Raw genomic sequence first — 72,089 nt, 5'->3', positions numbered from 1 at the left:
AGAGGCATACTAGTGACACTTTGTTTGTCTATGTATTCACACAAGTATTATGTTTCCGGTTAATACAATTCTAGCATGAATAATAAACATTTATCATGATATAAGGAAATAAATAATAACTTTATTATTGCCTCTAGGGCATATTTCCTTCAGTCTCCCACTTGTACTAGAGTCAATAATCTAGATTACACAGTAATGATTCTAACACCCATGGAGCCTTGGTGCTGATCATGTTTTGCTCGTGGAAGAGGCTTAGTCAATGGGTCTGCTACATTCAGATCCATATGTATCTTGCAAATCTCTATGTCTCCCACCTGGACTAGATCCCGGATGGAATTGAAGCGTCTCTTGATGTGCTTGGTTCTCTTGTGAAATCTGGATTCCTTTGCCAAGGCAATTGCACCAGTATTGTCACAAAAGATTTTCATTGGACCCGATGCACTAGATATGACACCTAGATCGGATATGAACTCCTTCATCTAGACTCCTTCGTTTGCTGCTTCCGAAGCAGCTATGTACTCCGCTTCACATGTAGATCCCGCCACGACGCTTTGTTTAGAACTACACCAACTAACAACTCCACCGTTTAATGTAAATACATATCCGGATTGCGATTTAGAATCGTCCGGATCAGTGTCAAAGCTTGCATCAACATAACCATTTACGATGAGCTCTTTGTCACCTCCATATACGAGAAACATATCCTTAGTCCTTTTCAGGTATTTCAGGATGTTCTTGACCGCTGTCTAGTGATCCACTCCTGGATTACTTTGGTACCTCCCTGCTAGACTTATAGCAAGGCACACATCAGGTCTGGTACACATCATTGCATACATGATAGAGCCTATGGCTGAAGCATAGGGAACATCTTTCATTTTCTCTCTATCTTCTGCAGTGGTCAGGCATTGAGTCTTACTCAACTTCACACCTTGTAACACAGGCAAGAATCCTTTCTTTGCTTGATCCATTTTGAACTTCTTCAAAACTTTGTCAAGGTATGTGCTTTGTGAAAGTCCAATTAAGCGTCTTGATCTATCTCTATAGATCTTAATGCCCAATATGTAAGCAGCTTCACCGAGGTCTTTCATTGAAAAACTCTTATTCAAGTATCCCTTTATGCTATCTAGAAATTCTATATCATTTCCGATTAGCAATATGTCATCCACATATAATATCAGAAATGCTACAGAGCTCCCACTCACTTTCTTGTAAATACAGGCTTCTCCAAAAGTCTGTACAAAACCAAATGCTTTGATCACACTATCAAAGCGTTTATTCCAACTCCGAGATGCTTGCACCAGTCCATAAATGGATCGCTGGAGCTTGCACACTTTGTTAGCTCCCTTTGGATCGACAAAACCTTCCGGCTGCATCATATACAACTCTTCTTCCAGAAATCCATTCAGGAATGCAGTTTTGACATCCATCTGCCAAATTTCATAATCATAAAATGCGGCAATTGCTAACATGATTCGGACAGACTTAAGCATCGCTACGGGTGAGAAGGTCTCATCGTAGTCAATCCCTTGAACTTGTCGAAAACCTTTTGTGACAAGTCGAGCTTTGTAGACAGTAACATTACCGTTAGTGTCAGTCTTCTTCTTGAAGATCCATTTATTTTCAATTGCTTGCCGATCATTGGGCAAGTCAACCAAAGTCCACACTTTGTTCTCATACATGGATCCCATCTCAGATTTCATGGCTTCAAGCCATTTTGCGGAATCTGGGCTCACCATTGCTTCTTCATAGTTCGTAGGTTCATCATGATCTAGTAGCATGACTTCCAGAACAGGATTACGGTACCACTCTGGTGCGGATCTTACCCTGGTTGATCTATGAGATTCAGTAGTAACTTGTTCTGAAGTTTCATGATCATCATCATTAGCTTCCTCACTAATTGGTGTAGGTGTCACAGAAACCGGTTTCTGTGATGTACTACTTACCAATAAGGGAGCAAGTACAGTTACCAAATCAAGTTCTACTTTCCTCCCACTCACTTCTTTCGAGAGAAACTCCTTCTCTAGAAAGGATCCATTCTTAGCAACAAATGTCTTGCCTTCGGATCTGTGATAGAAGGTGTACCCAACAGTCTCCTTCGGGTATCCTATGAAGACATATTTCTCCGATTTGGGTTCGAGCTTATCAGGTTGAAGCTTTTTCACATAAGCATCGCAACCCCAAAACTTTCAGAAATGACAACTTTGGTTTCTTGCCAAACCATAGTTCATAAGGCGTCGTCTCAATGGATTTTGATGGTGCCCTATTTAACGTGAATGCGGTCGTCTCTAAAGCATAACCCCAAAACGATAGTGGTAAATCTGTAAGAGACATCATAGATCGCACCATATCAAGTAAAGTACGATTACGACGTTCGGACACACCATTACGCTGAGGTGTTCCGGGTGGCGTGAGCCGCGAAACTATTCCGCATTGTTTCAAATGTAAACCAAACTCGTCACTCAAATATTCTCCTCCACAATCAGATCATAGAAACTTTATTTTCTTGTTACGATGATTTTCAACTTCACTCTGAAATTCTTTGAACTTTTCAAATGTTTCAGACTTATGTTTCATTAAGTAGATATACCCATATCTGCTTAAATCATCTGTGAAGGTGAGAAAATAACGATATCCGCCACGAGCTTCAACATTCATTGGACCACATACATCTGTATGTATGATTTCCAACAAATCTGTTGCTCTCTCCATAATACCGGAGAACGGCGTTTTAGTCATCTTTCCCATGAGGCACGGTTCGCAAGTACCAAATGATTCATAATCAAGTGGTTCCAAAAGTCCATCAGTATGGAGTTTCTTCACGCGCTTTACACCAATATGACCTAAACGGCAGTGCCACAAATAAGTTGCACTATCATTATCAACTCTGCATCTTTTGGTTTCAACATTATGAATTTGTGTATCACTACTATTGAGATTCATCAAAAATAGACCACTCTTCAAGGGTGCATGACCATAAAAGATATTACTCATATAAATGGAACAACCATTATTCTCTGATTTAAATGAATAACCATCTCGCATCAAACAAGATCCAGATATAATGTTCATGCTTAACGCTGGCACCAAATAACAATTATTTAGGTCTAATACTAATCCCGATGGTAGATGTAGAGTTAGCGTGCCGACCGCGATCACATCGACTTTGGAACCATTTCCCACGCGCATCGTCACCTCGTCCTTCGCCAGTGTTCGCTTAATCCGTAGTCCCTGTTTCGAGTTGCAAATATTAGCAACAGAACCAGTATCAAATACCCAGGTGCTACTGCGAGCTCTAGTAAGGTACACATCAATAACATGTATATCACATATACCTTTGTTCACCTTGCCATCCTTCTTATCCGCCAAATACTTGGGGCAGTTCCGCTTCCAGTGACCAGTCTGCTTGCAGTAGAAGCACTCAGTTTCAGGCTTAGGTCCAAACTTGGGTTTCTTCTCCTGAGAAGCAACTTGCTTGCTGTTCTTCTTGAAGTTCCCCTTCTTCTTCCCCTTGCCCTTTTTCTTGAAACTAGTGGTCTTGTTGACCATCAACACTTGATGCTCCTTCTTGATTTCTACCTCCGCAGCTTCTAGCATTGCGAAGAGCTCGGGAATTGTCTTATCCATCCCTTGCATATTATAGTTCATCACGAAGCTCTTGTAGCTAGGTGGAAGTGATTGGAGAATTCTGTCAATGACGCAATCATCCGGAAGATTAACTCCCAGTTGAATCAAGTGATTATTATACCTAGACATTTTGAGTATATGCTCACTGACAGAACTGTTCTCCTCCATCTTGCAGCTATAGAACTTATTGGAGACTTCATATCTCTCAATCCGGGCATTTGCTTGAAATATTAGCTTCAACTCCTGGAACATCTCATATGCTCCATGACGTTCAAAACGTCGTTGAAGACCCGGTTCTAAGCCGTAAAGCATGGCACATTGAACTATGGAGTAGTCATCAACTTTGCTTTGCCAGACGTTCTTAACGTCGTCAGTTGCATCAGTAGCAGGCCTGGCACCCAGCGGTGCTTCCAGGACGTAATTCTTCTGTGCAGCAATGAGGATAATCCTCAAGTTACGGACCCAGTCCATATAATTGCTACCATCATCTTTCAACTTTGCTTTCTCAAGGAACGCATTAAAATTCAACGGAACAACAACACAGGCCATCTATCTACAATCAAACATAAACAAGCAAGATACTATTAGGTACTAAGTTCATGATAAATTTAAGTTCAATTAATCATATTACTTAAGAACTCACACTTAGAAAGACATCCCTCTAATCTTCTAAGTGATCACGTGATGCAAATCAACTAAACCATAACCGATCATCACGTGAAATGGAGTAGTTTTCAATGGTGAACATCACTATGTTGATCATATCTACTATATGATTCACGCTCGACCTTTCGGTCTCAGTGTTCCGAGGCCATATCTGCATATGCTAGGCTCGTCAAGTTTAACCTGAGTATTCTGCGTGTGCAAAACAAGCTTGCACCCGTTGTAGATGGATGTAGAGCTTATCACACCCGATCATCACGTGGTGTCTGGGCACGACGAACTTTGGCAATGGTGCATACTCAGGGAGAACACTTTTATCTTGAAATTTAGTGAGAGATCATCTTATAATGCTACTGTCAATCAAAGAAAGATAATATGTATAAAAGATAAACATCACATGCAATCAATATAAGTGATGTGATATGGCCATCATCATCTTGTGCTTGTGATCTCCATCTCCGAAGCATCATCATGATCATCATCGTCACCGGCGCGATACCTTGATCTCCATCGTAGCATCATTGTCGTCTCACCAATCTTATGCTTCTACGACTATCGCTACCGCTTGGTGATAAAGTAAAGCATTACAGGGCAATTGCATTGCATACAATAAAGCGACAACTATATGGCTCCTGCCAATTGCCGATAACTTGGTTACAAAACATGATCATCTCATACAATAAAATTTAGCATCATGCCTTGACCATATCACATCAGAACAAGCCCTGCAAAAACAAGTTAGACGTCCTCTACTTTGTTTGTTGCAAGTTTTATGTGGCTCCTACGGGCTTAGCAAGAACCAATCTTACCTACGCACCAAAAACCACAACGATAGTTTGTCAAGTTGGTGTTGTTTTAACCTTTGCAAGGACCGGGCATAGCCACACTTGGTTCAATTAAAGTTGGAGAAATTGACACCCGCCAGCCACCTGTGTGCGAAGCACGTCGGTAGAACCAGTCTCGCATAAGCGTACGCGTAATGTCGGTCCGGGCCGCTTCATCCAACAATACCGCCGAACCAAAGTATGACATGCTGGTAAGCAGTATGACTTATATCGCCCACAACTCACTTGTGTTCTACTCGTGCATATAACATCAACACATAAAACCTAGGCTCGGATGCCACTGTTGGGGAACGTAGTAATTTCAAAAAAATTCCTACGCACACACAAGATCATGGTGATGCATAGCAACGAGAGGGGAGAGTGTTGTCTACGTACCCTCGTAGACCGGAAGCAAAAGCGTTAGCACAACGCGGTTGATGTAGTTGTACGTCTTCACGGCCCGACCGATCAAGCACCGAAACTACGGCACCTCCGAGTTCTAGCACACGTTCAGCTCAATGACGATCCCCGGACTCCGATCCAGCAAAGTGTCAGGGATGAGTTCCGTCAGCACGACGGCGTGGTGACGATCTTGATGTTCTACCATCGCAGGGCTTCGCCTAAGCACCGCTACAATATTATCGAGGATTATGGTGGAGGGGGGCACCGCACACAGCTAAGAGATCAATGATCAATTGTTGTCTATGGGGTGCCCCCTTGCCCCCATATATAAAGGAGTGGAGGAGGGGGCCGGCCAAGGAGGATGGCGTGCCCAAGGGGGGGAGTCCAACTCCCACCGGGAGTAGGACTCCCCTTTTTCCTATTAGGAGTAGGATAGGGAAGGAAGAGGAAGGAGGGAGGAAGGAAAGGGGGGGGGGGCGGCACCCTTCCCAATTCGGATTGGGCTTGGGGGGGCACCCCCTCCCTTGCTACTTTCCCCTCCTTTCCACTAAGGCCCAATAAGGCCCATATACCTCCCGGGGGGTTCCGAAAACCTCCCGGTGATCCGATATTGTCTCAATCTCACTCGGAACCTTTCCGGTGTCCAAATATAGTCGTCCAATATATCGATCTTTATGTCTCGACCATTTTGAGACTCCTCGTCAAGTCCGTGATCACATCCGGGACTCCGAACAACCTTCGGTACATCAAAATATATAAACTCATAATGAAACTATCATCGTAATGTTAAGCGTGCGGACCCTACGGGTTCGAGAACAATGTAGACATGACCGAGACATGTCTCCGGCCAATAACCAATAGCGGAACCTGGATGCTCATATTGGCTCCTACATATTCTATGAAGATCTTTATCGGTCAGACCGCATAACAACATACGTTGTTCCCTTTGTCATCGATATGTTACTTGCCCGAGATTCGATCGTCGGTATCTCAATACCTAGTTCAATCTCGTTACCGGCAAGTCTCTTTACTCGTTCCGTAATACATCATCTTGCAACTAACTTATTAGTTGCATTGATTGCAAGGCTTAAGTGATGTGCATTACCGAGAGGGCCCAGAGATACCTCTCCGACAATCGGAGTGACAAATCCTAATCTCGAAATACGCCAACCCAACTTGTACCTTTGGAGACACCTGTAGAGCACCTTTATAATCACCCAGTTACATTGTGATGTTTGGTAGCACACAAAGTGTTCCTCCGGTAAACGGGAGTTGCATAATCTCATAGTCATAGGTGTTGGGGATCATAGCAGAAATTTAAAATTTTCTACGCATCACCAAGATCAATCTATGGAGTAATCTTGCAACGAGGGGAAGGGGAGTGCATCTACATACCCTTGTAGATCGCTAAGCGGAAGCGTTGCAAGAACGCGGATGAAAGAGTCGTACTCGTAGCGATTCAGATCGCGGTTGATTCCGACCTAAGCGCCGAACCACGGCGCCTCCGTGTTCAACACACATGCAGCCCGGTGACGTCTCCTACGCCTTGATCCAGCAAGGGGAGAAGGAGAGGTTGGGGAAGACTCCATCCAGAAGCAGCACGACAGCGTGGTGGTGGTGGAGGAGCGTGAAACTCCAGCAAGGCTTCGCCAAAAACTACGAGAGACGAGGAGGGAGAGAGGTAGGGCTGCGCCAAGAGGGAGATGATCTCGTGTATGTTGCAGCCCCAAATACCTCAAGTATATATAGGGGAAGGGGAGGGGCTGCGCCCCCATCTAGGGTTCCCTCCCTAGGGGTGGCGGCAGCCCCAAAACCCATCTAGGGTTGCGGCCATGGGGGGAGAGAGGGGGCGCACCTAGGGTGGGCCTTAAGGCCCATCTGCCCTCGGGTTTGCCCCCTTCCCCTTTAGGAGGCGCCTTGGGCCTTGGTGGGAGGTGCCCCAGCGCACCTAGGGGCTGGTCCCTTCCCACTATTGGCCCATGTAGGCCTCCGGGGCTGGTGGCCCCTCCCGGTGGACCCCCGGACCCCTCCGGTGGTCCCGATACACTAATGGTGATGCCCGGAACACTTCCGGTGGCCAAAACCATACTTCCTATATATCAATCTTTACCTCCGGACCATTCTGGAACTCCTCGTGACGTCCAGGATCTCATCCGAGACTCCGAACAACATTCGGTAACCGCGTACATACTTTCCCTATAACCCTAGCGTCATTGAACCTTAAGTGTGTAGACCCTACGGGCTCGGGAGTCATGCAGACATGGAAGAGACAACTCTCCGGTCAATAACCAACAGCGGGATCTGGATACCCATGTTGGCTCCTACATGTTCCACAATGATCTCATCGGATGAACCACGATGTCAAGGATTCAATCAATCCCGTATACAATTCCCTTTGTCTATCGGTACGATACTTGCCCGAGATTCGATTGTCGTTATCCCGATACCTTGTTCAATCTCGTTACCGGCAAGTCTCTTTACTCGTTCCGTAACACATCATCCCGTGATCAAATCCTTGGTCACGTTGTGCACATTATGATGATGTCCTACCGAGTGGGCCCAGAGATACCTCTTCGTTTACACGGAGTGACAAATCCCAGTCTCGATTCGTGCCAACCCAACAGACACTTTCAGAGATACCTGTAGTGAACCTTTATAGCCACCCAGTTACGTTGTGACGTTTGGTACACCCAAAGAATTCCTACGGTATCTGGGAGTTGCACAATCTCATGGTCTAAGGAAATGATACTTGACATTAGAAAAGCTTTAGCACACGAACTACACGATCTTTGTGCTAGGCTTAGGATTGGGTCTTGTCCATCACATCATTCTCCTAATGATGTGATCCCGTTATCAACGACATCCAATGTCCATGGTCAGGAAACCGTAACCATCTATTGATCAACGAGCTAGTCAACTAGAGGCTTACTAGGGACATGGTGTTGTCTATGTATCCACACATGTATCTGAGTTTCCTATCAATACAATTCTAGCATGGATAATAAATGATTATCATGAACAATGAAATATAATAATAATAACTAATTTATTATTGCCTCTAGGGCATATTTCCAACAGTCTCCCACTTGCACTAGAGTCAATAATCTAGTCCACATCGCCATGTGATTAACACTCACAGGTCACATCGCCATGTGACCAACATCCAAGAGTCTACTAGACTCAATGATCTAGTTCACATCACTATATGATAAATACTCAAAGAGTTCTGGGTTTGATCATGTTATGCTTGTGAGAGAGGTTGTAGTCAACGGGTCTTGCCATATTTAGATCCCTATGTATTTCGCAAAACTTTATACCGTAGATGCTGCTACCACGTTCCACTTGGAGCTATTCCAAATTGTTGCTCCATTATACGTATCCGGTATCTCTACTCAGAGCTATCCGGATAGGTGTTAAGCTTGCATCGACGTAACTCTTTATGTCCAACTCTCTATCACCTCCATAACCGAGAAACATTTCCTTATTCCTCTAAGGATAATTTTGACTGCTATCTGGTGGTCCACTCCTAGATCACCTTTGTACCTTCTTGCCAGACATGTGGCAAGGTACACATCAGGTGCGGTACTCAACATGGCATACCGTATAGAGCCTATGATAAAAGCATAGGGGACGACCTTCGTCCTTCCTCTTTCTTCTGCCATGGTCAATCTTCGAGTCTTACTCAACTTCACACCTTACAACTCAGGTAAGAACCCCTTCTTTGACTGATCTATTTTGAAATCCTTCAAAAACATGTCAAGGTGTGCGTTCTTTGAAAGTATCATCAGGCGTCTTGATCTATCTCTATAGATCTTGATGCCCAATATGTAAGCAGCTTTATCCAGGTCTTCCTTTGAAAAACACTCTTCAACAACCGTTTATGCTTTCCAGAAATTCTACATTATTTCGGATCTACAATATGTCATCCACATATACTTATCAGAAATGTTGTAGTGCTCCCACTCACTTTCTTGTAAATACAAGTTTCTAGCAAACATTGTATAAACCTAAAAGCTTTGATCATTCCATCAAAGCATATATTCCGACTCCGAGATGCTTGCTCTAGTCCATAGAAGGATTGCTGGAGCCAGCATACCTTTTAGCATCCTTAGGATCAACAAAACCTTTTATTGTATCACATACAACTTTTTCTTACGAAAACTGGTAAGAAAACTTGTTTTGACATCCATCTGTCAGATTTCATAATCGAAAAATACAGCTAATGCTAACATGATTCCGACGGACTTAAGCATCGCTACGGGTGAGAAATTCTCATCATAGTCAACTCCTTGAACTTGTGAAAAGACTCTTTCCCACAAGTCGAGCTTCATAGACGGTAACATTACTGCCCACGTCCGTCTTCTTCTTAAAGATCCATTTATCTCAATGGCTTGCCGATCACCGGGCAAGTCCACCAAAGTCCATACTTTGTTCTGATACATGGATCCTATCTCGGATTTCATGGCTTCTAACCATTTGTCGGAATATGGTCCCACCATCGTTTCTCCATAACTCGTAGGTTCATTATTGTCTAACAACATGATATCTAAGACAGGATTACCGTACCACTCAGGAGTAGTACATATCCTTGTCGACCTACGAGGTTCGATATCAACTTGATCTGAAGCTTCATGATCACTATCATTAACTTCCTATTCAACAAACATAGGCGCCACAGAAAACATCTTTCTGTGTTGCATCACTCTCTGGTTGAAGTAAAGGTTCGACAACCTCATCAAGTTCTATCTTCCTCCCACTCAATTCTTTCGAGAGAAACTCCTTCTCGAGAAAGGACCCGTTCTTAGCGACAAACAATTTGCCCTCGGATCTGAGATAGAAGGTATACCCAACTGTCACCTTTGGGTATCCTATGAAGATGTGTTTTTCCGCTTTTGGGTTCGAGCTTCTCCGGCTATAGCCTTAAGCATCGCAGCCCCAAACATTAAGAAACGACAACTTTGGTTTCTTGCCAAACCAATGTTCACATGACGTCGTCTCAACGGACTTAGATGGTGTCCTATCTAAAGTGAATGCAGCTGTCTCTAACGCATATCCTCATAATGAAAACGGTAGATCAATAAGAGACATCATAGATCGCACCATATCTCATAAGGTTCGATTACGACGTTCGGACACACCATTACCTTGTGGTGTTCCAGGTGGCTTCAACTGTGAAACAATTCCACAATGTCTTAAGTGATTGCCAAACTCATAACTCAGAAATTCTCATCGATCAGATCGTAGGAATTTGATCTTCTTGTTATGATGGTTCTTAACTTCACTCTGAAATCGCTGGAAATTTTCAAACGTTTCAGACTTGTACTTCATTAAGTAAATATACCTATATCTACTCAAATCGTCAGTGAAGATGAGAAAATAGCGATATCCACCACACGCTTTAATTCTCACTGGATCACACGCATCAGTATGTATGATTTCCAACAAGTCACTTGCCCGTTTCATTGTACCTGAAAACGGGGTCTTAGTCATCCTGCCCATGAGGCATGGCTCGCATGTGTCAAGCGATTCAAAATCAAGCGACTCCAAACATCCATCGATATGGAGTTTCTTCATGCATCTTACGCCAATATGACATAAGCGGCAATGCCACAAGAAAGTGGTATTATCATTATTAACTCTACATCTTTTGGCGTGAACATGTGTATTACCACGACCGAGATTCAATGAACCATTCACATAGGGTGCATAACCCACTAGTGCAGAACCGGGCAATAGCACCGGTTCGTAAGGCCCTTTAGTGCCGGTTCCATAACCAGCACTAAAGTGTGGTCACTAAAGGCCCCCCCTTTAGTACCGGTTCAGAACGAACTGGTGCTAAAGGGAAACCACGTGGCACGAGCCAGCTCCGGGGGCCGGGAGCCCTTTAGTACCGGTTGGTAACACCAACCGGTACTAAATGTTTATGGGTTTTTGTTTTATTTTGTATTTTTCAATTAAATTTGTGTTATCAATTTAATTTAGGATTGTTTTACATTATAATGAGTTGTAGTCGTCATCATCATCATCATCATCATCATCATCATCATCATCATCGCATATTAATAAATAAATAAACTCTAGCTAGCTAAAAATCATCGTAGTCGTCTAATTACCACTATTTAATCATCATAGTCATTACCGCTAGCTATCTAATCATCACCAACACTGGCTAGCTTAAAGAGGAAACATTCACTTTGTAACAGAAGCAAAGATATCATCAAGTTCAACATAATCATCACCAACATCGAAGTTCAGGACACGGACATGAGACACTAATTAAGAGCATGAACTAGTGCTGCTCCCTCTCAGGTAGAATAGCATAGAACATGTATAGCTCTCCTGATTCATCATACTGGAGCATGCAGATGAATCTGTCTCCTAATCTTGGGTTGCGCTTCTCCTTGCTGCCCCCTAGTACTTCTCTGCGATCGTTAACAATTTTGCTCCAATCTTTCACTATTAAGCATTCTTCGCTTTCAGAAATCCTGAATGCACTCATGTGCAATGTAGGATATCTTGGCCGTAAGCTAACCATTGACATGTCACCTTTAGTCTCGATCCACTGAGGCACAACTGTCATCGGAAGTCCCTGTTGAAGAACATCGTATAGTAATTAATATACTAAGCAATGAAAGTTTAGCTTCAAAAATAATGTATGCAAAAGATGCACTAATTAAGGACAAATAGTTAAAATCTTACCATCTTTCGATTATAGATGTGACCGTAGTTCAATACGATCACCATTGGTCGCACGTTTTGAGTACTAACATTTCTAAGTTCAGGAAAAAAATTTGTCTTGACAGTATTAAGATCCTCAAGCCATGAAACATAATGACTTATCTCCTCGCAGTTTAGTTGAGCCCCGGGGCAGTAGTAGGTCCTGTCTACCAAGCGCCGGACATGTTTGCTTGAACCGAAATAAGCTGACAATACAAATTAGTTGTCAACTATTTTTGAATAAACTGTATCAAAGACATAAACATATGCATGCATGGTTGAGAAAAACTCACATAATGGTAGAACTGGAGGCGTTTGCACATCGACCCAGATGTCTATATTACCTTCAATATCATCTTCCGGACGAATATCAAAGGTGACAACCATACCAGGCTCAAATGCATAAGCCTTGCATAGTGCTTGCCAAGTTTTGCATTCAAAATGGGTGTATGTGTCTCCATTATATAATTTGACGTTATACCCATGCTCCGTCTTCAAGTAAACTCTCTTTACCTCCATATCATCTATAGCACTAAAACTTATCTTATCCAAGACAAAAATTCTTGCATGGCAGGGGATACGCTAATAGAATAGTGAAAATTTAAAATTATAAGTTGAAGCAAATGAAGCATAAGTTTTGCATTCAAATAATAATTGACAAAGTGACTTACTGTATCAACTTCGAATGTCTCATCCAGCTTGATGCTGAAGCGCCTACCATCAACAAGGAAATTTCTGTCGCACAGGCCGCGCTGGTCTTCACAGTGTTCGCACATAATGAAATCTTTTTCGTCGTCAGATGACATTTCCTATGTTCATATAGGTGAAACATTAAACACCTATTACTATCTAACATTAATTAATATCTAGCCAAATATATATCATCTAACATTTGACATTAATATATCTAACTATATTCATCTCTAACAATTGACATTACTATATATTTAACTTTTCTATCTAATTCATCTAACATTCGACATTAATCTAACATTTATATAAACCAAAATATAAAAATTAAAAACAGAAAAACTCATTAACAAATAATATTTTAATTAGATCATCAAATCTCAGATACCTAAATTTTCTTACTAAAAATAAACTAGTTATATTAATTATTGAACTAGTTCAAATCTCATATACCTAAATAAACTAGTTATATTAATTATTGAACTAGTTCAAATCTCATATACCTAAATAAACTAGTTCGACAATTTTCTTACTAAAAATAAACTAGTTATATTAATTATTGAACTAGTTCAAATCTCATATACCTAAATAAACTAGTTCGATAATTTTCTTACTAAAAATAAACTAGTTATATTAATTATTCAACTAGTTCAAATCTCTAGTTCGACAATTTTCTATCTAGCTAATTCATCTAACATTCGACATTAATCAAACATTGGATCATATAATTAAAATTTCTAAAAAACAGAAAATAAGTAAAAAAAAATTGTGTGTGTATGTGTGTGTATGTGTGTGTATGTGTGTGTGTAGTGTGTACATATATATGATCTATGTGTATGTGTGTATGTGTGCGGCCCCGTACACCGCCGCCCCGTACGTACGAGCGGGGGCGCCGGCGTACGGGGTGGGGGCGGCGGCGTACGTACGGGCGGGGGCGCCGCCATACGGGCCGGGTGCGACGACGATGGACGGCGGCGCGGCGGGTATACGCGAGAGCAAGAGACGTATGGGACCGCGGCGGGACGACGACGGACGGCGGCGCGCGGCGTTCGGGGCGGCGGCGCGAGACGGCGACGACGACGGGCGGCGGCGGGGACAGCGACGACGACGACGGATGACGGGCGACGAGCGGCGAGGACGGGTTCGAGCAGCGCGCGAGAGGTTGGAGACGAAAGAAGTGGGAGATCTAACTGAATTTTCGTAAGTGTTGTATATATAGGAGAGGCCTTTAGTACCGGTTGGAGCCACCAACCGGTACTAAAGGCCAACTTTGGCCAGGCCAAGAGGCGGGAAGAGCAGGCCTTTAGTACCGGTTGTTGGATCCAACCGGTACTAAAGGGTGGTCTTTAGTACCGGTTGGAGCCACGAACCGGTACTAAAGGCCTCGCGCTGCCACCCCAAAGTTTAGTCCCACCTCGTCGGGCGAAGGGCAGCCACACTGATTTATAATCCCAGCTGCGGCTACCTCTTCGAACTCCTCTATATAGCAGGCTTCTGGGCCTAATTAATTAGGGCGCGCTGCCCTGTGAGCCTGTGCCCTTCTGGGCCTGTATTTGCACACCCTAGGTCTGGCAGGCCCATTGAGAAGTGCGCCAACAAATTTTTTATATAGTTTTTTCTTTTCTGCATTATTTATTTTCTTCTATTTATTTTTGAGTAGTTTTTTATATAGTTTTTTCTTTTCTGCATTATTTATTTTCTTCTATTATTTTTGAGTAATTTTTTGTATAGTTTTTTTATTTCTGCATTATTTCTTTTCTTCTATTTATTTTCTTCTAGAAATTGAATGCTGCATACTGAACAATTAGGTAAATGACCGAAAAACAACAAATGATGTCAGAACATGTTGGAAATTGATGACGTCGCTTTGAATGCTGCATACTGAACACAAAAGAAGTCCGGAGTTCAAATAAGTTTAAAAAACATTGAAGTGGCCGTGTAACAGATGAGTTCTCGTCCGAAACCCTGATACTCCGAAAGAGTATGTCCAGTTTGTACACGAAGTGCGTCCAGTTTTTGCCGTGACCCTCTCTACTCTTTCGCGCATGCTATGCGGGTGATAATGATGATACCATGCCAAGTTTCAACATTTTCAGGATTCATTTTGTAGTGATTTTCAATTTCACGGTCATTTAGCTCTCTAAACAATTAGGTAAATGACCGAAAAACAACAAATGATGTCAGAACATGTTGGAAATTGATGACGTCGCTTTGAATGCTGCATACTGAACACAAAAGAAGTCCGGAGTTCAAATAAGTTTAAAAAACATTGAAGTGGCCGTGTAACAGATGAGTTCTCGTCCGAAACCCTGATACTCCGAAAGAGTATGTCCAGTTTGTACACGAAGTGCGTCCAGTTTTTGCCGTGACCCTCTCTACTCTTTCGCGCATGCTATGCGGGTGATATGATGATACCATGCCAAGTTTCAACATTTTCAGGATTCATTTTGTAGTGATTTTCAATTTCACGGTCATTTAGCTCTCTAAACAATTAGGTAAATGACCGAAAAACAACAAATGATGTCAGAACATGTTGGAAATTGATGACGTCGCTTTGAATGCTGCATACTAAACACAAAAGAAGTCCGGAGTTCAAATAAGTTTAAAAAACATTGAAGTGGCCATGTAACAGATGAGTTCTCGTCCGAAACCCTGATACTCTGAAAGAGTTTGTCCAGTTTGTACACGAAGTGCGTCCAGTTTTTGCCGTGACCCTCTCTACTCTTTCGCGCATGCTATGCGGGTGATATGATGATACCATGCCAAGTTTCAACATTTTCAGGATTCATTTTGTAGTGATTTTCAATTTCACGGTCATTTAGCTCTCTAAACAATTAGGTAAATGACCGAAAAACAACAAATGATGTCAGAACATGTTGGAAATTGATGACGTCGCTTTGAATGCTGCATACTAAACACAAAAGAAGTCCGGAGTTCAAATAAGTTTAAAAAACATTGAAGTGGCCATGTAACAGATGAGTTCTCGTCCGAAACCCTGATACTCTGAAAGAGTTTGTCCAGTTTGTACATGAAGTGCGTCCAGTTTTTGCCGTGACCCTCTCTACTCTTTCGCGCATGCTATGCGGGTGATATGATGATACCATGCCAAGTTTCAACATTTTCAGGATTCATTTTGTAGTGATTTTCAATTTCACGGTCATTTAGCTCTCTAAACAATTAGGTAAATGACCGAAAAACAACAAATGATGTCAGAACATGTTGGAAATTGATGACGTCGCTTTGAATGCTGCATACTAAACACAAAAGAAGTTCGGAGTTCAAATAAGTTTAAAAAACATTGAAGTGGCCATGTAACAGATGAGTTCTCGTCCGAAACCCTGATACTCTGAAAGAGTTTGTCCAGTTTGTACATGAAGTGCGTCCAGTTTTTGCCGTGACCCTCTCTACTCTTTCGCGCATGCTATGCGGCTGATATGATGATACCATGCCAAGTTTCAACATTTTCAGGATTCATTTTGTAGTGATTTTCAATTTCACGGTCATTTAGCTCTCTAAACAATTAGGTAAATGATCGAAAAACAAAAAATGATGTCAGAACATGTTGGAAATTGATGACGTCGCTTTGAATGTTGCATACTGAACACAAAAGAAGTCCGGAGTTCAAATAAGTTATTAAAAATAAAAAAGAGGTGCAATGCTGGTTAATTTGCTTCAAGCCATTTGGAATAGTGTAGACTGCACTGCACATAGCTCAGTGCAATCTATGCTATTCCGCTAGGCTTGAAGCTAATCAACATGTAGGTGAGCATTGCAACTCTTCGTCATTGTCTGTGCACTCACAGCTTATAAACCGCTCATACTGCCTCTCTCTTGGCGAGGTGGGACTAAAAATCAGCTTACAAAGAAACTCTAGTACCGGTTCATGACATGAACCGGTACTAAAGGTCTTCGTGGGGGCCCCAGACTGACCATAGCCTGACACAGCCTCATTAGTACCGGTTCATGGCATGAACCGGTACTAAAGGTTACCCACGAACCGGTACTAATGATGCCCGCCCGCCTAGCCGTTGGAACCGGCACTAATGGTCACATGAGTGCCGGCTCAAATTCAAACCAGCACTAATGTGCTTCACATTTGACCCTTTTTCTACTACCATGAAAGGTATTATTCATGTAAACAGAATAACCAGTATTCTCTAACTTAAGTGAATAACCGTATTGCAATGAACATGATCTAATCATATTCATGCTCAACATAGACACCTGATAACATTTATCTGGGTTCAATACTAATCCCGAAGGCAGATGGAGCGTGCGATGTTGATCTCATCAACTTTGGAAACACTTCCAACACACATCGTCACCTCGCCCTTAGCTAGTCTCCATTTAGTCCGTAGCTTTTGCTTCAAGTCACCAATAATAGCAACTGAACCGGTATCCAATACCCAGGTGCTACCAGGAGTACTAGTGAGGTACACATTAATAACACTTATATACTTTGTTGAAGTTGCCAGCCTTCTTATCTACCATGCATTTGAGGTAATTCCGCTACCAGTGACCGTTCCCCTTACAATAGAATCACTTAGTCTCGGGTTTGGGTTCAACCTTGGGTTCCTTCACTGGAGCGGCAACTGGTTTGCCATCCATGAAGTTTCCCTTCTAGCCCTTGCCCTTCTTAAAACCAGTGGTCTTGTTAAACCATCAACACTTAATGCTCCTTCTTGATTTCTACCTTTTGCGGTCTTAAGCACCGCGAACAGCTCCGGGATCATCTCCATCCCTTGCATGTCATAATTCATCACGAAGATCTAGTAGCTTAGTGATAGTAGCTAGAGAACTATATCAATCACTATCTTATCTGGAAGTTTAACTCCCACTTGATTCAAGTGATTGTAGCACCCAGACATTCTGAGCACATGCTCACTAGCTGAGCTATTCTCCTCCATCTTGTTGGCAAAAGAACTTGTCAGAGGTCTCATACCTCTCAACACGGGCATGAGCCTGAAATCCCAATTTCAGCTCTTGGAACATCTCATATGGCGTTCAAAACGTCATTGGAATCCCGATTCTAAGCCGTAAAGTATGATGCACTAAACTATTAAGTAGTCATCAGGATGTGTCTGTCAGGTGTTCACAACATCCACAGACGATGTTGTAGGGGTTTGCACATCGAGCGGTGCATCAAAGACGTAAGCCTTCTGTGTAGCAGTGAGGACACTCCTCGGACTACGGACCTAGTCCGCATCATTGCTTACAATATCTTTCAACTTAATCTTTCTCCAGGAACGTATTGAAACAGGGAGCTACAACGTGAGCTACTTATCTACAACATATTTGCAAAGACAATTTAGACTATGTTCATGATAATTGAGTTCATCTAATCAAATTATTTAATGAACTCCCACTCAGATAGACATCCCTCTAGTCATCTAAGTGAAACATGATCCGAATCGACTAGGCCGTGTCCGATCATCACGTGAGACGGACTAGTCATCAACGGTGAACATCTCATGTTGATCGTATCTTCTATACGACTCATGTTCGACCTTTCGGTCTTCCGTGTTCCGAGGCCATGTCTATACATGCTAGGCTCGTCAAGTCAACCTAAGTGTTTCGCATGTGTCCCGAGGCCATGTCTGTACATGCTAGGCTCGTCAACACCCGTTGTATTCAAACGTTAGAATCTATCACAGCCGATCATCACGTAGTGCTTCGAAACAACGAACCTTCGCAACGGTGCACAGTTAGGGGGAACACTTTTCTTGAAATTTTAGTGAGGGATCATCTTATTTAAGCTACCGTCGTTCTAAGCAAATAAGATGTAAAACATGATAAACATCACATGCAATCAAATAGTGACATGATATGCCCAATATCATTTTGCTCCTTTTGATCTCCATCTTCGGGGCTCCATGACCATCGTTGTCACCAGCATGACACCATGATCTCCATCATCATGATCTCCATCATCGTGTCTTCTTGAAGTTGTCTCGTCATCTATTACTTCTACTACTATGGCTAACGCTTTAGCAATAAAGTAAAGTAATTACATGACGTTTATGTTGACACGCAGGTCATAAATAAATTAAGACAACTCCTATGGCTCCTGCCGGTTGTCATACTCATCGACATGCAAGTCGTGATTCCTATTACAAGAACATGATCAATCTCATACATCACATATATCATTCATCACATACTTTTGGCCATATCACATCACAAGGCATATGCTGCAAAAACAAGTTAGACGTCCTCTAATTGTTGTTGCAAGTTTTTACGTGGCTGCTATAGGTTTCTAGGAAGAACGTTTCTTACCTACGCCAAAACCACAACGTGATATGCCAATTTCTATCTACCCTTCATAAGGACCCTTTTCATCGAATCCGATCCGACTAAAGTGGGAGAGACAGACACCCGCTAGCCACCTTATGCAACTAGTGCATGTCAGTCGGTGGAACCAGTCTCACGTAAGCGTACGTGTAAGGTCGGTCCGGGCCGCTTCATCCCACGATGTCGCCGAATCAAGATAAGACTAGTAACGGCAAGTAAATTGACAATATCGACGCCCACAACTGCTTAGTGTTCTACTCGTGCATAGAAACTACGCATAGACCTAGCTCATGATGCCACTGTTGGGGATCGTGGCAGAAATTTAAAATTTTCTATGCATCACCAAGATCAATCTATGGAGTAATCTAGCAACGAGGGGAAGGGGAGTGCATCTACATACCCTTGTAGATCGCTAAGCGAAAGCGTTGCAAGAACACGGATGAAAGATTCGTACTCGTAGCGATTCAGATCGCGGTTGATTCCGATCTAAGCGCCGAACCATGGCGCCTCCGCGTTCAACACACGTGCAGCCCTGTGACGTCTCCTACGCCTTGATCCAGCAAGGGGATAAGGAGAGGTTGGGGAAGACTCCGTCCAGCAGCAGCATGACGGTGTGGTGGTGGTGGAGGAGCGCGGAACTCCAGCAGGCTTCGCCAAGCACTACGAGAGACGAGGAGGGAGAGAGGTAGGGCTGCGCCAAGAGGGAGATGATCTCGTGTATGTTGCAGCCCCAAATACCTCAAGTATATATAGGGGAAGGGGAGGGGCTGTGCCCCCATCTAGGGCTCCATCCTTAGGGGTGGCGGCAGCCCCAAAACCTATCTAGGGTTGCGTCCAAGGGGGGGGAGAGGGGGGCGAACCTAGGGTGGGCCTTAAGGCCCATCTGCCCTAGGGTTTGCCCCTTCCCCTTTAGGAGGCGCCTTGGGCCTTGGTGGGAGGCGCCCTAGCTCACCTAGGGGCTGGTGCCTTCCCACTATTGGCCCATGTAGGCCTCTGGGGCTGGTGGCCCCTCCCGGTGGACCCCCGGACCCCTCCGGTGGTCCCGGTACACTACCGGTGATTCCCGGAACACTTCCGGTGGCCAAAACCATACTTCCTATATATCAATCTTTACCTCTGGGCCATTCCGGAACTCCTCATGACGTCCGAGATCTCATCCGAGACTCCGAACAACATTCGGTAACCGCGTACATACTTTCCCTATAACCCTAGCGTCATCGAACATTAAGTGTGTAGACCTTACGGGCTCGGGAGTCATGCAGACATGGCCGAGACAACTCTCCGGTCAATAACCAACAGCGGGATCTGGATACCCATGTTGGGTCCTACATGTTCCACGATGATCTCATCGGATGAACCACGATGTCAAGGATTCAATCAATCTCGTATACAATTCCCTTTGTCTATCGGTATGATACTTGCCCGAGATTCGATCGTCGGTATCCCGATACCTTGTTCAATCTCGTTACCGGCAAGTCTCTTTACTCGTTCCGTAACACATCATCCCGTGATCAACTCCTTGGTCACATTGTGCACATTATGATGATGTCCTACCGAGTGGGCCCAGAGATACCTCTCCGTTTACACGGAGTGACAAATCCCAGTCTCGATTCGTGCCAACCCAACAGACACTTCCGGAGATACCTGTAGTGAACCTTTATAGCCACCCAGTTACGTTGTGACGTTTGGTACACCCAAAGCATTCCTACAGTATTCGGGAGTTGCACAATCTCATGGTCTAAGGAAATGATACTTGACATTAGAAAAGCTTTAGCATACGAACTACACGATCTTTGTGCTAGGCTTAGGATTGGGTCTTGTCCATCACATCATTCTCCTAATGATGTGATCCCGTTATCAACGACATCCAATGTCCATGGTCAGGAAACCATAACCATCTTTTGATCAACGAGCTAGTCAACTAGAGGCTTACTAGGGACATGGTGTTCACTACTAGGGAAAAGCCTATACACAGAATTTTACCAGTAGCGTTGTACAAAATCAAGCGCTGCTGCTACTTAGTAGCAGCGCGCGTAAATAAACCGCGCTGCTGCTATGACTTTAGCAGTAGCGCGTACTAGCGTAAAGCGCTGCTGCTATGTTTGAACTGGGCGCACATGGCTAGCCCAACCTAGCAGTAGCGCGTATAATGGCCCAGCGCTACTGCTAATCTCCTTAGTTGCAGCGCGCTTACGTGTAAAGCGCTCCTGCTAACGGAAATAAAATAAAGTGAAAAACAAGTATAAAAGTAAATGAAAATGAAAGAAATAGAAAAAGGAGAAAGGGAAAAAAATAAAATGTAAAGAAAAATAAAAGAAAAAAGGGAAAAAAGGAGAAAGGAATAGCAGTAGCGGGTTTCAGTAAACGCATTGTAGCTAACTTAGCTATAGCGCGTTTCCGGAAATGCGCTACCGTTACGTTTCACTTAAGCAGCGGTTTCCCCCCACCCCGCCCCCCGGCCACCAATTCTTGCCCAAATCGTCCCTCGCCCTCGCCGCCGTCTCCTCACCGCCGCCGCCCGAGGCTGCTCTCAGCCTCACCGCCGCCGCCCCTCGACCGCCGCGCGCTCTCCCCACGCCGCCCCCGACCCCAGATTCAACGCCAGCCCCGCCCCCGACCTCAACGCCGCCCGGGATGCCGCCCCCGACCCCTACCTCAACGCCGCCCCGGACGCCGCACCCGCCCCCCCCCCCCGACCTCAACGCCGCCCCGGAGCCCCGACCACGACCTCGACGCCGCCTGCCCCTCCCTCGTCGTAGGCACCCAAGGTGAGCACGCCAGCTCCTCCCTCTCCCCTACATCTGCCTAGGGTTTCTACCTCCATCAAATTAGTTAGGGTGGAAACGAATCGGATGCGGATGCGGCTCAAATGAGTTAGGGTTCATGTAAGGGTGGAAACGAATCAAATTTAAGATGAATCATAAAACAAGTAAAATTTGACCACTTATTTCACTTTATAGTTGGATAATTGGAATATCCGCTACCACTTTCCACCCCTATAGGTTCATCAAATTAGATGATAATTAGGGCAGTAGTTCTTAGGTACTAATTAGTTAGTAAGAACTAGGTACTAGAATATTTTTATTTATAGTAAGTTTATTTTTAGTAAGAACTAGTTGAATTAATAGAACTAGTTAGTAAGAACTTATTGCTATTTTTTTAGTTAAAGCAATTTTCCCGCATCGACGTGGACGATGCCTATCCCGCATCCTCGCCGTCGAGTCGGCGGAGGACGACACCCGCTTGACCAGATGGGCCATGTCCGGGACTGGGCTCCGCCGGGGTGGTACTGGGAGGCGCTACCTACCGGGGGGCGCAGGTTGGTGAGGAGCCAGCCTGTTATTGACCCAAACCTTCTTTGGTGGCGGTCGCGTGGGCCAGTGACGGTCCAGAGGCTCGAGGACTCCGCGGAGGTGGTGCGTCACCGTGTCAGTGAGGAGGACGCGCACGTCCGTCTCTACTTGTTTGTGTTGGAGCACAGGTTCTCCAATACCTGGCAGGTTCTCCAGGGATCTCACTGGAGCTATGATCCCGTGATGGTTCCTTCTCTGTGGGTGTCCACCGCCCGCGCCGATACCCGTCGTGTGCTAGGGTATTAGTTGTACTAGTGATGTTATATGTATGACACTATTCGGGATGTATTACTGATAATATTCGACGATGTACGGACGCATGAGATGATTTACTTTTGCTTATTGAATGCATGCTAATTTGAGTCTTATAAGATATTTTGAAATGTATATCTTGTGTTGCTCAATATCCAAGTGGCCGGTCATGTTTGCAGGTTACACCTCCGAGTGGCCTATGTTTTGCCGGAGTGTTGATTCATTTCCGTTTCGTCAAATTTTAGGCGCTCGATATATCCTATTTTAGCAAAGGTCATGCTGGATTTTTCCGTGAATTTTGGCATGACTTTTGCCAGAATATGTACGAAATATCGAGTGTGTGTTGAGTATCCTGGTAGTTGTCTTCTATCGATTTTCAATTAATGTTTTAACTATGAACATAGGAAATGTCTAACAACAAAAAGGATTTCGGTATTTGCAAATACTGCGAAGACGAGCGCGGCCTGTGCGACGGAATCTTCCTAGATGATGATAGGCGCTTCAGCATCAAGCTGGACGAGAACTTCGAAGTGGATATAGTAAGTCACAATGACAAGTCTTTTTTCGTAATTAAGCATGACATCTGCTTCATTTGCTTGAACTTATATTTTTTTTACTATTCTACTAGCGTATCCCCTGCCATGCAAGAGTTTTTGTATTGGATAAGATAGGTTTCAGTCATACTATGGAGGTAAAGAAAGTTTATTTGAAGACCGAGCATTGTTATATTTTCCACGCAAAATTATACAATTCAGACGACTACACCTATTTTGGATGCAAAAACATGGCGAGCACTATGCAAGACTTATGCATTTCAGCCTGATATGGTTATCACCTTTGATATTCGTCCGAAAGATGATATTGAAGGTAATACCAACATCTGGGTCAATGTGCAGACGCCTCCAGTTACACCAAAATGTAAGTTTCTCAACCATATTTATGTCTTTGATATTGTTTATTCAAAAATAGTTGACAACTAATTTGTATTGTCATCTTATTTCGGTGCAAGCAAACATGTCCAGCGCTTGGTAGACAGGACCTACTACTGTCCCGGGGCTGAACTAAACTGCGAGGAGCTAAGTCATTATGTTTCATGGCTTGAGGATCTTGATACCGTCAAGACAAATTTTTTTCCTGGACTTAGAAATCTTAGTACTAAAAACGTGCGACCAATAGTGTTCGTCATGAACTACGGTCACATCTATTTAGGAAGGATGGTAAGATTTTTACTATTTGTCCTCAGTGCATCTTTTCCATACATTATTTGTGAAGCTAAACTTCATTGCTAAGTATGTGACCATACGATTTTCTTCAACAGGGACTCCCGATGAATGTTGTGCCTTATGGGATCGAGACTAAAGGTACCATGAGTATTATTAGCTTACGGCCAAGATATCCTACATGTTACTTTAGTGCATTCAAGATCAGCGATGAATGCTTAATAGTGCAAGACTGGACCAGATATGTGATGGGGGAGCGCAGACAAGTACTAGGGGGCAGCAAACAGATGTGCTACCCAAAATTAGGAGACAGGTTCATCTGCGTGCTCTGACTTGATCAAGGAGGAGAGCTACACATGTTTTATGTTGTTTTAACTAAGAGAGAGCAGCAGGAGTGATTATCTAGAAATGAGTTTGAGGATGATGATGTGCTACACTATTACTATGATGATAAAATAGCTAGTGTTGGTGGTAATGACTAATGATTATTATTAGCTAGTGTTAGTGGTGATTAAATAAATATTGTTGGTGTAATGATTATGATGATGATTAAATATCTTGTGTTGGCGGATTAGATTCAAGTGGAGGCAACATGTGGTGCACATCGAAAGTACTACTAGTCCAAACTAGATCAAGTTTGGATTAGTAGTATACTTTTGACATGCACCACATATTGCCTCCACTTGAACCTAATCCACCTTCATTTGACACACTGTTATGGACATAATGATGTAAACCTCATAACTGGTATTGTACCAATATTTGTACGATGGCGCATAAATACACTAAAAATAAAAAAATAAAAAAACAATACTAGTAGCGATGGAAAGAAAACACGTTGCCAGTAGTTACATTAGCAGCAGCATGGGAGAGAACAAGCGCTACAGCTATTTGTCCTAGCAGTAGCGCGTGCGGCACGCGTTACTGCTAAGCAATAGCTGTAGCGCCTTATTAGTAGCGCGCCTACCCGCGCTACTAGTGAGCACAAAACCAGCGCTACTGCTAGGGTTTTCCCTAGTAGTGTGTTGTCTATGTATCCACACATGTATCTGAGTTTCCTATCAATACAATTCTAGCATGGATAATAAACGATTATCATGAACAATGAAAGATAATAATAATAACTAATTTATTATTGCCTCTAGGGAATATTTCCAACAATAGGAACATGTATAAGTCATGAAGAAAGCAATAGCAACATACTAAACGATCGGGTGCTAAGCTAATGGAATGGGTCATGTCAATCATGTCATTCTCCTAATGATGTGATCCCGTTAGTCAAATGACAACTCATGTCTATGGTTAGGAAACATAACCATCTTTGATTAACGAGCTAGTCAAGTAGAGTGTAACACCCCGGATATGACTTTCCCAATTTGTACTCCAATTCTTGCCGTTTCCGGCGTTAAGTTATTTTATTTTCTCGGGTTCGGGTCTTTGTATCCGTGTGTTGTTATCGTTGTCATGCATCTCATATCATGTCATCATGTGCATTGCATTTGCATACGTGTTCATCTCATGCATTCGAGCATTTTCCCCGTTGTCCATTTTGCATTCCGGCGCTTCGTTCTCCTCCGGTGGTCATTTCTAGCTTTCTTTCGTGTGTGGGGATTAAACATTTCCGGATTGGACCGAGACTTGCCAAGCGGCCTTGGTTTACTACCGGTAGACCGCATGTCAAGTTTCGTATCATTTGGACTTCGTTTGATACTCCAACGGTTAACCGAGGGACCAAAAAGGCCTCGTGTGTGTTGCAGCCCAACACCCCTCCAATTTGGCCCAAAACCCACCAAAACCCTCTCCATCATCTAGAGCGTTCGATCATGATCGCGTGGCCGCAAACCGCACCTCATTTGGACACTCCTAGCTCTTGCTATGCCTATTTAAAGACCCCCTCCGAAATTCTCCTTCTCCTCCCCCCGAAACCCTAGTCCCCTTCGTCTCCACGCGCCGGCGGACGATTTTCCGTCCGACCGGACACGTCCGAATCTGTCGCCGCTGCCACGTGGCGCTCCGCCATTCGCCCGCCTCCCGGCCCATATCGCCGCCCCGCCGACCCGTCGGGACCCGGATCGGGCCCTCCCGGCCCGGAACGCCGCCGCCGCCACCCGCGAGCACCCGAGCCCCGCGCCGCCACTCGCCACATCGTCGGTCGCCGTGCGCCGTTGTGCGCCACCCGGCGATGACCTCTCCTCTCCTCGCCTCGCGTCGCCGCCACCCCGCGCCTCGCCGGAGCGCGCGCCGCCGCCGCCCTTGCCGCGGATCCGGTCGGGCCGGACCGGATCCTGCCGTCCCCGACCTCCCCGGCCATCCTCCGGCGCCGCCCCGCCGCCACATCGCCGGCGAAGCCACCGGCGTTGCCGTTGACCTCAAACCCTAGATCCGGAGGTCGAATTCTACTAAGTCCCTGATTTTTTCCAGTTTCAAGTGCCTATGTTTATCATGCCGTAACTTTGCATCTGTAGCTCCGATTTAGACATATAGCATATCAAAATGTTCGTCTCAGAGAGTACATCATTTCATTCCATTGCATCATTTTCATTTCAGTTCATCTTAGTGCCCGAAATGCTGTTAGGAGAGGGCTACTTGAGATAATTGTCAGATCTGCTACTCCATTTGCATATTTGTCATTTTTTCCATGATTATTGTGTGCATGTTATGCCCACGAGCTCTACATATGTTTTATTAAGGGTTTTGCCATCTTTCCAGAGGTGCAACCCATGTATTTTTGTGATGTGTGTTGTGACTAGCACAAGCTTGCCAAGTGAGGCACTTGGTAATTCTGTTTTCAGGGACTTTGCATTTCCACTAAGTCCTTGAGCTGTTTATCTCATGTTGTCATATGTTCATGTTGTTTCCTAGTGATCCGTGCCTCTTTTGAGGATGATCCGTAAGGATGTTTTGTTAATCTTGTAGTGCTCTATCCATCCATGTCTTTGTTTGCAATTATGTAGCACCCTAGCTTGAGTCAGTCGAGCTCTACTTTTGCTACTTTGTGAATCTGGGCAGATTGTCAACTTGTTTGCAATTTTTTCGATGATGTTGTAGTTGATCCGTGCATGCTTTGTATTTGTTCTTGCCATGTCTAGCTTGCATTTTGTGTGTTCTAGATGGATGCTTGCTTAGTTTGTCATTACTTGCTCCATAGTGAGTGCATCGAGCTCGTAAACATGCCTACTTGATATCTGTTTCAGCATGCTCCAGTTTTCACTAAGTCTGAGAACTGATTATGTTTTTGGCCATGTTCACATGCTTGCAATTGTATTTTCTGATCCCTTTTGGCTCTAGGTCACTAAGGGACTTTTTTTAAGCTCTTTGAGTAACTCCATGCCATGCTTTACTTTGCCATGTTAAGGTCTTGTAGCATGTAGTTTTGTTGCTCCGAAGAGTGCTATCTGATCTGAAATTCCAGACAAGTGTTAATTTCACCAAGTCTGAAATCTGTTTGCCATATGCATTTTTGCCATGCTTGTTTGAACCTGTTAATGGATGAATTGGCCGTAGCTTAGTGCTAGACTTTTGTTAAGCATCTTGAGTGCATCCCTGACATGTATTTTGTTGTCATGTTTGGATGCTGTAGCATGTTCATCTCATTGCATTTAGATGGCTACTTGCTGTAAATCGCAGACCGGTGTCATATTTGAATTGCTTGCCATTTCCAAACCGTAACTCCGATTCCGGCGTTCTTTATATCGTTTTCAAGCGATTTCATCTCATATTTCCAGTGGCACACTTGGATTTCCAAGTTGAGGCCAGGTTCATGCATTCCTTGTCACATCTTGCATATGCATCCCGCATTGCATCCTGCATAGCATACCATCCTTGCATCATATTGTTTGATCCTTGCACGTGGTTGATTGTGTCCTTGTTGCTTGTTTGTCTTGTTTGGGTAGAAACGGGAGACAAGTTCGCTAACGAGGAGCCCGTTGAGTTTGCTTTCGAGGATCCAGTCAACTCTGACAAATTTGCAGGCAAGATGACCATACCCTCGAAATCACTTCTATCTTTGCTATGCTAGATTGCTCGCTCTTTTGCTATGCCAATGCTACGATGCCTACCACTTGCTTTCAAGCCTCCCAAATTGCCATGTCAAACCTCTAACTCACCATGTCCTAGCAAACCGTTGATTGGCTATGTTACCGCTTTGCTCAGCCCCTCTTATAGCGTTGCTAGTTGCAGGTGAAGATTGGAGGTCGTTCCTTGTTGGAACATTTATTTACTTGTTGGGATATCATTATATTATCTTGTTATCTTAATGCATCTATACACTTGGTAAAGGGTGGAAGGCTCGGCCTCTCGCCTAGTGTTTTGTTCCACTCTTGCCGCCCTAGTTTTTCGTCATATCAGTGTTATGTTCTCGGATTTTGCGTTCCTTACGCGGTTGGGTTATAATGGGAACCCCTTGATAGTTCGCCTTGATTAAAGCTTTTCCAGCAATGCCCAACATTGGTTTTACCATTTTCCACCTAGCCTCTTTTTCCCTTGGGTTTCCGGAGCCCGAGGGTCATCTTATTTAAACCCCCCCCCCCCGGGCCAGTACTCCTCTGAGTGTTGGTCCACCTGTCAGCTGCCGGTGGCCACCAGGGGCAACTCTGGGCTGGCCTACCCGTACCTAGGAGAATCTGAGTGTGCCCTGAGAAAGAGATATGTGCAGCTCCTATCGGGATTTGTCGGCACATTCGGGCAGTGTTGCTGGTCTAGTTTTAACCTGTCGAAGTGTCTTGATGAACCGAGGTACCGAGTCTGATCGGAATGTCTCAGGAGGAGGTCTATTCCTTCGTTGACCATGAGAGCTTGTCATGGGCTAAGTTGGGACTCCCCTGCAGGGTTTTGAACTTTCGAAAGCCGTGCCCGCGGTTATGGGCAGATGGGAATTTGTTAATGTCTGGTTGTAGATAATTTGAACCTTAAATTTATTTAAATGAATCAACCGAGTGTGTTACCGTGATGGCCTCTTCTCGGTGGAGTCCGGGAAGTGGACACGGTGTTGGAGTAATGCTTGCGCAGGTTGCTCTCTAGTTTCTTTCTCGCTCTTTGCCTCCTCTTCTTGCTCTCTTTTGCGAACAAGATAGCCACCATTTTTGCTAGTTGCTTGCTGCCGCTCCACATATACTTTTACCTTGCCTTACCTATAAGCTTAAATAGTCTTGATCGCGAGGGTGCGAGATTGCTGAGTCCCTGTGGCTCACAGATTACTAATACCCCAGATGCAGGGCCTGATGTTTCCGCTCCAGGTGACGCACTCGAGCTCAAGTGGGAGTTCGACGAGGACTCTCAACGTTACTATGTTTCCTTTCCTGATGATCAGTAGTGGTGTCCAGTTGGGGGTGATCGGGACCGTGTCGAATGTTGGGTTATCTTTTATTTTGGCGCCGTAGTCGGGCCTGTTGGGGAACGTGGCAGAAATTCAAAATGTTCCTATGTGTCACCAAGATCTATCTATGGAGAAACCAGCAACGAGGGGAAGGAGAGTGCATCTACATACCCTTGTAGATCGCTAAGCGGAAGCGTTCAAGTGAACGGGGTTGATGGAGTCGTACTCGTCGTGATTCAAATCACCGATGATCCTAGTGCCGAACGGACGGCACCTCCGCGTTCAACACACGTACAGCCCGGTGACGTCTCCCATGCCTTGATCCAGCAAGGAGAGAGGGAGAGGTTGAGGAAGACTTCATCCAGCAGCAGCACAACGGCGTGGTGGTGGTGGAGGAGCGTGGCTATCCTGCAGGGCTTCGCCAAGCACCACAAAAGAGGAGGAAGAAGAGATGCAGGGCTGCACCAACGAGAGATCGAATCGCGTGTATTGGGCAGCCCCCTAGGCCTCATATATATAGGGGAAGGGGAGGAGGGTGCGCCCCCTCTAGGGTTCCCACCCCTAGAGGGGCGGCGGCCCCAAACCCATCTATGGGTGGCGGCCACAAGGGGGGAGGAGAGGGAGGCGCAGGGAGTATGGGCCTTAGGGCCCATCTGCCCTTAGGGTTTGCCCCCTCTCCCCTTCTAGGCGCATGGGCCTTAGTGGGAAGCGCCCCAGCCCACCTAGGGGCTGGTTCCTTCTCACACTTGGCCCATGTATGCCTCTGGGGCCCATGGCCCCCCCCCCCCCGGTGGACCCTCGGACCCCTCCGGTGGTCCCGGTACATTACCGATAAACCCCGAAACCTTTCCGATGACCAAAACAGGACTTCCCATATATAAATCTTTACCTCCGGACCATTCCGGAACTCCTCGTGACGTCCGGGATCTCATCCGGGACTCCGAACAACATTCGGTAACCACATACAAGCTTCCTTTATAACCCTAGCGTCATCGAACCTTAAGTGTGTAGACCCTACGGGTTCGGGAACCATGCAGACATGACCGAGACGTTCTCCGGTCAATAACCAACAGCGGGATCTGGATACCCATGTTGGCTCCCACATGTTCCACGATGATCTCATCGGATGAACCACGATGTCAAGGACTCAATCGATCCCGTATACAATTCCGTTTGTCTAGTGGTATTGTACTTGCCCGAGATTCGATCGTCGGTATACCGATACCTTGTTCAATCTCGTTACCGGCAAGTCTCTTTACTCGTTCCGTAACACATCATCCCGTGATCAACTCCTTGATCACATTGTGCACATTATGATGATGTCCTACCGAGTGGGCCTAGAGATACCTCTCCGTTTACACGGAGTGACAAATCCCAGTCTCGATTCGTGCCAACCCAACAGACACTTTTGGAGATACTTGTAATGCACCTTTATAGCCACCCAGTTACGTTGTGACGTTTGGTACATCCAAAGCATTCCTACGGTATCCGGGAGTTGCACAATCTCATGGTCTAAGGAAATGATACTTGACATTAGAAAAGCTTTAGCATACGAACTACACGATCTGTGTTAGGCTTAGGATTGGGTCTTGTCCATCACATCATTCTCCTAATGATGTGATCCCGTTATCAGTGACACCCAATGTCCATAGCCAGGAAACCATGACTATCTGTTGATCACAACAAGCTAGTCAACTAGAGGCTCACTAGGGACATATTGTGGTCTATGTATTCACACGTGTATTATGATTTCCCGATAATACAGTTATAGCATGAATAAAAGACTATTATCATGAACAAAGAAATATAATAATAACACTTTTATTATTGCCTCTAGGGCATATTTCCAACAGTCTCTCACTTGCACTAGAGTCAATAATCTAGTTCACATCACCATGTGATTAACACTGACAGGTCACATCACCATGTGACCAACATCCTAAGAGTTTACTAGTGTCATTAAACTAGTTCACATCATCATGTGATAAGACTCAATGAGTTCTGGGGTTTGATCATGTTTTGCTTGTAAGAGAGGTTTTAGTCAACGGGTCTGCAACAATCAGATCCGTATGTACTTCGCAAATTTCTAGGTCATATTGTAAATGCTGCTACCACTCTCCACTTGGAGCTATTCCAAATGGTTGCTCCACTATACGTATCCGGTTTGCTACTTAGAGTCATTCGGATAGGTGTTAAAGTTTGCATCGACGTAACCCTTTACGTCGAACTCTTTATCACCTCCATAATCGAGAAACATATCCTTATTCCTCTAAGGATAACTTTTGACCACTATCTAGTGATCCACTCCTTGATCACCTTTGTACCCTCTTGCCAGACATGTGGCAAGGCACACATCAGGTGCGGTACTTAGCATAGCATACTGTAGAGCCTACGTCTAAAGCATAGGGGACGACCTTCGTCCTTTCTCTCTTTTCTGCCGAGGTCGAGCTTTAAGTCTTAACTTCGTACCTTACAACTCAGGCAAGAACTCCTTCTTTGACTGATCCATCTTGAACACCTTCAAGATCATGTTAAGGTATGTGCTCATTTGAAAGTACCATTAAGCGTTTTGATCCATCCTCATAGATCTTGATGCTCAATGTTCAAGTAGCTTTATCCAGGTTTTCCCTTGAAAAACACTTTTCAAACAACCCTATATGCTTTCTAGAAATTCTACATCATTTCTGATCAACAATATGTCAATATATAGTCATCAGAAATTCTATAGTGCTCCCACTCACTTCTTTGGAAATACAAGTTTCTCATGAACTTTGTATAAACCCAAAATCTTTGATCGTCTCATCAAAGCGCACATTCCAACTCCGAGATGCTTACTCCAGTCCTTAAAAGGATTGCTGGAGCTAGCATACCTTTTAGCATCCTTAGGATCGACAAAACCTTTCTGATTGTATCACATACAACCTTTCCTTATGAAAGTTGGTAAGGAAACTCGTTTTGATATCCATCTGCCAGATTTCATAAATGCAGCTTATGCTAACATGATTCCGACGGACTTAAGCATTGCTACGGATGAGAAAAACTCATCGTAGTCAACTCCTTGAACTTGTGAAAAACTCTTCGCCACAAGTCGAGCTTCATAGATGGTGACATTACCATCCACGTCTGTCTTCTTCTTAAAAGATCTATTTATCAAATGGCTTGCTGATCATTGGGCAAGTCCGCCAAAGTCCATGCTTTGTTCTAATACATGGATCCTATCTCGGATTTCATGGTTTCTTAACCATTTGTCGGAATATGGGCCCACCATCGCTTCTCCATAGCTCGTAGGTTCATTGTTGTCTAGCAACATGACCTTCAAGACAGGATTACCGTACCACTCTGAAGTAGTACGTATCCTTGTCACCCTACGAGGTACGGTAGTGACTTGATCCGAAACTTCATGATCACTATCATAAGCTTCTACTTCAATTGGTGTAGGTGCCACAGGAACAACTTCCTATGCCCTGCTACACACTAGTTGAAGTGACGGTTCAATAACCATACCAAGTCTCCACCATCCTCCCACTCAACTCTTTCAAGAGAAACCTTTCCTTGAGAAAGGACCCGATTCAAGAAACAATCCATATTGCTTTCGGATCTGAATGAGGAGGTATACCCAACTGTTTTGGGTGTCCTATGAAGATGCATTTTATCCACTTTGGGTTCGAGCTTATCAACCTGAAACTTTTTCACATAAGCGTCGCAGCCCCAAACCTTTAAGAAACGACAACTTAGGTTTCTCTAAACCATAATTCATACGGTGTCGTCTCAACGGAGTAACGTGATGCCCTATTAAAGTGAGTGCGGTTGTCTCTAATGCCTAACCCATGAACGATAGTGGTAATTCGATAAGAAACATCAAGGTACGCACCATATCCAATAGGGTGCAACTATGATGTTCGGACACACCATCACACTATGGTGTTCCAGGCGGTATTAATTGTGAAACAATTTCCACAATGTCTTAATTGCGTGCCAAAGCTCGTAACTCAGATATTCATCTCTATGATCATATCATAGACATTTTATCCTCTTGTCACAATGATCTTCTACTTCACTCTGAAATTACTTGAACCATTCAATAATTCAGACTTGTGTTTTATCAAGTAAATATACTCAACATCTACTCGAATCATCTGTGAAGTAAGAACATACCGATATTCACTGCATGCCTCAGCACTCATTGGACTGCACACATCAAAATGTGTTACTTCCAACAAGTTGCTATCTTGTTCCATTTTACTGAAAAATGAGGCTTTTTAGTCATCTTGCCCATGTGGTATGATTTGCATATCTCAAGTGATTCAAAATCAAGTGAGTCCAAATGATCCATCTGCACGGAGTTTCTTCATGCGTATACACCAATAGACATGGTTCGCATGTCTCAAACTTTTTCAAAACGAGTGAGTCCAAAGATCCATCAACATGGAGCTTCTTCATGCGTTTTACACCAATATGACTTACATGGCAGTGCCACAAGTAAGTGGTACTATCATTACTATCTTATATCCTTTTTGGCATGAAAATGTGTATCACTACGACCGAGATTCAATAAACCATTCCTTTAGGTGCAAGACCATTGAAGGTATTATTCAAATAAATAGAGTAACCATTATTCTCTTTAAATGAATAACCGTATTGCGATAGACATAATCCAATCATGTCTATGCTCAACGCAAACACACAATGACAATTATTCAGGTTTAATAATAATCTTGATGGTAGAGGGAGCGTGCGATGTTTGATCACATCAAACTTGGAAACACTTCCAACACATATCGTCAGCTCACCTTTAGCTAGTCTCCGTTTATTCCGTAGCTCTTTTATTTCGAGTTACTAACGCTTAGCAACTAAACCGGTATCTTAATATCCTGGTGCTACTAGGAGTACTAGTAAAGTACACATTAACATAATGTATATCCTATATACTTCTATCGACTTTGCCAGCCTTCTCATCTACCAAGTATCTAGGGTAATTCTGCTCCAGTGGTTGTTCTCCTTATCACAGAAGCACTTAGTCTCGGGTTTGGGTTCAACCTTGGGTTTCTTCACTAGAGCAGCAACTGATTTGCCGTTTCATGAAGTATCCCTTCTTGCCCTTGCCCTTCTTGAAACTAGTGGTTTCACCAACCATCAACAATTGATGCTCCTTCTTGATTTCTACTTTTGCGGTGTCAAACATCGTGAATACCTCAAGGATCATCATATCTATCCCTGATATGTTATAGTTCATCACAAAGCTCTAGCAGCTTGGTGGCAATGACTTTGGAGAAACATCACTATCTCATATGGAAGATCAACTCCCACTCGATTCAAGTGATTGTTGCACTCAGACAATCTGAGCACAAGCTCAACGATTGAGCTTTTCTCCCTTAGTTTGCAGGCTAAGAAAATTGTCGGAGGTCTTATACCTCTTGACGTGGGCACGAGCCTGAAATCCCAATTTCAGCCCTCGAAACATTTCATATATTCCGCAACGTTTCGAAAACGTCTTTTGGTGCCTCAACTCTAAACCGTTTAACTGAACTATCATGTAGTTATCAAAACGTGTATGTCCGATGTTCGCAACATCCACAAACGATGTTTGGGGTTCAGCACACTGAGCGGTGCATTAAGGACATAAGCTTTCTACTGTCCGCATAATCTCTACTATCAACTTTCAACTATATTTTCTCTAGGAACATATCTAAACAGTGGAACTAAAGCGCGAGCTTACGACATAATCTGCAAAGATCTTTTGACTATGTTCAGGATAATTAAGTTCATCTTATGAACTCCCACTCAGATTAGACATCCCTCTAGTCATCTAAGTGTTACACGATCCGAGTCGACTAAGCCGTGTCCGATCATCACGTGAGACGGACTAGTCATCGTCGGTGAACATTCTCATGTTGATCGTATCTTCCATACGACTCGTGTTCGAACTTTCGGTCTCCGTGTTCCGAGGCCATGTCTGTACATGCTAGGCTCGTCAAGTTAACCCTAAGTGTTTTTGCATGTGTAAAACTGTCTTACACCCGTTGTATGTGAACGTAAGGATCTATCACACCCGATCATCACGTGGTGCTTCGAAACGACGAACTTTAGCAACGGTGCACAGTTAGGGGGAACACTTTCTTGAAATTGTTATAAGGGATCATCTTATTTACTACCGTCGATCTAAGTAAACAAGATGCATAAAACATAATAAACACCACATGCAATTATATAAAGTAGTGACATGATATGGCCAATATCATATAGCTCCTTTGATCTTCATCTTCGGGGCTCCATGATCATCTTGTCACCGGCATGACACCATGATCTCCATCATCATGATCTCCATCATCGTGTCTTCATGAAGTTGTCACGCCAACGACTACTTCTACTTCTATGGCTAACGCGTTTAGCAATAAAGTAAAGTAATTTACATGGCGTTGTTTAATGACACACAGGTCATACAATAAATTAAGACAACTCCTATGGCTCCTGCTGGTTGTCATACTCATCGACATGCAAGTCATGATTCCTATTACAAGAACATGATCAATCTCATACATCACATATATTCATCACATTCTTCTTGGCCATATCACATCACATAGCATACCCTGCAAAAACAAGTTAGACGTCCTCTAATTGTTGTTTGCATGTTTTACGTGGCTGCTATGGGTTTCTAGCAAGAACGTTTCTTACCTACGCAAAACCACAACGTGATATGCCAATTGCTATTTACCCTTCATAAGGACCCTTTTCATCGAATCCGTTCCGACTAAAGTGGGAGAGACTGGCACCCGCTAGCCACCTTATGCACCAAGTGCATGTCAGTCGGTGGAACCTGTCTCACGTAAGAGTACGTGTAAGGTCGGTCCGGGCCGCTTCATCCCACAATACCGTCGAAACAAGATTGGACTAGTAATGGTAAGCATATTGAACAACATCAACGCCCACAACTACTTTGTGTTCTACTCGTGCAAAGAATCTACGCAATAGACCTAGCTCATGATGCCACTGTTGGGGAACGTAGCAGAAATTCAAAATTTTCCTACGTGTCACCAAGATCTATCTATGGAGAAACCAGCAACGAGGGGAAGGAGAGTGCATCTACATACCCTTGTACATCGCTAAGCGGAAGCGTTCAAGTGAACGGGGTTGATGGAGTCGTACTCGTCGTGATTCAAATCACCGATGATCCTAGTGCCGAACGGACGACACCTCCGCGTTCAACACACGTACAGCCCGGTGACGTCTCCCATGCCTTGATCCAGCAAGGAGAGGGGGAGAGGTTGAGGAAGACTTCATCCAGCAGCAGCACAACGGCGTGGTGGTGGTGGAGGAGCGTGGCTATCTTGCAGGGCTTCGCCAAGCACCACAAAAGAGGAGGAAGAATAGATGCAGGGCTGCACCAACGAGAGATCGAATCGCGTGTATTGGGCAGCCCCCTAGGCCTCATATATATAGGGGAAGGGGAGGAGGGTGCGCCCCCTCTAGGGTTCCCACCCCTAGAGGGGCAGCAGCCCCAAACCCATCTATGGGTGGCGGCCACAAGGGGGGAGGAGAGGGAGGCGCAGGGAGTATGGGCCTTAGGGCCCATCTGCCCTTAGGGTTTGCCCCCTCTCCCCTTCTAGGCGCATGGGCCTTAGTGGGAAGCGCCCCAGCCCACCTAGGGGCTGGTGCCTTCTCACACTTGGCCCATGTATGCCTCTGGGGCCCATGCCCCCCCCGGTGGACCCCCGGACCCCTCCGGTGGTCCCGGTACATTACCGATAAACCCTGAAACCTTTCCGGTGACCAAAACAGGACTTCCCATATATAAATCTTTACCTCCGGACCATTCCGGAACTCCTCGTGACGTCCGGGATCTCATCCGGGACTCCGAACAACATTCGGTAACCACATACAAGCTTCCTTTATAACCCTAGCGTCATCGAACCTTAAGTGTGTAGACCCTACGGGTTCGGGAACCATGCAGACATGACCGAGACGTTCTCCGGTCAATAACCAACAGCGGGATCTGGATACCCATGTTGGCTCCCACATGTTCCACGATGATCTCATCGGATGAACCACGATGTCAAGGACACAATCGATCCCGTATACAATTCCCTTTGTCTAGCGGTATTGTACTTGCCCGAGATTCGATCATCGGTATACCGATACCTTGTTCAATCTCGTTACCAGCAAGTCTCTTTACTCGTTCCGTAACACATCATCCCGTGATCAACTCCTTGATCACATTGTGCACATTATGATGATGTCCTACCGAGTGGGCCCAGAGATACCTCTCCGTTTACACGGAGTGACAAATCCCAGTCTCGATTCGTGCCAACCCAACAGACACTTTTGGAGATACCTGTAATGCACCTTTATAGCCACCCAGTTACGTTGTGACGTTTGGTACATCCAAAGCATTCCTACGGTATCCGGGAGTTGCACAATCTCATGGTCTAAGGAAATGATACTTGACATTAGAAAAGCTTTAGCATACGAACTACACGATCTGTGCTAGGCTTAGGATTGGGTCTTGTCCATCACATCATTCTCCTAATGATGTGATCCCGTTATCAATGACATCCAATGTCCATAGCCAGGAAACCATGACTATCTGTTGATCACAACAAGCTAGTCAACTAGAGGCTCACTAGGGACATATTGTGGTCTATGTATTCACACGTGTATTACGATTTCCGGATAATACAGTTATAGCATGAATAAAAGACTATTATCATGAACAAAGAAATATAATAATAACACTTTTATTATTGCCTCTAGGGCATATTTCCAACAGGGCCATGAGTGTTTTGAATGATGTAATGTTATTTATGTACCTTGATTGACGTGGCGATTGTAAGCCAACTATGTTATCTCCCCTTTATTATTTTATTACATGGGATGTTGTAAAGATTACCTTACTTGCGACATATGTCTTCAATGCGATTATGTCTCTAAGTCGTGCCTCGACACGTGGGAGCTATAGTCGCATCGAGGGTGTTACATAGAGGCATACTAGTGACACTTTGTTTGTCTATGTATTCACACAAGTATTATGTTTCCGGTTAATACAATTCTAGCATGAATAATAAACATTTATCATTATATAAGGAAATAAATAATAACTTTATTATTGCCTCTAGGGCATATTTCCTTCACCAAGTGGATTAGTTGGGAGGTAATACACGGAATTTCACACAAATGGAGGAGTTCAGGGTTTGCCTGACTGATTATGGGCTGGTGGATCTTGGCTATTCTGGGTACCCGTACACATGGGAGAACAAGAGGGAGGGAGAGGATAATATACATGTTTGGCTAGATAGAGCAACATGTAATGATGGTTTCGCCGAGATGTTTCCAAACACTATTGTTGAACACATAATAACCGAGGAGACTGACCACGTAGCTCTTCTTATCCGAGCGATGGAGACAGCTCCATGAAGCGCTCAGAAGGGTCCTCACACTTTTTGGTGGGAAGAAGCGTGGCTGAAACACACGGAGTATGAGGCAATGGTGACGGCGGCATGGCAAGCGGCGAGCAATGGAGACAAAGGGCTAGCTACAGTATGGTCAAAGCTAGAACGTGTGTCAGCTGACATGCAACCGTGGGGTAGGACAGTGTTTGGTTCTATCAGAAAAAAATTGCCAAGTTAAAAACTCAGTTAGAGGATGAAAAACGGCGATCCCTGCGAACCGACTGCTCACTGGAGATCCGGGACGTAGAAGGGCAACTATGGGACATTTATGAGAAAGAAGAGATCTTATACAAACAGCGGTCCCGAGTGGACTGGCTGATTGCTGGAGACCAAAACACAAAATATTTTTAGAACCGTTGCTCGCACAGAAATAGGAAGAACACTGTCAAAGCACTGGTGCGGGAGGATGGGTCGAGGTGCACTACTGATGAGGGGATGAGAGAGATGGCAGCCACGTTTTATGAGAAACTATTCATGTCGGAGGGATCAGCTGATGCACATCATCTTTTGGAAAACATTGAGCCGGCTATCATGGAAGCTATGAATTCTAAACTGATGGCTACTATTACATATGAGGAGATCAAGAGGGCACTGTTCCAAATGGGACAGACGAAGGCGCCGGGACTGGATGGGCTCCCGGCGATGTTCTACCAACGACATTGGGTGTTGGTACGCGATGATGTTTATCGAGCCATCCGGGACTTTTTGGAGGACGTAGCAATGCCTGATAGTTTTAATTCAATGATCATTGTGATGATACCAAAATTTAACTCACCGGAGTTGCTTTCGCAATTCGGACCACTCAGTCTCTGTAATGTTTTATATAAAATCGCAGCCAAGGTGCTTGCTAGTAGGCTGAAGCTTATTCTCCCAGTGTTGATCTCTGAAGAGCAAAGTGCCTTTGATCCGGGGAGACTAATCACGGATAACGTGCTTGTGGCGTATGAGAGTGTTCATGCAATCAGAAAAAGGAAGAGGAAGAAACCATTGTGTGCGGTTAAGTTGGATATGATGAAGGCATATGACAGGGTAGAGTGGATTTTCTTAGAACAAATGCTATCATGTTTTGGCTTTGCTCAGGGATGGATATTGATGGTGATGAGATGTGTAACATCAGCAAAATTCATGGTCAAGTTAAATGGTGGCTGCTCTAGGGGGTTTCTACCATCCAGGGGCTGTGTGCTACCTCTTGAGCACTGCGTTGGTTTTCCCTTGAAGAGGAAAGGGTGATGCAGTAAAGTAGCGTAAGTATTTCCCTCAGTTTTTGAGAACCAAGGTATCAATCTAGTAGGAGATCACGCTCGAGTCCCACGCATACACAGACAAACAAGAACCTCGCAACCAATGCTATAAAGGGGTTGCCAATCCCTTCACGGTCACTTATGAGAGTGAGATCTGATAGATATGATAAGATAATATTTTTGGTATTTTATGATAAATAGAAATAAAGATGCAAAGTAAAATAAATGGCAATAGAAATAGCTAAGTGTTGGAAGATTAATATGATGGAAGATAGACCCGGGGACCATAGGTTTCACTAGTGGCTTCTCTCAAGAGCATAAGTATTACGGTGGGTAAACAAATTACTGTCGAGCAATTGATAGAATTGAGCATAGTTATGAGAATATCTAGGTATGATCATGTATATAGGAATAACGTCCGTGACAAGTAGACCGAAACGATTCTGCATCTACTACTATTACTCCACACATTGACCGCTATCCAACATGCATCTAGAGTATTAAGTTCATAAGAACAGAGTAACGCCTTAAGCAAGATGACATGATGTAGAGGGATAAACTCATGCAATATGATATAAACCCCATCTTTTTATCCTCGATGGCAACAATACATTATGTGTCGTTTCCCCTACTGTCACTGGGATCGAGCACCGCAAGATTGAACCCAAAGCTAAGCACTTCTCCCATTGCAAGAAAGATCAATCTAGTAGGCCAAACCAAACTGGTAAATCGAAGAGACTTGCAAAGATAAACCAATCATACATAAAAGAATTCAGAGAAGAATCAAATATTGTTCATAGATAAACTTGATCATAAACCCACAATTCATCGGATCTCGACAAACACACCGCAAAAGAAGATTACATCGAATAGATCTCCAAGAAGATCGAGGAGAACTTTGTATTGAGATCCAAAGAGAGAGAAGAAGCCATCTAGCTACTAGCTATGGACCCGAAGGTCTGAAGTAAACTACTCACACATCACCGGAGAGGCCATGGAGTTGATGCAGAGGCCCTCCGTGATCAATGCCCCTCCGGCGGAGCTCCGGAAAAGGCCCCAAGATGGGATCTCTCGGGTACAGAAGGTTGCGGCGGTGGAATTAGGTTTTCATGGTGCTCCTGGGTGTTTGGGGGGTACGTGGATATATATAGGAGGAAGAAGTACGTCGGTGGAGCAACGAGGGGCCCACGAGGGTGGAGGGCGTGCCCACTACCTCATGGCCTCCTTGAATGTTTCTTGACGCCCACTCTATGTCTCCTGGATCACGTTTGTTGAGAAAATCACATTCCCGAAGGTTTCATTCCGTTTGGACTCCGTTTGATATTCCTTTTCGGCGAAACTCTAAAATGGACAAAAAAACAGCAATTTGGGCTGGGCCTCCGGTTAGTAGGTTAGTCCCAAAAATGATATAAAAGTGTAAAATAAAGCCCATTAACATCCAAAATAGATAATATAATAGCATGGAGCAATCAAAAATTATAGATACATTGGAGACGTATCACTGCGTCAGGGAGACCCTCTATCCCCTTATTTATTCTTATTCTGTGTTGAGGGTTTTTTTGGTACTTCTGAAAAAGGCTCAAGAGAACCAAATCATCAAGGGTGTCTCATTTGGGAGCAGTGGCCCCCACGTGACACATCTCTTTTTTGCTGATGATAGCATTGTGTTTTTGGAAGGATCTGAAGACAATTTTGTGGTCCCTGAAGGATATCTTAGAGAAGTATGAGGCTGCATCTGGGCAAAAATTAAATCTTCGAAAATCATATATTTTTTTTGGTAAAGGTTGTCTTGAGGAGAAGAAAGGGACACTTATGCAGGCAATTGGGATTGAATCAGAGGCATTGAGTGAGAGGTATTTAGGACTGCCAATAGTGGTTGGGAAGTCCAAGGATGGTACTTTTAAATATGTTACTGAATGTTCAAAAGGGAAGGTCTCGGGATGGAAAGGACAAGGATTATCAAAAGCAGTGAGAGAAGTGTTAGTTAAATCTGTGTCACAAGCTACACCGACTTTTACCATGAGCTGTTTTCAGCTCACAAAGAAGATGTGCCGGAACCTGACTTCGATTTCGTCAAATTTCTGGTGGGGTGCAGCAAATGGTGAAAGGAAGGTGCACTGGTTAGCATGGGAGAAAATATGTACTGCTAAGCGGGAGGGAGGGGGGCTGGGATTCAGAGACCCAGTGGCATTTAATCAAGCACTACTGGCGAAACAGGCATGGAGACTTTTACAGAATCCCGACTCATTATGTGCAAGAGTACTCAAGGCGCGATATTTCAAGGAAGGGATGATCTTGAATGCAACATGCCCCTCCGGGGCCTCATACACTTTCCGAAGTATCCTATACGGACGCGATCTGTTAAGGGAGGGCACTATATGGGGCATAGGAGATGGGTCTCAAATCAACATCCACCATGACAACTGGATACCAAGACAGGGAAGTTTCAAGCCACTTGGGCAAGTGTATGTCAGGGTGTCACTAAGGTATGCGATCTGATGACACCAAATGGCATGGCATGGGACATGAACAAAGTTGACGGTATGTTCTCACTGGAGGATGCCAACGATGTCAAACAAATAGCTATCGGAGGCTCGGGAATGGAAGATTATATTGCATGGAACTATACGAAGAATGGAGTGTTCTCGGTGAAGTCTGCATACCACCTTAAGATGATGCTGAATGGGATTAAGACCGGATGGCCGGGCACTTCTTCCTCTGTTCAAAAACACAAAGGGTGGCTGGGCTTGTGAGACACATGTGCTCCAAATAAGGCGAAAATACATATGTGGAGGTTGATGAGAAACGGGCTAGCAGTCGGGTCAGAGCTTCTAAGACGCCGCATCAAGGATGGGGTCTTTTGTGCGGCGCGCGGGAGAGAGAGGAGACGCTTATGCACAGGTTTTGGACATGTCCACATTCGGTTCTTTTTTGGAAGCTCCTGCACTCTGAGAAAGGAGTTGCGGTGGCAATCCCACCGTGTCAGATTGACTCCTCGGGTGCTCTCTCAACCTGGCTACTGGGATGGTTCGCAGAGGTGAGTGCTGACGAACGGGCGGCGATGGTCCAGGCTTGTTATGGATTATGGTTGGCTCGAAATGAAGCAAAGGATGGGAAGAAGATTGCAACGCCACATGAAATAGCAACGTCAGGGTGTGCGTACATGGCAGAATGGCTCTCGGTACACAAGAAGGAGGCAGGGCCGTCTCCAGGAATTTGGGGGCCCGGTGCGAAAGAAAACAAGGTTTATCCTATGGCTATGGCTGACTAATTCCCATGTCATCCAAAATTTATAAAAATCATGCTTCCTTTATTTTTTTATTAGGTGCATTAACTTTTGATGGAGTTTCAAAATAGTAAGTGTATATTTTTGTTGGGTAAAATAGTAAGTGTCTTTGGTTTATTCTGTGATTCCCTAATTTGCTAGTGGGTTGTTTCCATTTGATGAAGTCTACAGTAGTAAAAAAAAGTCCCCACGGATGGGGGGGATCTCCTTTCCTCCCTGATGATTTCCTTTCCTCCCTAATCTTCATGCATGCAATTAAATGCCAACCAACAGATCCGGAAATAAAACAACGTATGGATTGGCAGTTGCGCTCGGAAAAACTGCTGGCTTGAGATGGAAAAGGAATCCCGTGCATGCACGGGAGATAATCAAGCAGACTGCGAGATCGTGCGCAGAGAAGGAAATAAATTGCTCGCACTCATGCGGGACGTGCCATATAATTAGCCTTAGTTTTTTGAGTATTAATTAGCGTTAGATTACTGTGATCTGGGCCCCTAGGTTTTTGGGGCCCTGTGCGGTCGCCCACCTTGGCCACCCTTGTCGACGGCCCTGGAAGGAGGCACCGGCTGTGTCGAAGAAGGAAATTCAGAAGTGGACAGCTCCGGCAGAGGGGTGGATTAAAGCGAATTCAGATGGTGTTGTGTCAAAGCATGGAGATAAGGGGGGCGGAGGAGTGATCCTGAGAGGCCATGCGGGGGATTCCCGGGCGGCTGCCTGTCATGTCTACCACCATGCAATGGAGCCGGAGAGGGTGGAGAGCTTAGCATGCAAAAGGGCGGTCCAACTAACGGCCGGGATCAACACACAGAAGCTGCACTTGGAGACTGACAACAAGGCGGTGGTGTCGATGCCTCAGGGAAGGGATAAGAACTTGGCTGATGTAGCCTGGAGGGCCAACCGTGGAGGAGATCAAAGCAATGTTCCACTTGATTCAGGAGGTGAAAGTATCTTGGGTCGGACGATCTGCAAACTCTGCCGCACATAAACTTGCTAGAGTAGGGTTAGGAGAGGAACTGTGTAAGGTGTGGCTCATGATGCCACCAGACTTTGTGCTTGATGTCGTCTCTGCGGAGATCCCAGACTCATTTTAGATAAATAAAGCGGCATTAACCCTAAAAAAAGCAAGTTTGATTTAGGGTGAAAGCTAACAAGCCAACTGCAAAAAAGAAAAAGGCAACGCACCTGCGTTTGGTTCGGTATCTACATGCATGTTTGGGTCGGACCCAAAAACTAGCTATCCACATAAAAAAAATAGAAACAAAATTCTACTAGGACACGTTTTGATGCAAAAGCCCAAGTCATAAAGAACGTAGGCACCGTCAACGTGTACACGCACAGAAATTCATAGCTGTTAAGGAGACGGCCAGCTGTACACGTTGTACACAGACAAGAATTTACCGGCCTATTTTTTAAGATGGAATTGACCAGCCTAATTAATAAATTCTTACATGCAGTGACATCATTGATGATGGCAGCAGCTCAATTGATCAAATCTTGCATACGATTAGTGTTTTAGTGGCACTTAAGAAAGATTGTGATATTTGTTATTTGAAGAGAGGGAAGTAAAAAATGCATTGGAGTTGGCACAATATTTCTTGATGGGCAAATAATAGATATGCCAACTACAAAACACTTACATTATATATAATACGAATTTTGTCAGGCTACATATTCCTTTCATGCTTCGTTATCGTCCTTAAACCTCCATTTAGTTATACTAGTACGTATGCCCGTGCGTTGCAACGGGAGAAACAAATTGACATGCTTCACTATGGAGCCAGACAACGAGAGATCTTTTTTATGTGAGTTGCTATGGAGAGATGACAAAGATAATAATCAACTGATCTGGATGAAGAACCATAACTTTAGGTTATTAATTTATGGTACTGGGGCGTGCATTTGGAACTGCTAATTGCTCTTGAAAAATTCGATTTACAACTATAACGAAGAAGTTGCTAATTATTTTCTAAAACACAATAACTATATCAAACCAATCTCTAGCTACATGTGTGTTGCTATATGAAACGAGCACCTGTTGTCATGTGTGTTGCTATATGAAACGAGCACCAGTTGTCATGAACCACATGACAATGCAGCTATATGTATAAGGTCAATGGACCATTTGAGATTGACAACTACGACCACAATGCACTTCAAGGCTATGATAGGGCGAGTGAGACGTGTTCCTGGCGGTTGAGATGCCTAATTCGGCCTCGCAATGGCGGCCACAGCCGTCCATGATTTTGGCATCCATCTTGATAGTGTCGGATTGGATGAAAGGGAAGTTCCTGATGACGTCCCGTTGGATGTCATATCCATCCATGATGTTGGCCTCCATCTCAATTGAGTCGGCATGGATGGGAACAAAGGCCCAGGCTACATCGCCGCGGTGGCCACAATCGTTTATGATGCTAACTTCCATCTCGATGATGTCAACGCAGATGAACGTGGAGCTTCGACCAGAGTTGAAATAGGAACTCCTACATCACGGCCTCCACGAACATTTGGTAATGACGAAGGCACCATTCCGAAACCCACCAACTCTGACATAAAATCAAAATAAGCCATCTGTAATTTAAACCATCCGTCTAGAGAACCACACTTCATAAAAATGAATATATGATAATCTGCTGTTTATGTATATCCAATATTGCTTTCTCTTACCCCCAACACACTGTTTCAGGTTGCTAGTGCGATGGCTGCTAAAGGAAAACTTGTCCTTAGTGAATTTATAGACCTAGCCTTTGCTAATCAGCGACGTGGTGCACATCTAGAAGAAGACAACAAAATGTTGCGTTAAACTAAGCAAAAACGGGTCAAAACTGAAGAGGATGATGATCTGGTAGTTGAACTTTGGTTGAGTGGAACAGCCGTGTAGTAGCAAAAATATGCCTTTGGTTATAGCAGCACATGCTGATATCACTTCCAGGTGATGGGCAATTGACCAGCCCTCTCGAAGTTATTCTGAAATAACTCTCCTCCAAACAGATCCGCATGCAACTTTACTGGCAGAGAAATCAAGGTTATAACAGAAGAACTTCATGTACACGCCCGTGAAAACCACTTGCAGTGTGAAACAGTAGTTTTTCAACCGTTCACCAGCCACAATGTTGTCTCCTTTGGCGATAGCAATATGAGAGATAGCAAGCATATACCAATTGTGCATACACTGAAAATATGTCTATGATGGTTGAAGCTATCTCAAGTCCCCTCCAGACCGGATTACATGAACCTCAGCCCAGACGAGCCATCATTCCCAGAAGGGAAAGGTGTGGTAGCACCCGGGACTCCCGGCACCCCCTTATCTCCCCGTTCAGTCGCTCTGAGATTCGCGCTGGGTTCTGACCGTGAATAGTTCATTTGCAGCACCGGCTTGTTTGTCAGCCATTTGCCTCATCTGATACGTATTAGAGGTAGAGAACTGGGCGGTAGGATAGGCAGTAGGTATTTGTTTATGCCTAGACAATGCCCGACAGGTTTGACAGGAAGGTGTTTCATGGGGGAGGCTTACCCTTCGTAAGCTTTACTTTGAATACTATACTAGCACGCATGTATTTGAGAGCTATGGGTTCTGGTTAAACTGTAAATCAAAACTTCTTAGATGGCACCCGTAACCCCAAACAGTGGATCAATTAAATACTGACTTGTCTCAAATAAAGACAGAGTGGCTGTTGGTGCTTCATCGCTCAAGATTTATTATGGGATGGGCGCTCCACAAGGCTGGCGATGGTTTGATTTACTCCGGTAGAAGTTCATATCCATAATCTGATGGGATTGCATCGGGACCTATGATTGACTTTGGCTGACATATCAAGTGGGGCGACGACCAGGGCATGACAGCTGCTGTGGAATCTGCCTATAATATACGGTGTCGTGCGGTGCCTAGCCCTCGTTGTTACTGTTTAAGTAGACCTGTGATACAAAGCAACATTGCAGCGCATGTCACAGATCCCCAGGACTACTGCTATGCATGAACGGTGGGATAGGAGGGAGTCTAGACACCCGGGTACTAAAAATCCGGTCTCTTCCCAGAATCCATCATTTATGTAGACAATGTTGCTAATTCATAGAGGAACACCTCTAAGCAATTGGTATCTGGCAAAGATTAATGTGTCCCAGCTGACACTCTGCTTGCTCCGGCTTGCAGTTCGTCGGGAACGGAGAGAGGAAGAAGACGAGCTATAGCTGAGCTCGGGTGCAAGAGCAACGGCAGCGGCGGCGCCAAGTGGACCGGCAGGATGATCTCGTGGAGTGTTGGGGGTTAAGTAGGAGCCGCCGGCGGCCTCGTCTCTCGCGGCTCCGGTGGCTCTTCATGCTTAGCCTGCAGATTGATTCCCGCGCACCACCGCGCTCGAAGCCCAGATCCCCACGCCATGACCGCGCGACGTCGGCCGTGCTCGTCCCCCGAGCCAATGAACAATGTTGTCGTGGGGTGGGCCAGAAGAGGACGCCCCGTCTAGGTCGCGTGCAGTGCAGAGCAGAGGACAGCGGGCTGCAAAGCTAGGGAAAGGCGTCGGAGAGCAGGGAAGAGGGTCGCGGGCGACGGGGCGAGAAGCGAGAGGGCGGCGAGGCCAGGGGATGGCAGAGCAGGCGCCACCGTCTCGTCTCGTCGACGTGCAGCAGTCAGGGCCGGTCCTCAGATTTTGGGGGCCCGGGGCGAGACTAAAACTCAGGGCCCTTAATATGGATGCCATAACAACAAAAATAAATATATATATATATAAAATAATTTATACATATTACCTTAAAAGTTTCTTCTAACAATCCTCGATGTAAAGTCAACTATGATGGGATCAATGTCAATATCATCCAATAATTTCATCTCGATGCATAATGTTGCCAAATCATTTAACCGCTCTGAACCATTGTTTACCTCAGATAGTTCTTCAATAATTTCAACTTTGTAAGCCAGTCACACTCATAGTAAATAAAACGTGGTAGGCAATGAAGATATTAGGATAACAATCAACTTCTTGGACATGCTCGAAAATATCCATTGCAAACATTACACCATCTGGCAAAGTTAATATTATAATCTTCAATTCAAAAATAAGATCATATACCTGAACATCTCATGAACCATTAAGAGAGAAAGTTTGTGCAAGACTCTTCAAGTTCAATATCATGCAATGACTTCAGGGTGTCCGAGCTCAATAATAATACGAATATTTGGATGCATTTTTCCATAATGCAATCAGGGCCATGACCGTGCTTGGGCATCATATTGATAACCATGGATGAATTTTAAAAGAAAAAACAAATGTAAAACAAATAACAAAAATAAGCATAAGATTTTAGTCAAAACCAGGGCCTCAAATCTGAGCATTTAAATAAAAACTACCACAGTTAGGATTTCAGTCGAACATAACTACCACTTTTATTCTACTAATAAACAGGGTCGGTCCTGAGATTTTGGGGGCTATTCATCCAGGAGACTAGGAAGTAGGAACCACAATATGAATATGAGATATACCTTAGAGGATCGAATTATTGATGAATGGAGAGTAAAGCGAGGTTGCACCGGCCGCCGGGGAATTGAAATTGGCCGACGACCTCACTGATTTAGGAATGAAAAACGGATTTAGGGGGAAAGGAAAAAAGAAGCGCTATGCGCACAGTGGCGATTAGCCAAGAGACAAGCGTCGGGGATGTTAGAAATATAATTGGGTTTAAGTTAGAGATAAGGAGATAGAGATAGAATTAGTTTAAACCACATAACTTGTCTTGTACTCCAAGTCTCTATCCCTCTTGTACTTTTATATATACCCTACACAAGGGTTAGATCAGTACAACGAATATTGTAGGTTCTTCATCAACATGGTCTTTACCAACATCATCGTCGACACACCGCCGCCGCCTCGTCCACAAGATGGACAACTAGCGTCTTCTGACAGATTTTTCTACAAGACGCGACCTCGACGACGGCAATGACTGCGTCACGACGACGACATCGACCGCATCATTCACGACGGCACGACTGCATCGACACGACGGCACGACTGCATCGACACGACGTCACTACAGTGACGACCCTACACGGACACATGGTTCTGGCAAAACCTATGTGTGCTCGATGGGTTTCCTCCGGTCTTGGCAAAACTGGTGGACTCATCGTCGACGACACCCTCTGACATTCGCAAGGTGCATTGTCCACGTCTGCAGCTTCGTCATATCGTAATTTTTTTGCGCCTCCGGCTTTGTGCGGCTTCATCATCCACGATGAGTACACCATCGACCACGACTACATCGACCAAGGCTACATCACCATAATCGGCTACCTCGACATCGACAATAATGGCTTGATCTACAGCAACATATCGGCAACAACTTCAGTCAACAGCGTCCGCGTCGTCACCAGCATCCACGCCACTCCTGCTATGACTGCGGGAGGGAATAGACGAGAGTCATGAAGGCACCAGAAGGGGACGCAGTCACCGCCCTAGGTGCCAACCCATCAGAGTCGCAGTTGATGATGGCGCGGCGGAGAAGACGACGAAAACGCAAGACTTCAAATCCAGTCGTACTCGTCCGCTTCACTCCCGCTACGACTGAGGGGGAATGTTAGAAATATAATTGGGTTTAAGTTAGAGATAAGGAGATAGAGATAGAATTAGTTTAAACCACATAACTTGTCTTGTACTCCAAGTCTCTATCCCTCTTGTACTTTTATATATATCCTACACAAGGGTTAGATCAATACAACAAATATTGTAGGTTCTATATCTTCTACAGGAGACCGCTGGGAAATTGGAAAGCGCTGCGTGAATGCATGCGTGATGGAATGGAAAGCAATCAATCAGTCCCTTTTCTTTCTACGTGCATGTACTAACCTAAGGAAAGAATCGGAAGGGATTAATTATTTCCTTTTTTTTCCTATGTGCATGTACTGAATGGATCGAATGGTTTCGCTGGCTCATCCTCCCTGACTTGCTGGGTGCGTATGTTCTGTTGGGCCATAGGCCATAGCCTACGTGTATACCGGGGAGGGGCCGGGCCCCTCGATTTTGGGGGGCCGGGGCCCCCCTGCCCCTCCCCAGGGCCGGCCCTGGCAGCAGTGCAGGTAGATGGCCAACATGCACACGACGGCCCTCGCGTCGCCAACACGCACGCCATGCATGACGCAAGAGACGCATGTAGCTGGCCAACATGCTTTGTTTGTGTTGGGTAGGCCTGCACTGCCGCCACCAACCCTACACAGCTGCCACCGACGATAAATCCACGTTGCTGTGCCGCTTAATTAACGCCCATGACATGGAGGCCCACCTTCCTATGCTGTGACAAGTGGCGCGCTGCATGTGCGCCACTTGTTGCAACCATGGAGTTTTCCCTTTTTTCGTAGATTCATTTATTCAAAATGTTTTATGTCTTAAACCGTGCATACAAATCTTGAACCGTTTTCACCATTGGATTCCTCGCGTCGAGATCTTCAAAACTAGATCCCATGTTGATAGGTTTTAACGAACATTTTTTCACGAAAAAATCGGACGAAAAAACCGAACCGGGAGCACGGGTTTTTTCCCTTTCCGAAAGAGGCACGCCCGTGCCTCTCGTGAAATCACAATCATGCCTCTCGCGGAAGCAAAACCGTGCCTCTCGCGATAGGAAATAAAAGAAGAGAAAGCGTTTTTTTCTGTTTCCAAGGAGGCACGCCCGTGCCTGTCGCGAAAGCACAACCATGGCTCTCGCGGAAGCAAAACCGTGCCTCTCATGAAAAAGAAATAGAAAACATGTTTTTTTCGTTTTCGAGAGGCACAGCCGTGCCTCTCGCGGAAGTAAAACTGTACCTCTCTCGAAAGGAAAAAAACAGAAAGCATGTTTTTTTGTTTCCGAGAGGTATGGTTGTGCCTCCCACGAAAGCACAACCGTCCCTCTCGCGGAAGGAAAAAAACAGAAAACACATTTTTTTTTTTCGTTTTCGAGAGGCATGGCCGTGACTCTCGTGAAAAAAAAAACGTGTTTTTCCGTTAAAAAAATTTGATTTTTTTGTCTAGAAGTTAAGGAAGACCGGTGGTAAAACCGAAACGTAAAAAAAGTTTGAAAAGTTGAAAACGTGTTCGAAAAAATAAAAAATATCCGAAGAAAACGCCCAGAGCACAACACGTGGCGGACGGCTGAGAGCGCTAAATGAAGTTGATCGTTGTGAGACTCCCGAAAGAACGCTCTTTAATTAGTTGCTCTCGAGTGACACGAGCTACATAGCTGCCCATTCAACCTCCTACGGGCGCCCATAGTGGACCCATTTATTTCACTGAGTCGCTGCTACTCGTAGCTGTCGCTAGGTTTGCTGGAGCGTCTTTTGAAAAACAAAGCCTTAGTGGTTTTATTTTCTTTTCCGTTTCCTTTAGTGTTTCATCGACTTTCTTTGTTTTTTTAATTTGGTTTTCTTTGGGTTTTCATTATTTTTGTGTTTTCTTTCTTCGCTTTTATGTTTTTTTTCTTTGTTTCTTTTTTGTTTTTCTTCGTTTTCTTCAGTTCCTTTTTGTTTCTTTGTCTGATTTTTATTGGTTTTATTTATTTTCAATACATGTATACTTTCTCTTGGTACAAAATGTACTTTCTAGGGCACACGTGAAACTTTTTTCCAACACCTGTCATACAATTTTCAAATATGCTCAATCTACACTTTTTAAATACAAGTTTTGAACATTTTTTTAATACATGGTAACATTGATTTCCAAATAGATGTTGTACGTCCCCTAAAAAAACATGTTGTACGTTTTTTGAATGGTAATATTCGTTTTGAAACTACACAGACACTTTATTATATTGTCTAAGAATTTTTTAAATTTTCAAGGACATTTTTCGGAAACACATGAATATTTCTTAAATGTTCACATACAATTTTTAATGGAAATGAAAAACTTATGACAATTTTTTATTTTATATAAATTCTTTTCGAACGCAAAATTATTTCCATCAATATGATGTACAATTTTAAAAAATATTTTTATATAACATTTGTTGAATGTCAAGGACATTTTCTTGAAACACAAAAATATTTCCATCAAATGTGACGCACATTTTTCTTTGCATTAATTTTTTTATACATAGGATAAACGTTTTTCACAAACGGGCACACACTCCCTCCTCCGCACTGTGTCGCCATCTAATTGTTTCCGGTTTTTAACAGCAAAAAACTCAGATCCTGGTTTGATTCGAACCAGTACCTTCGTGATTTGAAGTTCGCTGCAGTAACCACCTCGAACACTTCATGTGATGTGATTTATTACTTCTTTTTCATTATTTTCTTCTACTTCTTTTATTTATTTTTAGTTTTACTTTTTACTCTTTTCAAAATGCATGAACATTTTTCAAACTCCTGAGCTTTTTCTTCAAAACCGATAATTATTTTCAAATTGATGATTTCTATTTCAAATTTGATGATTTTGCTTTTGCAAAATGATGAAGTTTTTCAAATTTCATGATTTTCTTCTAATTTGTGAACTTTTTAAAAAAATTGATGAAACTTTTCCAAATTTGATGATTTTTTTTTCAAATTTGATGAAGTTTTCATAAAGACAATGAACATTTTTGAAATTCACGAACTTTTTAATTTTTTTGAACATGTTTCGAAAATCCGTGAACGTTTTTCAATTCACGAAATTTTTCATTTTTTCTATTTTTGTATTATTTTAAAATTCAACAGTTGACCTTAAACTTGTCGACCGTGACCGGTCAAATGCGATCGAACGAGACTGCTCCAATTTTCTTCCTGAACGAACTGTCGATAGCTTGCATTCTTGGGCTGGCCCACGGGCGGTGCTAGTTAGCACCAAGACCTATTCGGGCGCTTAAGGCTCCGAACAGGAGCTTCGAAATCACTAATTAAGGAGTAACATACCAAACATCATTCACAGTTTCTCAGGTTGTGACATGTGACATATTATAAGCGCGCCACTTGTTGCAACCTGGGAATTTCCCTTTTTTCGTATATCTATTTATTCAAAACGTTTTATCTCTTAAACCATGCGTCCAAATCTTGACTCGTTTTTACCATTAAATTCCTCGCGTCGAGATCTTTAAAATTAAATCCCATGTTGATAGATTTTGATAAACTTTCTTTTCACGAAAAAACCGGATTAAAAAAGCTGGACAAAAGTACCAAATCGGGCGCATGTTTTTTCCCTTTCAGAAAGAGGCACGGCCGTGCCTCTTGCAAAAGCACAACCGTGCCTCTCGCGGAAGGTAAAAAACAGAAAACACGTTTTTTCGTTTCCAAGAGGCACTGCCGTGCCTCTCACGAAAGCACGGTCGTGCCTCCCGCGAAAGCACAACTGTGTCTCTCGCAAGAAGGAAAACCATGCCTCTCTAAAAAAACAAAAAATATGTTTTTCTCGTTTCCGGGAGGCATGGGCGTGCCTTACGCGAAAGCACAACCATCCATCTCGTTGAAGCAAAACTGTGCCTCTCACGGATGAAAAAAAATAGAAAACACGTTTTTTTTTGTTTCCTAGTGGCACGACCGTGCCTCTCGCTGAAGCAAGAAAACAAAAAACGCATTTTTTCATTTATGAGAGGCACGGCCATGTCTCTCGCGGAAGCAAAACCGTGCCTCCTGCGGAAGAAAAAAAGCAGAAAACTTGTTCACATTATCAAATTCGTGCCCGTAACACCCTACAGGCAAGAAAAACCTGCTTGGTTGTGTGCACGAGGTATCGGCTCGCACGCGCATGAATCTTAAAGCAGTCCGGAGGCATGCTTGTTGGGAACACTCAAATCGACTGTTTCTAGAGTGAGAACAAGAGTCGAGCGCAAGAGGGAAGTAGAGATTTGCAGAGGTGACAGAGCTCAAGGTTTAAATAGAGATAAAAATTGCTTTTGAGAGACATGCTTTTCCTGTCAACATCACGACCGAAAGTTTCCAATATCTCCTATGCTAGACACATTATAGGCGGTTCCCAAACAGAAAATAAAGTTTACTTCCCCTCCATAATTCTTTTCACAATCCTTGGCTAGGGGTATCCACGGGTGCCTTTCAAACTTTCAATTTTTCAAGGGGGAGTTTTATTTGTTTATTTTAATTCATTTCGGGACTGGGCATCTCTATTACCTGCCGCTTTCTTGTACAATGACAAGTAAATAAAGACTCGTCTTGAGAATAACACATCTAGCATGAAAGATATTGACCATCCCTTGTCGCTTCATGAGCTGCACGGACATACAAAATGGATAGTTTTTTGAATGATTAGAGTTGACACATGAAAATTTACTTGAAACGACATGTAAATACTGCATATAGGTAGGTATAGTAGACTCATTTGGCGCAACTTTGTGTTTAAGGAATTGGATGCACAAGCAGCATTCCCACTTAGTATAAATTGAGGCTACCAAATAAATTAAGAAGCAAACAACCAGAAAATAAAAATGGTCATAAACATGCATTGAGAATTACTAACACAGAATAATGCACCATAAGTAGGATATAACTTCATTGCATACCAATTGAATTTACGTGCATGCATAGAGAATCACAAACCTTAACACCAATATTCTTACTAAATCACAATTACTCACTAGCATAACTCACATATTATGATCTCCATATCGCAAAACTATTGCAAGGAATCAAACTTAACATATCCTATGATCTACATGAAAGTTTTTATTATATCATTCTTGAATATCCATCACATTAGGACAAAGTTCATATCTTGTGCATATTACCATTACTATTGTCAACTCTGAAAATAATATAAGTGAAGCATGAGAGTTCATCTATTTCTTCAAAATATAATCATCGTCATGCTCTAAAAGATACAAGTGAAGCACTAGAGCAACTGCCTAGCTCAAAAGATATTAACTCAGTCATGAAAGACGATATGTATAAGGTCAGCAAATCATGAAAGAAATTGGTATTGGATCAATCGAAATTTATAGCAGACAAAGTATGCCCCAACACATAGGGATCAATTAATATGGTCTAAGTACTTCTAGCTAAGATGTGCAACATTTATATCTGATATTCAAAGGATGCTCCATGTTGAATCGCTCAAACTTACTGGGTGCTCTAGAGTCCAGATAGATGATGTCTTACTTTTTAGGTGCTTTGCATCTCCGTCCGTGAGTAGTAAACATTTGTGCACATTTTTTTTGCGAGGAAACATTTGTGCACATTACTCGTGTAAATACCTACATCTAGTCCATGGATGCTTTTAACGGGCAAGTATTAGAATGAATCAGATCCTATAGGACTGATTGAAGTATGCTTCCACAAATAATTCTGAACATGGATCCCCCCCAGAAAAATATCTAAACATCGATCCCTGCAGAAGAATGTACTTAAGTCGGCGCAAGTGCTTCTGGTAGAACTTAAATACTTAATGTTATTGACAGCATATACGTACACACCATGCACTTGGAGTGTGTTTATTTTGTACGCATGAAGTCGGCTGTGTTGGTATAGGCCATATACCTTTCTTCTTGGCAGACCATGTATATCTTATAGAGGTGCTTCTAGCGCGCTGCACGATGGTGTGTGCCGAGTCCAATACAACCCATTAACGGTGGCGCAAGGAGTGATCTCTCATTATAGCCACGTCATCGGGGGCCGAGGGATATTTCCGCCTGCCCAGCGAACCCCAGGCCGAGCGATGGGGGTGTCCACCTCGTCACTTTTTACTGTGCCGGAGCGAGAGAAAAAAAATAACAGAACAACGCCTCAGATTGGGCTGACCTAGCTTGGTCTCCCACGCGACCCTCTTCCCTCTTCCTGCCGCCCGCCTCTCCTCCCTTCACATTTTTCTATTCCTCCCTACCGCCGCTGCCCCCTCGTCTCTCCAAGGTGAAGCAACACCACGACCACACCGGCTCGCTGCAACGGCATCCAGCCCCAACAGCGAGGAACAACCCCCACACCCGTCTTCTCCACCTCTTCCCTGCCGTCCACGCCGCGACATCCCACTCACCCACGTCTCGGCCTCACCGCCAGTCAAGTTGCATCTGGAGGCGAGAAGAGAGAGCGGCCACGCCCATAGGAGGCCATCCCCGGCCTAAATCCTAAGGCTCCGTTCCGGAACAATCCCCTTCACTCGCGATGAACAGGCGACCGGAGCTCTGCAGGAACTACCAGCATGGCAGGTTACCTGATCCATCCCTGCACTAATTTAGACACGACCACTGATTTAGATCCATTGTTCCTGCCTTCAGTTGCCGCGCAGCGCGAATGACAAATGCAATTGGCCGGATTGGATGGTCACACGGTGTGGGGGTGGGAAAGATGGAGAGATGGCGGGTGTAGGGGTGGCTACTGTAGAAGGTGGGCAGAAGGAGGTGTTGTGCGGGGCCTCGACACTAGGCAGGTGCATCTCTTCTCTGCAGCACATGGCGAGGCTGAGAGCCCAACCCCTCTGCTTGATGCCCTGGCCAAGTGGACGAGGGCTGGCTCCCAACCCCCCTTTGCTAGGTGCCCAGTTTTCTCTTCCACCGACGCTCTCATTGGCCGATTTTCTGCAGTGATGCAACATACAGAAGTAGTGCACTAAGTATCCCTTATTTTTCATGCGCAAATTCATAAGGTTTCTGTTTTCTAAAGACCTAGTTACTGGGCCAACATGGTCATGTGACTTTGTCTTGCAGCCGAAGACTATATACTTCCCTAGAATAGTGCAGCGGCGGAGAGGGGCCTACAAGAATGAGGTCAGTGCCTATGCACTGGATGTAGGATTCCAGTTATTTGCTCTCTTTTGGAATATATAGTTTTCTAGAGCCATGAGCTCGGTACTCATATACTTTTATCACAAGCATTACTCTTACCGATGGGATGTGATTTTAACTGATAACATATTTTCTTGTAGTGGATGTAGCTTCTTGTTGGACTCATGCTTCTAGAAGTGGACGTAACGACTCTGGTTTCGTTGGGCCTCAAGTAGCAGCTAGAGCAAGGGGGTGGTTCATGATTGTGGCTCTGTAGGCCTCCAATAGACAACATCAATAATAAGGATAGGAGTTGTCTGCTTCATATCACCTCTATCTCCACCCAAGTTTCAGTTTGCAGGTTATTCTCTTTTCTTTCTTTTCTTGGGAACTTCTCTCTTATGTTAACTCATCAGATTTGATTTGGAATGAACTGCAGGATGTGTTTGAGGGTGGCTTCTGCTTGTTCATGAAGGCAACTAAGGAGAAGTTGATTAAATTTCTTAAAGGAAACAAAGATTTCATTTTTAGGCAGGCATGAAACTGTGAATGCCTGCTTTTATGCATTGTAAAGCCTTGACAGCAGTGTAGGTGTTCCTTGTGTTGTTCAGGCTGAGGGCATTGCTGATGAGTTGCTGGAGCGTCTTGATTGGCTGGCGAATCTGGCTATTTATGCTCCTTAATTTTCATATTTGTATTGGAACTATTTACTAAATTGTATGCCAACACGAGTTCAATATCTTTTTGATAATATTAGTTACACATCCAATCTGTCCTCGATGCTTTAAACCAGAGATTCAGTGTTCAAACCGGTCTATATATGCACATGGCAACTGAAGATAAGATGGTTATTTATTCTTCTCATCACGGAGAAGGCATTTAGACATTTATGCTCTCAGATCAGATAAGTTTTCTACACATGAACTCAGATATATTACTGTACTAATTTATTTCTAAGAGACATGGTACTGTTGCTATGAAGGTTACTACCATCATTTGACTTCTACTACAAGATTAAAGGAGCTGGTGATTTTGACTCTAGAATGGACGTTCCAAATTCTTCACCTATGGTGCCCTTTTATGTTGCTTCTCTAGTTCTAATATTTTTGTGAGGGGCGTTGGAGATCGGGTTATTCACGCCATGAAAGCATGCTTTCAAGTGTCCAACCTTTATTTTTTTCCTTTCAAAAGAAACACACGCAAATAAACAGGTAATAGTTCCCATGATTGCTCACATGTCCTATGAAACCTATTCTTCCTTTTTCATCTCAGGCTGACTTTTCTTCTTCCTTTTCAGTTTCTATCAACCGTGAGTTCAATGGAAACATTTGCATTTATGATCTTAAAGGGTACTGTCCTTTTCTACATGGAAGAAAAGAACAAAAGAAACTGCTCCCACAATAGTGATCACAACGCGTAGGTATGAGTTTCTTGGGGGTCTATTTTGCCTAAATTTTGTTATTCACATGAAAATGTAGTAGAGATCTTAGGACAAAGAACAATATTTAATCATAGGAAGTGGGAGAAGACAAGACATTGATAGTTGATTTTCCCGTAGGGAAATGATAGAAGGAAGAGATTTATGACGAGGCAAGAACTTATTGATGCTGCTGAAGCCATTGGTCTATCATAATATGCAAGGGAGTGCAGTTTCAGTGATTTAGTATACCTTACTATTGCTGATTCAGTTGATATTTTAGTGTGTCGCTAACTATGCTCATTGTGTTATGAGCTGCCCAAACAATAGTAAAGCAAAACAGGGGAATTCTCAGGATGACTTCTACACTGGTTGGAGCTGCATAACGACGTTAGCAGCTAATGAACTGGTTGTGAAATGGAGTGACCTTGCAAAGTAATATACTAAGCTCATCTCCATGTTTATCATACGTTTTGAACCATTTATTTAAAAGAATTAGATCTTTTACAGGTATACACCCCACTCATTTTATAGGCATGTATTAGATTTCACAAGAATTAGTAATTCTCCCATCATAGTAAGACATCTCATCATTTTTTAGTTACTTGATGACCCACAAGTATAGGGGATCAATTTTAGCTCTTTTCGATAAGTAAGAGTGTCGAACCCAACGAGGAGCGGAAGGAAATGACAAGTGGTTTTCAGCAAGGTAATGTCTGCAAGTGCTGAAATTAAGTGCTGAAATTGTAAGTAACGGAGTAGTTTGATAGCAAGATAATTTACAACGAGCACGTAATGGTAGTAGTAACAAAAGTGCAGCAAGGTAGCCCAATCCTTTTGAGGCAAAGGACAGACCAAAATGGTCCCTTATGATAAGCAAAGCGTTCTTGAGGGTACACGAGAATTTCATCTAGTCATTTTCATCATGTTGGTTTGATTTGTATTCACTACTTTGATAATTTGATATGTTGGTGGACCGGTGCTTAGGTGTTGTTCTTACTTGAACAAACCTCCTACTTACAATTAACCCCCCCCCCCCGCGCAAGCATCCGCAACTACGAGAAAAGTATTAAGAATAAATTCTAACCATAGGATTAAACTTTTGGATCCAATTGGTCCCTTACGGAATAGCGCAAAAACTGAGGTTTAAGCTTCTGTCACTCTTGCAACCCATCATCTAATTGCTACTCCACAATGCATTCCCTTAGGCCCAAATATGGTGAAGTGTCATGTAGTCGATGTTCACATGACACCACTAAGGGAATCACAACATACATACTATCAAAATATCGAACACATATCAAGTTCACATGATTACTTGCAACATGATTTTTCCCATGACCTCAAAAACGAAAGTAACTACTCACACATGATAAGCATGCTCATGATCAGAGGGGTATTAAATAGCATATTGGATCTGAACTTATAATCTTCCACCAAATAAACCATATAGTAATCAACTACAAGATGTAATCAACACTACTAGTCACTGATACGTCTCCGTTGTATCTATTTTTCCAAACACTTTTGCCCTTGTTTTGGACTCTAACTTGTATGATTTGAATGGAACTAACCCGGACTGACGCTGTTTTCAGCAGAATTGCCATGGTGTTGTTTTATGTGCAGAAAGCAAATATTCTCGGAATGACCTGAAACTCCACGGAACATCTTAGAAAAAATAATAAAAAATCCTCGCCAAAGATGAAGACCAGGGGGCCCACACCCTATCCATGAGGGTGGGGGGCGCCCCCCCTAGGGCGCGCCCCCTACCTCGTGGGCCCCCTGGATGCCCTCCGACGCCAACTCCAACTCTATATATTTGCTTTCGGAGAGAAAAAATCAGAGAGAAGAAATCATCACGTTTTACGATACGGAGCCGCTGCCAAGCCCTAAAACCTCTCAGGAGGGCTGATCTGGAGTCCGTTCGTGGCTCCGGAGAGGGGGATTCGTCACCGTCGTCATCATCAACCATCCTCCATCACCAATTTCATGATGCTCACCGCCGTGCGTGAGTAATTCCATCGTAGGCTTGCTGGACGGTGATGGGTTGGATGAGATTTATCATGTAATCGAGTTAGTTTTGTTAGGGTTTGATCCCTAGTATCCACTATGTTCTGAGATTGATGTTGCTATGACTTTGCTATGCTTAATGCTTGTCACTAGGGCCCGAGTGCCATGATTTCATATTTGAACCTATTATGTTTTCATGAATATATGTGAGTTCTTGATCCTATCTTGCAAGTATATAGTCACCTACTATGTGTTATGATCCGGCAACCCCGTAGTGACAAAATCGGGACCACTCCCTGTGATGACCTTAGTTTGAGGAGTTCATGTATTCACTATGTGCTAATGCTTTGTTCCGGTTCTCTATTAAAAGGAGGCCTTAATATCCCTTAGTTTCCAATAGGACCCCGCTGCCACGGGAGGGTAGGACAAAAGATGTCATGCAAGTTCTTTTCCATAAGCACGTATGACTATATACGGAATACATGCCTACATTACATTGATGAATTGGAGCTAGTTCGGTGTCACCCTATGTTATGACTGTTACATGATGAACCGCATCCGGCATAATTATCCATCACTGATCCGGTGCCTACTAGTTTTCCATATACTAGTTTACGCTTATTTACTTTCCTGCCGCTACTGTTACAATCACTACAAAATACCAAAAACATTACTTTTGCTGTCTTTACTTTTGTTGCTGCTACCACCACTATCATATTACTGTGCTACTAAACACTTTGCTGCAGATACTAAGTTTCCAGGTGTGGTTGAATTGACAACTTAGCTGCTAATACTTGAGAATATTCTTTGGCTCCCCTTGTGTCAAATCAATAAATTTGGGTTGAATACTCTACCCTCGAAAGTTGTTGCGATCCCCTATACTTGTGGGTTATCAGTCACCCACAAGCACCAATCTATAGTTCCAGTAATAAGATTGAACACAAGAGATGAACTAGGGTTTGAGATGAGATGGTGTTGTTGAAGATGTTGATGGAGATTGCCCTCCCCAATATGGGAGAGTTGTTGATGATGATGATGACGATGATTTCCCCCTCCGGAAGGGAAGTTCCCCCGGCGGAATCGCTCCGCCGGAGGGCAAAAGTGCTCCTGCCCAAGTTCCGCCTCGAGGCGGCGGCGCTCCAACCCAAAAGTCATCTCCTTATTTTTTTCTATTTCAAAATGACCTATATACCAGAAGATGGCACCTGAGGTGGGCCCAGGTGAGAACAACCCACCAGGGCGCGCCTGGGCTCCCTGGCATGCCCAGGTGGGTTGTGCCCACTGATAACCCACAAGTATAGGGGATCGCAACAGCTTTCGAGGGTAGAGTATTCAACCCAAATTTATTGATTCGACACAAGGGGAGCCAAAGAATATTCTCAAGTATTAGCAGCGGAGTTGTCAATTCAACCACACCTGGAAACTTAGTATCTGCAGCAAAGTGTTTAGTAGCAAAGTAATATGATAGTGATGGTAACAGTAACAAAAAGACTAATGAAAGCAAAGTAATGTTTTTGGTATTTTGTAGTGATTGTAACAATAGCAACGGGAAAGTAAATAAGCGTAAACCAGTATATGGAAAGCTCGTAGGCATCGGATCAATGATGGATAATTATGCCGGAAGTGGTTCATCATGTAACAGTCATAACATAGGGTGACACAGAACTAGCTCCAATTCGTCAATGTAATGTAGGCATGTATTCCGAATATAGTCATACGTGCTTATGGAAAAGAACTTGCATGACATCTTTTGTCCTACCCTCCCGTGGCAGCGGGGTCCTAATAGAAACTAAGGGATATTAAGGCCACCTTTTAATAGAGAACCGGAACAAAGCATTAGCACATAGTGAATACATGAACTCCTCAAACTACAATCATCACCGGTAAGTATCCCGATTATTGTCACTTCGGGGTTAACGGATCATAACACATAATATGTGACTATAGACTTGCAAGATAGGATCAAGAACACTCATATATTGATGAAAACATAATAGGTTTAGATCTAAAATCATGGCACTCGGGCCCTAGTGACAAGCATTAATCATAGCAAATTCATAGCAACATCAATCTCATAACATAGTGGATACTAGGGATCAAACTCTAACAAAACTAACGCGATTACATGGTGAATCTCATGCAACCCAACACCGTCCAGCAAGCCTATGATGGAATTACTCACGCACGGCGGCGAGCATCATGAAATTGGTGATGGAGGATGGTTGATGATGACGACGGCGACGAATCCCCCTCTACGAAGCCCCGAACAGACTCTAGATCAGCCCTCCCGAGAGGTTTTAGGGCTTGACGGCGGCTCCGTATCGTAAAACGCAATGATTTCTTCTCTCTGATTTTTTTCTCCCCGAAAGCAGTTATATAGTGTTGGAGTTGGAGTCGGGAGGTGTCCAGGGGGCCCACGAGGTAGGGGAGCACGCTCTAGGGGGAGGGGGGCGCCCCCCACCCTCGTGAGAAGGGTGTGGGCCCCCTGGTCTTCATCCTTGGCGAGGATTTTTTATTATTTATTGTAAGATATTCCGTGGAGTTTCAGGTCATTCCAAGAACTTTTGTTTTTTGCACATAAAACAACATCATGGCAATTCTGCTGAAAACAGCGTCAGTGCGGGTTAGTTCCATTCAAATCATACAAATTAGAGTCCAAAACAAGGGCAAAACTGTCTGGAAAAGTAGATACGATGGAGACGTATCAACTCCCCCAAGCTTAAACCCTTGCTTGTCCTCAAGCAATTCAGTTGACAAACTGAAAGAAATAAAGAAAAACTTTTACAAACTCTGTTTGCTCTTGTTGTTGTAAATATGTCAAGCTAGCATTCAAGTTTTCAGCAAAGATTATAACTAACCACATTTGCAATAATTCTCAGGTCTCATGATTACCCATATCAATAGCATAATCAACTAGCAAGCCATAATAATAAATCTCGGATGACAACACTCTCTCAAAACAATCATAATATAATATAACAAGATGGTATCTCGCTAGCCCTTTTTGAGACCGCAAAACATAAATGTAGAGCACCTTTAAAGATCAAGGACTGACTAGACATTGTAATTCATGGTAAAAGAGATCCAATCATAGTCACACCCAATATAAATTAACAACAATGAATGCAAATGACAGCTACGCTCTCCAGCTAGTGCTTTTTAATAAGAGGATGATGACTCAACATAGAAGTAAATAGATATGCCCTTCGCCGAGGGAAGAAGGGATTTGTAGAGGTGCCAGAGCTCAGTTTTGAAATAGAGGTGAATAATATTTGAGCGGTATACTTTAATTGTCAACATAACAACCAAGAGATGGCGATATCTTCCATGCTACACACATTATAGGCGGTTCCCAAACAGAATGGTAAAGTTTATACTCCCCCTCCACCAACAAACATCAATCCATGGCTTGCTCGAAACAACAAGTGCCCCCAACATACATCAGGTCCCAGGGGGAGTTTTGTTTGCAATTATTTTGATTTAGTTTGCATAAAGCATGAGACTGGGCATCCCGGTGACCATCCATTTATCTCGTGAGTGAGGAGCAGAGTGCACTCATCTTGAGAATAACCCGCCTAACATGGAAGATACAAACAACCCTAGTTGATACATGAGCTACTCGAGCATACAAAACAGGATGATTATTTGAAGGTTTAGAGTTTGGCACATACAAATTTACTTGGAACGGCAGGTAGATACAACATATAGGAAGGTATAGTGGACTCATGTGGAATAACTTTGGGGTTTAAGGAGTTTGGATGCAAGCAGTATTCCCGCTTAGTACAGGTGAAGGCTAGCAAAATACTGGGAAGCGACCAACTAGAGAGCGACAACAGCCATGTACATGCATTAAAATTAATAAACATTGGATGCAAGCATGAGTAGGATATAATCCACCATGAACATAAATATCATGAAGGCTATGTTGATTTGTTTCAACTACATGCGTGAACATGTGCCAAGTCAAGTCACTTAAATCATTCAGAGGAGGATACCACCCTATCATACCACATCATAACCATTTTAATAGCATGTTGGCACGCAAGGTAAACCATTATAACTCATAGCTGATCAAGCATAGCACAAGCAACTATGATCTCTAGTTATCATTGCAAACATGTTTATTCATAACAAGCTGAATCAAGAACGATGAACTCATCATATTTACAAAAACAAAAGAGGTCAAGTTCGTATCAGCTTTTCCCATCTCAGCCAGTCCATCATATATCATCATAATTGCCTTTCACTTGCACGACTGAACGATCTGAATAATAATAAGAGTGCACGTGCATTGGACTAAGCTGGAATCTGCGAGCATTCAATAAAGAGGAGAAGACAAAGCAATATGGGCTCTTGGTTAAATCAACAATAAAGCATATAAGAGCCATTTCAACAATTTAATCATGGTCTTTTCCTACTAAACCCCAAAGAAAAGAAATAAAACTATTTACACGGGAAAGCTCCCAACAAGCAAAAGAAGAACATGAAATATTTTTGGGTTTTCTTTTTAATTACTACTACAAGCTTGGAAAATAATTAATTAAAAGCTACAACTATTTTTTTTGGTTTTCTTAAGGTTTATTAAACACACAAGAAGAAAGCATAAAAGAAAATAAACTAGCATGGATGATACAATGAAAAAGTATGAGCACCGACATCTAGGAATGAGTGTGTGTGAACATGAATGTAATGTCGGTGAAAAATACATACTCCCCCAAGCTTAGGCTTTTAGCCTAAGTTGGTCTATGGCCACGGCTGGCCTGGCTGATATCCATAATAATAGTTGTTGGGGTCGTACTGTGATGTGGAAGAAGAAGGCTTCGATTGCCACTGGCTGGCAATCATCTCCGGATCCCACTAATAGTTAGACTGTCATGAAGGATCAAATTGTGGTTCCGGTTTTGGCTCCTCGGCTGGTGCGGGGTTCCGGTAGGCGTGGATAGCCGTCAAAAGAACAATGTACTTGCCTACAGTTAAATCAAACAAAGCAGGAGCATGCAAGGTAATGGTCTCAGGATGATGTTTATTAGAGAACAATTGATATTTATGCTCTCCTACCCTATTCTTAACAATGAAATCATGTGTCACCATACTTTTATAATCTAAATAAACATGAGGCAACACTTTTTCTTCCTTTTCAGCATGCCTAATAGGTATGTTAAAATGTGCAGCTAGGCGTGTAGCATAGATGCCTCCAAAGATGGGACCCTTAGTACGGTTCGTACTTAACCGTCTAGCAATAATGCCGCCCATACTGAAAGTGTTATCACTGTATAAACCTTGGAGCAAATAATAATATCAGGGATACTAAGGTTTCCACAGTTTCCACGACCAATTAAGCAACGACTAGCAAATAATGCAAAGTAACATAAAACAGGAAAATGTATGCTAGTGATTCGTGCATCAGAAACCTTCCTAGTTTCCCCTACAGTGATAGTATTAATAAATCCCTCCACATCATCATGATGTGGTTCTTCTATCTTGCCCCCAAAAGGGACTAAACAAATCCGACAGAAATCATAAAGTGACATCTCCTTATGCTCATCATATAAATGAAACTCCACTATAGGTGGTGAGTTCCTAGAATGAAAATGAAAGTTTTGCACAAAAGTATTTGTGAGCAAGAGATACTGATCACATTGGTCGTGGAGGAAAGTGGTGAGGCCTGCATTATGAGCCAACTCATGAAAATCTTCACAAATCCCGGCTGCTCTTAAGAAATCCTTGAAAGGCCATTCACACGCCCGAACCTCCACGGTGCGCGGCAAATTATACTTAGGCTTCGGTGCCTTTTCCTTCGAGCTTTGGCTCGATGAGCCCCTCAATAATCTCCTCATCATTTTCTGAAAAATTCTGAAATTTTTAGTAACTTCAAAATAAAAGTAAACCAAACTCAATAATATTGATAGCAACTACTCCTGCAAGTGCCTAGAGCCTATATCATGCATCAAAACTACTTTTCACCATATAAATTTGACATGCAAGCTCAAGAACAGAGTCACCTAAGCAGCAAAATTTTGCAATGAATAAAGCAGTAGAACAAAAACTAATTGGACCAATGGAGGAGTCACATACCAAGGAACAATCTCCCCAAGCAGTTTTGTGAGAGGTGCTTTGAGCAAGGAGATCGAAAATGGCAGCAAAACGAGCTTGGACTCGGGTTTGAGCTGATTTTTCGTGTTTGGGGGAGGAAGATGAAGTGTGTGGCTGAAAGAATAAGTGGAGGAGGGCCACCATGGGCCCACGAGGCAGGGGGCGCGCCCTAGAGGGGTGGGTGCGCCCTCCACCCTCGTGGCAAGGTGGTTGGCCCCCCTGGTGTGTTCTCAGTTCCATAAATCCTCAAATATTCTATAAAAAGTCATATTTAATTTTCAAGGCATTTGGAGAAATTTTATTTTCGAGGTATTTTTATATTGCACGGATAACAGACAGAAAATTATTTATTTTTACTTTATTTAATATAAATAATAGAAAGTAAAAGTGAGGGTATAGAAGGTTGTGATTCTAGTTTCATCCATCTCATGCTCGTCAAAAGGAATCCACCAACAAGGTTGATCAAGTCTTGTTAACAAACTCATTCCGATTAACATGAAACCAGAGAAATTTCGAATAACACTAGGTTACCTCAACGGGGATATGCACATCCCCAATAATAAGTATATCATATTTCTTCTTGACAGTAGGAAGAGGAAATTCAAAACCTCCAAATATAATCGATGGAATTTTTCCAATAGAATTGATACTATGAACTTGAGGTTGTTTCCTCGGAAAGTGTATCGTATGCTCATTACCATTAACATGAAAAGTGACATTGCCTTTGTTGCAATCAATAACAGCCCTTGCAGTATTAAGAAAAGGTCTTCTAAGAATAATAGACATACTATCGTCCTCGGGAATATCAAGAATAACAAAGTCCGTTAAAATAGTAACATTTGCAACCACAACAGGCACATCCTCACAAATACCGACATGTATAGCAGTTGATTTATCAGCCATTTGCAAAGATATTTCAGTAGGTGTCAACTTATTCTAGTCAAGTCTACGATATAAAGAGAGAGGCATAACACTAACACCGGCTCTAAGATCACATAAAGTAGTTTTAACATAGTTTCTTTTAATGGAGCACGGTATAGTAGGTACTCCTGGATCTCCAAGTTTCTTTGGGATTCCACCCTTAAAAGTATAATTAGCAAGCATGGTGGAAATTTCAGCTTCCGGTATCTTTCTTTTATTTGTAATAATATCTTTCATGTACTTAGCGTAAGGATTCATTTTGAGCATATCAGTCAATCGCATACGCAAAAATATAGGTCTAATCATTTCAGCAAAGCGCTCAAAATCCTCATCATCCTTTTTCTTGGATGGTTTGGGAGGAAAAGGCATGGGTTTCTGAACCAAGGCTCTCTTTCTTTACAATGTTTCCTAGCAACAAAGTCTTTCTTATCATAACGTTGATTCTTTGATTGTGGGTTATCAAGATCAACAACAGGTTTGATTTCTACATCATTATTATCATTACTAGGTTGAGCATCATTATGAACATCAACATTAACATTTTCATTAGGTTCATGTTCATTGCCAGATTTTGTTTCAACATCAGACATAGATATATCATTTGGATTATCAGGTGGTTCAGCAATAGGTTCACTAGAATTTTGCACAGTTCTATCATTTTTCTTTTTCTTCTTTTTAGAAGAACTAGGTGCATCAATATTATTTCTCTGAGAATCTTGCTCAATTCTTTTAGGGTGGCCTTCAGGATACAAAGGTTCCTGAGTCATTCTACCAGTTCTAGTAGCCAATTTAATAGCATAATCATTTTCTTACTATTCATCTCATTGAGCAATTCTTTTTGAGCTTTAAGTACTTGTTCTACTTGAGTGGTAACCATAGAAGCATGTTTGCTAAAAAGTTTAAGTTCACCTCTAATATTAGCCATATAGTCACCCAAGTATTTAATCATATCAGCATCTTGTTTTAATTGTCTACCAAAATAAGCATTGAAGCCTTCTTATTTAAACATAAAATTATCAAACTCATCCAAGCATTGACTAGCAATTTTAGCAGGGGGATTTCAGCTTTATCATATCTATAGAGAGAATTTACCTTTACTACCTATGTCGGGTTATCGGGGTCTGGAGGTTCTTCAATAAATAAGGGATTAAGATCATATGTTTCTTCGGCAGGTGGTAAATTAAGACCATGTATTTCTTCAATAGGAGGTAAATTATTAACATCTTCAGCTTTAATACCTTTTTCTTTCATAGATTTCTTTGCCTCTTGCATATCTTCGGGACTGAGAAATAGAATACCCCTCTTCTTCAGAGTTGGTTTTGGAATAGGATCATTAATTGGAGCAGGAGCTGGCTCAGGAGGTGCCCAATTATTTTCATTTGTCAACATATTATTCAATAAGATTTCAGCTTCATCCGGTGTTCTTTCCCTGAAAAGAGAACCAGCACAACTATCCAAGTAATCTCTGGAAGCATCGGTTAGTCCATTATAAAAGATATCAAGTATTTCATTTTTCTTAAGAGGATGATCAGGCAAAGCATTAAGTAACTTGAGAAGCCTCCCCAAGCTTGTGGGAGACTCTCTTCCTTAATTTGCACAAAGTTGTATATTTCCTTTAAAGCAGCTTGTTTCTTATGAGCAGGGAAATATTTAGCAGAGAAGTAATAGATCATATCCTGGGGACTACGCACACAACCAGGATCAAGAGAATTAAACCATATCTTAGCATCACCCTTTAATGAGAACGGAAATATTTTAAGGATATAAAAGTAGCGAGATCTCTCATCATTAGTGAACAGGGTGGCTATATCATTTAATTTAGTAAGATGTGCTACAACAGTTTCAGATTCATAGCGATGAAAAGGATCAGATTCAACTAAAGTAATTATATCAGGATCAACAGAGAATTCATAATCCATATCAGCAACACATATAGGTGAAGTAGCAAAAGCAGGGTCAGGTCTCATCCTAGCATTTAGTGATTGCTTATTCCATTTAGCTAATAACCTTTTAAGTTCATATCTATCTTTGCAAGCTAAAATAGCTAAAGAAGCATCTTGATCAAATAAATGACCCACAGGAATAACAAGTGATTCTTCATCATCACTTTGATCTTCATAATCAGATTTAATATTTTCAATCTCTCTAGCCCTAGCAAGTCGTTCCTCGAGAAAATCACTAAGTGGCATAGTAGTATCAGGCATAGAGGTAGTTTCATCATAAGTATCATGTATAGCAGAAGTAGCATCATCAATAACATGTGGCATATCAGAACGAATAGCAGAAGCAGGTGTAGGTGTCGCAAGCTTACTCATAACAGAAGGTGAATCAAGTGCAGAGCTAGATGGAAGTTCCTTACCTCCCCTCGTAGTTGAGGGATATATCTTGGTTTTTGGATCTCTCAAATTCTTCATAATGATAAGATCGCAACAGCTTTCGAGGGTAGAGTATTCAACCCAAATTTATTGATTCGACACAAGGGGAGCCAAAGAATATTCTCAAGTACTAGCAGCTGAGTTGTCAATTCAACCACACCTGGAAACTTAGTATCTGCAGCAAAGTGTTTAGTAGCAAAGTAATATGATAGTGATGGTAATGGTAACAAAAAGAGTAATGAAAGCAAAGTAATGTTTTTGGTATTTTGTAGTGATTGTAACAATGGCAACGGGAAAGTAAATAAGTGTAAACCAGTATATGGAAAGCTCGTAGGCATCGGATAAATGATGGATAAATATGCCGGATGCGGTTCATCATGTAACAGTCATAACATAGGGTGACACAGAACTAGCTCCAATTCGTCAATGTAATGTAGGCACGTATTCCGAATATAGTCATACGTGCTTATGGAAAAGAACTTGCATGCCATCTTTTGTCCTACCCTCCCGTGGAAGCGGGGTCCTACTGGAAACTAAGGGATATTAAGGCCACCTTTTAATAGAGAACCGGAACAAAGCATTAGCACATAGTGAATACATGAACTCCTCAAACTACAATCATCACCGGTAAGTATCCCGATTATTGTCACTTCGGGGTTAACGGGTCATAACACATAATAGGTGACTATAGACTTGCAAGATAGGATCAAGAACACTCATATATTGATGACAACATAATAGGTTCAGATCTAAAATCATGGCACTCGGGCCCTAGTGACAAGCATTAAGCATAGCAAAGTCATAGCAACATCAATCTCAGAACATAGTGGATACTAGGGATCAAACCCTAACAAAACTAACTCGATTACATGGTGAATCTCATCCAACCCATCACCGTCCAGCAAGCCTACGATGGAATTACTCACGCACGGCGGTGAGCATCATGAAATTGATGATGGAGGATGGTTGATAATGACGATGTCGACGAATCCCCCTCTCCGGAGCCCCAAACGGACTCCAGATCAGCCCTCCCGAGAGGTTTTAGGGCTTGGCAGTGGCTCCATATCGTAAAACGCGATGATTTCTTCTCTCCGATTTTTTCTCCCCGAAAGTAGTTATATAGCGTTGGAGTTGGAGTCAAGAGGTCTCTAGGGGGCCCACGAGGTAGGGGGCGCGCCCTAGGGGGGGGCACCCTCGTGAGAAGGGTGTGGGCCCCATGGTCTTCATCTTTGGTGAGGATTTTTTATTATTCATTGTAAGATATTCCATGGAGTTTCAGGTCATTCCGAGAACTTTTGTTTTCTGCACATAAAACAACATCATGGAAATTCTGTTGAAAACAGCGTCAGTCCGGGTTAGGTCTATTCAAACCATACAAATTAGAGTCCAAAACAAGGACAAAAGTGTTTGGAAAAGTAGATACGACGGAGACGTATCACCCACCTGGTGGGCCCCCTTCTGGTAGTTATTTTCTCCAATCATTCTTATATATTCCATAAAAAATCCTCGTGAAGATTCAGCTTGTTTGGAGTTGTGCAGAATAGGTAGCCTGACGTAGCTTTTTTATGTCCAGATTTCTAGCTGCCGGAATTCTCCCTCTTCGTGTATACCCTGCATATTATGAGATAAAAGGCATTAGAATTACTCCAAAAAGCATTATTATGGATAAAAACATTATAAATAATAGTAAGAAAACATGATGCAAAATGGACGTATCAGTACTCTATTAAAAGTGTAGGCTTTTGCAGTTAGCATGGTGTCAACCTTATCACCCGAGCCCACCTTGAGGTATACAATATCAAACCAAATTGGCCTATGCAATTTTTAATACTTAAGTGTCAAAAGCTGAGCATGTCTACATGTTCAACGCTCACTGTTGAAATTTAAGTTTCTTACGCCTTTTGCTCATTATAGAATGTCTACAAGCAAGCTATGCACACAAGCAACAAGTACTACCAGAATCTCAGTTTCCACTACTGGCCAATCACCTTTCCAAATTCTTAAAATGTTGTATTGTTCAATGAAAATGAGGTGTGAACAACTAGACCATTCTGATGTTTCTTGCAATGGTACTTTATTCTATACACCTATAGCAAAGAAGAGTCAGTGCAGTTTTGCTCTACCGTAGGTGAAGTCTAAAATAGCGATTTGCCATTCGGCTTTACATGAGTATCATGAAATTACTATGCTTGCTCTGTTCTACGAATGAAGACTATTCTGATGCAGTTTTGTTCTATGCATCATACTTTTAATCAGTGTTGTTTATATGCACTTTCAATACGTAAACAAGTACGCCAGCAAGATTAGTGCGCACCAGA

Source organism: Triticum aestivum, chromosome 7A (assembly GCF_018294505.1).
Source record: "Triticum aestivum cultivar Chinese Spring chromosome 7A, IWGSC CS RefSeq v2.1, whole genome shotgun sequence".
NCBI lineage: Eukaryota > Viridiplantae > Streptophyta > Magnoliopsida > Poales > Poaceae > Triticum > Triticum aestivum.
Note: the sequence above shows the minus strand (reverse complement) of the source record.